We start from the raw sequence: 60,948 nt of genomic DNA, 5'->3' as shown, positions 1-60,948 counted from the left end.
AGAACTACTCCAATACACACAGAGAAATTGCAGTTTTGAACCCATCTTTTTATAAAAAGGGAGATTTGAAGCAGGACTTTCCAGGATATTCCCCCCCCCCCAACCTATTCTGTTTCCATGTGTACAGCTGGTGGGTTTGAAATCCTGCTCTGCAACCCCCTGGTCCACTGAATGGAGCACTGACTGCTTCATTTACCCTGGAGTGTTACTTACACCACAAGACCTTGTGTTCCCCTTGTGATTACAGCTAAGGTTCCAAAAAGTCCAGCTGAACACCTGAGGCTTATGGGACGGGGGGCCTCAGGTCACCTGATGCATGTTTTATTGAGGGTTCCTCTCTTCATCCCCAGGAAGATGACCTCTTCTCTTAGCCACGCCAATTCCAGACTTGGCAAGGTTTAGGGGGGCCTCAGGTCACCTGATGCATGTTCTATTGAGGGGTCCTTTCTTCACCCCCCAGGAGGATGACCTCTTCTCTTAGCCACACCAATTCCAGACTTGGCAAGGTTTAGGGGGGCCTCAGGTCACCTGATGCATGTTCTATTGAGGGGTCCTTTCGTCACCCCCAGGAGGATGACCTCTTCTCTTAGCCACACCAACTCCAGACCTGGCCAGGTTTACATTTGTTACTTGTATTCATAATCTATTTACCTGCACCGGTGTTGTTTTAATATGAGACAGCACCCACCCAGCCGCCTGCAGCTTAACCGTGTACAGATCCACATTGCAAGCTATCACTCAGGTATTTAGGTGTCCTCCTTGAATAATACACCTCTAGCCAGAAGACAAATTCTTCTTCTTTTACTTAAAGATAAGTTAATACAGCTTCTAAATATAGGCATTGAAATAATGTACATAAGAAACTTCAGATACACAGTCCAGAAACCAATATCCATAGGCATCACAGAGAAGAACTGTTCCCACCTGTCTTGGGTTAGATCAAGTTCAGGAAGGTCCATCCTAGGGGAAGCCTTAAGCTGGAGGGTCCCTAATTCAAATTTTGTTTGACAACTAAGCTATAGCCAGCCTGAGTATTGCCTATTTACATTATTTGAGTTCATTGGGTTTCCCTAAGCCCAAGGACATTGTATGATTCTGCATACTACTGTAGAGCGTTCTTCAGTAGGCAGAGCAAGAAGATACAATGGATTGGGTTAAATATTTTTTCCACCTTGGCCAATCATTGAGGGGTTTAAGCCAGTGATGTGGGCTGGGGAAAGGAATAATTATTTGGGGAGACCTTCTAGAAAGATTATTTTCTCCTAGGCTGCTTCCTATAAAGCCAGGATCTTCAAATTATGGCCCTCCAGCTGTTGCGGAACTACATGTCCCATGTAGCATTGTAAAACTCTGATATTCACAGACATGACTAGGCATGATGGAAATTGTAGTCCCTGAACAACTGGAGAGCCGTAGTTTGAAGACTCCTGCTATAGAGTATGTACTTCTGGAAAAGTTATTTTCCTCCCAGATTTTGCCTGAAGGTAATGTAGAAGATGAAGATCTTTCCTTCCTAGGCCTGCTGCCTGGGGGAGAATGTGAGTCCAGAGTCCTACTGCCTGGGATAGGTATAGCCGCTGAGAGGTCCAGTACATGCCTTTATGGCCATGTCTCTGGGAGAGAAAGCATAGCCTGAAGAAGAGTCCTGTTCAGGTGAAACTGTGAGAGAGGTCCTACCTACTGGCCTACACTAGCCTGTGGCAGAGGCATAAAGAGTTCTAAGCTGACCTGTGGAAAAGGTTAAAAGATACCAATACGCAGAAAGAATTTTTGTTGCTGTTTTTTGGCAATCTGTACCCCAAATCCTCTCCCCTTATGAAACTGAGCCAATAAAATAGCAAAAAGTAGATCAATGGAGTGGAAGTCTCTCTGTCACCATTGTCTGGGTGCAGCTAAAAGGCAAATCACCAGTAGGAAGGAAAAAGAGTCTGTTAAAACCAGCAGCTCTCAAAGCGGTGGCCGGTGGGTGATTAAAGGTATGTCCCCTGGCACCATCTTAGGCAGGCAGGAATTCTCCTCGAAGGGAAGAACCTTCATTAATTCTCTTTAGTGAGGTTCCCTATGTATATGATATGGAGGGAAGCAGCTTCCAGGTTCCAGTTGAATTTCTCCAGGATTTGGCGGCACTCCTCCTTATTGTACCGGGTCACGTTGTACAGATGAACTACCTGGAACAAGAAGAAAGTATTCCATGACACCCAGAGAGAAGACCCTTATACTGAGAAATTGGTGGTGTCACTGCTAATTCATACTGATGTAGGGTTCATGAGATCTGGATTTTTTTTTAAATTATTGTGCTTATCTTCTAGGCTTTGAGCAGTATCATTACTACAGTGATAATTGTCAACTTTTTAGGATTCCTTGCCTGTTCTCTTCTGTCCCTGTCCTCTCTATCCCTCTACATGTCTATGTTTTTTAGTTTTGGATGGTGTGTGGAGGTGTTAGAACCCTCTTTCCAATTCCAATGCCCTCACTTCTCCCCCCCCCCCCCACTTTACTAACCTGCCAGGCTCCATGCCCAGTAAAGGATCTGGTATGGATCTTGGGGGGGACACCAAGCCGTTTTTTTATTTAAATTATGGTGTAGGGTTCCCCTCCAAATCCAAACCAATCCCGATGGGTCTGAATGGGCTTTTTTTTTTTTAATAGCTGGGTCCCAGCAATTGTAACCGCAAGTCATTTTAAATGGGATTTAACTTTTTTTTTTTTTCTTTAGAAATTTCATTTTTGCTGCAGCATGTTATATACATGCTACAGATGCGCCACTTTAAAGGCACATTGTGGGGACCCCCCAGGCACTATATTTAACCACTTTACCACCGGAGGATTTTCCTGCTAAAAGACCAGGGGGTTTTTTGCGATTTTTTACTGCGTGACTTTAACGGACAATTGCGCGGTCGTGCGACGCTGTACCTAAACGAATTTCACGTCCTTTTTTCTCCACAAACAGAGCTTTCTTTTGGTGGTATTTGATCACCTGTGCGATTTTTTGATCACGCGCTATAAACAAAAAAAGAGCGTAATTTTTGCAAAAACAACAATATTTTTCACTTTTTTTTATATGAAATTCCCCCCAAAAAAAATGTAAAAATCAAAATTTTTTAACATTTTCGGCCAATTTGTTTTACGCTACCTATGTTTGGTAAAAAAAAATCGCAAAAAGCGTATTTTGATTGGTTTGCGCAAAAGTTATCGCGTTTACTAACAAAGGGAAAGATTTTTGTCATTTTTGGTGTTTTTTTTTTTAACGAGTAATGGCGGCGATCTGCGATTTTTTTTGCGGTACTGCGACATTGCGGCGGACAGATCGGACCCTTGACTGACATTTTTGACACTTTTGGGGGTACCAGTGACATTACTGCAGTAATCAGTGCTATATATATGCACTGTTACTGCAAAAATGACACTGGCAGGGAAGGGGTTAACAGTATTGGACAGGGAGGGGTTAAGTGTGTCCTAGGGGCGTGATTCTAACTGTGCAGGGACAGGTCTACTAGTGTAAAAACAAAGGTCAACAGTTCTACATAGTAGAACCGTCTGATCTTCACTTTTACACAGGGAGAACTGACAGGCGGCTTGTTTACATAAGCCGCTCTGTCTTTCTCCCGCTGTACCGGCGATCGTAGTGTGACCGGCGGACATCGGGTCCGCCAGTCACACTCCCGCACTCCTCCGTGAACGAGCCGAGGCGGGCGCGCGCCTCAGCGGGCGCGCGCCCGCCCGCTATTGGCTCTAGAAGGAGTGACAGGCGAGCGACGTAGACCTACGTCACTCTGCCTGGCCGGGGCCGACTGCCGCAGTAAATATACTGTGCGCAGTCGGCAAGTGGTTAAATACATTTTTCATTTTTTTTTCTTTGCACTTTAAGCATAATTAAAATCACTGCTACTGCAAAAAGGATTGTTTAAAAAAAAAATAGTGATCCATGTCCCCCAGGGCAGTACCAGGACCCCCATACCCTTTTTATGGCCAATTACTTGCATATAAGCCTTCATGATTGGGACTTTAGATCTTTCCTGTTCAGCTCCCATAGACTTCAATGGCTTCGTCATTTGGGTTAGAACATTTCCCCTGTTCTGGAGTTCTGCTGTGAACTGAACTGGGGGGGGGGGGGGGGTGTTCGGCCCATCTTTAGTTCTAGGTCAGTGATGCAGAAAGTAAAGTATTGTAGCCAGCCGGAAACTAGTTTTCTCAGAAAGAGGTTCTAAGTGGCCATCAGAAGGAGGCCCCCTTAAGATTGTACTCAAACCCCCAAAACTATAGACAAATATGTATACAGCGCTATATAAAATCAAATAAAGTGACAATGTGCATCATATAAATCAATAAACTCGCTTACAGTGCAATATATATTCCTCTTAGGTGCAATATATAATTTCCATAAAGTGCATTCAAAGTAAAGTGCATAAGAGTCCACTAAAATATAAATATAACCGTATATTTATATTTATATTTTAGTGGACTCTTATGCACTGTACTTTGAATGCACTTAATGGAAATTATATATTGCACCTAAGAGGAATATATATTGCACTGTAAGCGAGTTTATTGATTTATATGATGCACATTGCCACTTTATTTGATTTTACATAGCGCTGTATACATATTTGTCTATAGTTCATTTCTCCCGTTAGTGAAGGAGGTTCTATATAGCTGCTGTATTTTCTTTATGTGTCCCAAATTATTGGGTCTTAACACTATACCACTTTATATTTAATTGCGCTGATTTACCTTTTTTCACAAACCCCCAAAACTGTTCCACCTCTAGACAATCCGAATCTTTGGGTACCCAAAATCAGGATCAGGTAATTAAGGGTGTGATGTTGTCTGGATATTTGGTTGATAATGTGTATGGTGTGAAGCTCACCCCCATCCCAGATGTTATGGTGCTACAATTGACCTCAGTAATTAAGAGAAATGGATTCATGCCCCATGAAGTTCTTATTACACAACTATGTGCCCAACACCATGGATGAAGATGAGACATTTGTCTGCCACCCCCAAATCACATTCATCTCTGATATAAGCAGTTTGTTGGTTTATTAGGAAACTGTCACCTTTAAGTGCTGGACGGCCCGCGCCACGTCTCCTCCGAAGAAACGCAGCGCTTCCTGGCATTTTTCTGGCGTCACGCCATGGACCTGCTCCTCCACCTGCAGCAAAGTAGATCATAAGCATTAGATGTCCACATCAGCCAGGACTCAGGGGTGCCTGCAAAATGCATTGTTTATTTTAAAGTGTACCTGTAACGAAAGGAACATGGAGGCTGCTGTTCTGGGTCAGTGGTTGAGAAGCAGCCATGAATAAATTCACTTCAATGTTGATCTGGCTATTCCACACATTTGATTGGATGGATTATTTGTGGATCTGTCAGAACCATAGCGGACTGGCAAGGGTGCCCTATGTAGACCCTATAAATGGGTCCACATTATGACGATGTAGCGCACTCGCCATGGCTGTTCCCCATGTTCATGCACTAGGAAAACACCTCAAAAGGGAATACATGGACCATTTAGCAGCCTAAGCCAGTCTGACTATGGATTGGCAAACAATGAAGAACATCCACAGATAAGGCTAACCTAGGCCAAATCCCCTCTCCTATATAACATTCCGCTCATCACTACTCACAAAGTACTGATGATCACCAAGACACCCAATCATTTAAATGAATGCTTCAATGATGGGGTTACTTAAAAAACGAAAAACAATATCTATGAAGGCCTACTCCATGTAGATTGGCTGGGGAGAGGCAGGGGTGCCCCTCTGCTCCATCTCTCTGTCCACTTTAAGGTCTTACACATAGAACTTCTTGGTTTTGATCTCCTCCAGTCATGTGTCCAACAGGAGACTATGAGGAGCCAGAGGAGGCACATCGGGTTAAATTGGGAGGTTCTTGCCATTAGAATCCCAGAACTGAAAACTTCACCCCTCAACTAAATTTCCTCCTCCGTCCCATCCAAAATGTTTTGCAAAATGTCTTTATTAACATGTAAACCACTCGGTGTCCTCACCTCTCTGATCCTTCTCTGCAGTTCGCTGTGCGTCATCTTGCTGCTGCACCTTCGAGATGGACATACTTGTGTCAATCGACGGACAATCGGGGCCTCTCCTGGACCCGAGGCTGGGGAAGATGAAACGTTATCTTTCCTATTGAAGGTCGAGGACCGTCTGGGGCAATGCATGGTGGTGGGCACAGCCAGAAAATGATCATTGGAGGTTGTTGTTTTGGGAGGACCTGAGCAGTGGGTTTTGTCCACTGCGTGATGTGGGGGATGGTCACTCCTTCTTCTTATACTGGACCTACGGGTCAGTGGTGATATGAAATCCATATCTCGCCCACATGGCTCAGGTGTGAGCGACCTCTGAGGCATGCCATTTACCTCCCTGTCAGGGATGGCTTCCATGCTTCTAGACACACCTGTAGGTGCAATAGACAAGAATGTGAGAGGAAGGACAAGACAAGAATGACATAAAAAAAGACCAAAGTTAACAGAATGAATGAGGATGGTGGTTTCCCTGTCTGTCCACCTGCAGGGTGATTGGTGTAGACACAGTCTCTGGGTGGAGACCAAACCTGTTTATAGCCTTCCAAACCCTCAGCGCCTTGTTTGTGATAGTATCAAAAAATAAATCAGCGCAATCCTAGTGCCATATCCTAAGTATGTACACCCAGTGGCTGCTATCACTAAAAATGCTTTCACAACATCAAATACCATGTCATCAAAATAAAAGTGTTGCGCTACTTAGTGTACTATAACACAATAAATGTATTAACACGTAATACAATAAACGAACAATACAAAGTTATATGTTTGGGGGAAAAAAATTAACTATACAAAGTTGCAAAGAATAAAAAATGTAAAAAATTATTGTTATGTGTGGTCCAAAAATTCGTAAGTGACTGAATATCAAGTCCATAAGAGCAGTTCCAAAAATGTGCAAAATAGCAAAAAAGTGCAAGATGACAAATAAAGTGCATGTGCTCTCCTCCCCCAGTAAAAGATGGCCGCTCACCTCACGTTCTGATCCCTGTTTCACCAGTGGGTCAGAACCAGCAGTTCCCCTCTGGGGATATATGATGATCCTGGCATCGTATGAGCGTTAGAGATCCACTATCCTTCCTACTTCCTCCTAGTGACTCAATAAACACTCGATCTCTCTTACCACTCACGGGCATATAAAGTAGATATATGTAGGAAAGAGAGGGCAGAATCTAGTGCTCTCCGTATAAAAAATATTTAATGGCATGAAAGTAAAAGAAAGCACTTATAGCAGTGCGGGCTGGATGGACAAGTAAAGTCTCATAGGGGGCAAGATGGCCGCGATGTAACGTCAGATCATGGGCTCCACCCCCTATACGCGTTACATCAAGGCTTAGACTTCTTCAGTAGGGGTGGAGCTAGGACATCACTCCGCTGTTATTGAGACTGCCATGATCCCTTATTCTCTATGCACACACCAGCATTTCATTAGCCACACGCCTGCCCAGGATATTCCCAGAAACCGCGTGGCAAAGGAAGGGAGTCACTATAATAATAAAATGGGGACACCACTGTTCAAACTAGAACCATAATCTAAATGAATAAAAAAAAATTAAAAAAAAATGGCGGAGCACATGTACCTGATAATACACACTCCGTAGCCACCTCTTCAACATATAATATCCAATCAAAATACATTGACAATAAACACAATAATATAATTTTTTTTAAATAAAATTAAAATAACAATGAAAAATGATAAAATAATAGGCAAGATGGTAAACACAGATCACCCTTATCGGATGCTACCACCAAACAACACATGAATCAAACTAAGGAATAAAAATATTATTGAATAACATTATCAAAAATAACTGGATGAATAAAATCACCTATCACTAATAAAGAAGTTGAGATCAAAATCTACATTGAGACCCCCCTGAACCTTGGTCTCAAAAATCCAAGAAGTTTCTCTTTTACTAAGTTGCCTTATATAAGTTCCTCCCCTCCAATATCGCTCCACTTTTTCTATACTCGAAACTCAAATTCGGAGTGAACTAGGGTTTTGATCGTGAACATATTTAAAATGTTTAGAAACATTATGTGTAACCGCCCCTTTCCTGATATTTTTAATGTGTTCTCCAACCAGAACATGTAAGGCTTTGGATGTGCGCCCCACATATTGGAGTCCACATCCACATTCCATGATGTATATCACCCCAATGGTGGGACAAGTCATCATATCTTTAATCTGATACTTCTTCCCCGTACTAGTAGATATAGATTCCTTCCTTCTCTTTAGATTTCCTTTGCTGCGACAACACGCTAAACACCGACCACAAGCATGAAACCCAGTCATAGAATTGAATAAAGAACTTTTCTGTTGAACAGGGGGATCAATGACTCCTTGGGCTAACCTATCTTTAACCACTTAAGCCCCGGAAGATTTTACCCCCTTCCTGACCAGGCCCTATTTTGCGATTCGGCACTGCTTGACTTTAACGGACAATTGCGCGGTCGTGCAACGCTGTACCTAAACAAATTTGATGTTTTTTCCCACATACAGAGCTTTCTTTTGGTGGTATTTGATCACCTGTACGATTTTTACTTTTTGCGCTATGAGCAAAAAAAGGGCGTAAATTTTTAAAAAATAACAATATTTTTCAAAATTTTTTTATAGGAAATTCCCAAAAAAAAAAAAAATTTTAAAAATCAAGATAGTTTAACATTTTAGGCCAATTTGTTTTCTGCTACATATGTTTGGTAAAAAAAAAATCGCAATAAGCGTAGTTTGATTGGTTTGCACAAAAGTTATTGCATTTACTAACTAAGGGAAAGATTTTTGTCATTTTTGTTGTTTTTTTTTAACGAGTAATGGCGGCGATCTGCGATTTTTTTTGCGGCACTGCGACATTGGGGATGACAGATTGGACCCTTGACTGACATTTTTGACACTTTTGGGGTTACCAGTGACATTACTACAGTAATCAGTGCTATACATATGCACTGTTACTGTAAAAATGACACTGGCAGGGAAGGGGCTAACTTTATTAGAGAAGGAGGGATTAAGTGTGTCCCTAGGGGCGGGATTCTAACTGTAAAGGGGCGTGGATTTTCGTGTAACAACAGAGAAATACGATCCTGCATAGCAGAACCATATGATCTCTGTCATTACACAGGGGAGAATGGCAAGCGGCTTTGTTTACTTTAGCCGCCTGCCTTTCTCCCTCTCCACCCGACGATCGCGAGTGACCGGCGGACATCGGGTCCGCTGGTCACACGCGCGGAGATGTTAGGGAGCAAGCGGGGGCGGGAGCGTGCCTCCGGCGGCGCGCGCTCGCCCCCTAGAGCCTCACAGGGGAGCGACGTAGATCTACGTCACTTTTCCTGTGAGGGGCTGACCGCCGACGTAGATAGTCATGCGGCGGTCGGCAAGTGGTTAAGTATAAGGGCTTTCAATGCAGAGAGACCAGCGTGCCCCCTTTCAATGCAGAGAGACCAGCGTGCCCCCTTTCAATGCAGAGTGACCAGCGTGCCCACTTTCGAGGCAGGGAGACCAGCGTGCCCCCTTTCAATACACAGAGACCAGCGTGCCCCCTTTCAATGCAGAGATGCCAGCGTGCCCCCTTTCAATGCAGAGATGCCAACGTGCCCCCTTTCAATGCAGAGAGACCAGCATGCCCCCTTTCAATGCACAGTGACCAGCGTGCCCACTTTCAATGCAGAGAGACCAGCGTGCCCCCTTTCAATGCACAGAGACCAGCGTGCCCCCTTTCAATGCAGAGATGCCAGCGTGCCCCCTTTCAATGCAGAGATGCCAACGTGCCCCCTTTCAATGCAGAGAGACCAGCGTGCCCCCTTTCAATGCAGAGAGACCAGCGTGCCCCCTTTCAATGCACAGTGACCAGCGTGCCCCCTTCAAAACAGTGACCAGCGTGCCCCCTTCAATGCAGTGACCAGCGTACATGCCCCCTTCAATGCAGTGACCAGTGTGCGTGCCCCCTTCAATGCAGTAACCAGCATACATGCCCCATTTAATGCAGTGACCAGCATACATGCCCCCTTCAATGCAGTGACCAGCGTGCGTGCCCCCTTCAATGCAGTGACTAGCGTACATGCCCCCTTCAATGCAGTGACCAGCGTGCATGCCCCCTTCAATGCAGTGACCAGCATACATGCCCCCTTTAATGCAGTGACCAGCGTACATGCCCCCTTCAATGCATAGACCAGAGTGCACAGGAGGACACATGGACACCTTACAGTCCCCGCCGCTGCCCTGGTTGAGAGCGGAGAGAGAGGAGAGAGACGGAGGCACTGAGGCAGCGGCTGCTTCATCACTTACCTGCTCTTGGGCTGGCTCTGGCTGACTCACTCGATCGGACCGACTGCTGTGCTGTTGAAGACGGGACTGGAGAGACGTCCACGCGCCGCTGCTCCTCCTCGCTCTGGCGGCGGCGGGAAGGTTGACGGACGGTGAGTGACTGACGCACGCACCGCCCCCACGACGACGTCAGCCGGGATGTCCTGAATGATTGGTCCAGGCTTGAGTCTGAACCAATCCCAGCCAGGACAGGACTAGTGGGGAATGTCAAATGCCAAACCCCACCCCCCATAGCCAGCAATAGGTCCGGCGCCCCATAGTGGGCTTTAAATGTAAATTTTTTTTCTTTGCAGATGCAGATTGGGGGGGGGGGGGCGGCGCCCCTGCGCCCCCTATCGACCGGCCGCCACTGGTGGGGTTTGTTATTGTTAAGTGCCTGTATCCCATTGTTCAATTGTTTCTGTCTGCCTTGGGATCAACCTATTATGGGATGTATATGTGTAAGTGGATTAGCTGCTAAAGGGGAGGGGGGGGGGGGGATTGTCCCAGGGTGTAAATATCTTTGTGCCTGTGTTTCAATAAACAGTTCTTATTCTGGTTTGCTCCAAAACTGGTATTGTCTAGTTCTTGGGGTAACTAAAGCCAGATTCACAGATCTCGTGTTCCAGAGCTTAGGCTTAGCTTCTTGATGGAGATACCCAGTGAGGGTGTCCGGAGTCCGTCACATGTTTCATTTTACTTTCATGCAAATAAATATTTTTTATACGGAGAGCACTAGATTGTGACCTTTCTTTCCTACATATATCTACTTCATATGCCCGTGCGTGTCAAGAGAGATCAAGGTTTTTGTTGTGTTACTTGGATGAAGTAAGAGGGATAGAGGATCTCTAATGCTCATAAGATACCAGGATCATCTTATATACCCAGAGGGGAACTGTTGTTTCTGACCCACTGGTGAAACAGCGGTCGGAACGTGAGGTGAGTGGCCATCTTTTACTGGTGGAGGTGAACTTAAGCACTTTCTTTGTCATCTTGCACTTTTTTGTTGTTTGTGATAGTGTTTGTATTTGTGCTTCAAGCTTCCTGTTTGCCTGCCTTGTTACTGTGCCTTGACCTTTACTTTTGCCTGATTTTCTTGTTCAAATATTTTATTTTGAAAAAAAAAAAGCATTTCAACAGAATATCGTCAAAGGATAAATACAGGCTGTAAACAGTTTACAAAAATAACAGAAAATAAGATAGTAACAATATATAATCTTCTAATATTCGTAAGCAAGGATTTTAATGTTAAAGGAATACCACAGGCCTAGAATGTTGATGACCAAACAAGTCTGTGCGGTAGTAATAGTGGTTGCAAATATTTGTGAGTTAGGGGCCCACTCATTGGAAGGCGTATCAGTAATTGTTTCTTAGAAGAGGTAGCGTGGCCAGCATCTGATCTGAAGTTAGGGATCGTTCTATAGAGGTGGTCCATGAAGTAGTAAGGAAACCATTCCATCTCATGTGCTTTTGAGGGGGTAGGCTGGTGTAGACAAGGTCGCACCTTGGCCTTGGTCTAGAGTGGTAGAGGAAAACTCAGAAGGATGAAATTGTTCACAAGGGTGGGAAGGAATGTACATTAAGAGTGGGTGTGGTACAGCTGGAGGTGAAGAGTAAAGGGGAGTGAGGAGGGTAAGGTAAGGTCAGAGGGAGGAGGGGTGGGGTATTGTGGGTTTCTGGAGAGAGTCCCAGTAGCAGGGGAGGACTGGGCCAGGGGGCAGGAAGGCAATTGCCCCCTGGGCCGCTCTGATGTCCTGTAAAAAGGCTGCATCGCTTTTGCCACAGACATGCCCAAAGGATTCCTGGTGAAGAGAAGTAAAAAGTCCTCGTCACTGACCTACTGAGTGCGGGTTGAAGACAAGGACAGTGCAGACCTTTAGATAATTTGCTGTCTGAGCAGAGGCCGGTTCCGTGCCCCACTGGAGACTCTCCTCCTCTGACCAGCCCCAACTTAACTGTCCCAGCTCCCCCCAACCACCCTCTGCTGGCCAGGTTGGGAACTTGGATTCAGGATTGAGTAGAGAGTACCTGGAGCAGGGCTTCAGCCTGGAATAGGGGGGTCAGGGGAGGAGGACTTGAAGAGGGAGAGTGGGAGGGGGAGCGAGATGCTGCACCATGGGCCTTTGGTTTGTACTTTCCCCCTGGGCTGAAAGTTGCCAGTCTGCCCCTGCCCAGTAGGCCCTGCTGGTCTCTTGTGGGCCTCCTGGGATCGAAAGAGTTTGGTTCCGGCCTTAAGGGAGTAAGAGGAAGTCGTCAAAGCCTGGAGGTAGGTAGTGGACATCATTTTGTCCAGTAGGATTGCTTCTGTCTTGGCATGGACTCTGCCTGCCTTTTGACCATGGATTTGACCCAGACTACTCTCTGAGCATTGCCTTCCTGAACCCGAACTGTCATTGCACCACATTGTCTGTCTGCCAACCGCAAGCACCTGTTTGCTGTGATTAACTCATACCTGATAGTGAATGTGGGTTATTGCGCTCAGCAGTATACTCACAATAAAGTGCTAATGCATAAATAACATAAACATATGAACCAATTATTTAAAGGTGAATATTCCAATGAATATAGCAATAATAAAAATAATAAACATAGTCCTTGAAAAGTGCTCGGTGCAAACTTTAAGTTCCAGCAGCAAATACAATTGGACTTGATGTGAAATGCCTTCACCAATCACCATACACCCAGTGCTCGGATAAAATACTTCTTACCAAAAGAAGTTGACCCCTTAATTATAGGGGGTCATGATCGCAATGTATCTCCACAAGAGCTCCAAAATCTCCTATTACAGTCTTCACATCCAGTGTGTGATAAGCCAGAAGTAAACAGATGACTCCGAGACTCCGGACTTTGCTATAGTCATGCAGCTGTCCTCAGGTGCTGCCCTGTACACGGCCCGCTGCAGCACTGCTCTGGGATCACATATTAACTCATACCTGCCTTGGCGTGGTAAGCAGGCACTGTAGAATTGTGTATAAGGTCTTGGGGCAACCAAGCCTTTGAAGGCCTGCTAGCTTTATGGGAAAGGGGGCTGCTATAGGTGAAGAACACAGAGCCAGCTATAGTGCCTGACCACCTATGTTAGGGGTAGGTGTGACAGAACTGAGGAGGAGGCGATAAGGGTAATTTAATACAACATATAGAGACTTACGTCTACCAAGCAATGTTTTTCCACCTCTATCTTGACAACCACAATTTTGATCCTCCTTTGCTCTGACTCTCATGCTGAAAGAAATAAAAGCTCATTATTAAGTGAGAAGTACCATAATTTCCTTTACTCAGAGGTAGTAAGAGACTTACTCTTTCTGTGTGTCATGATTCCTAAGAGAAAGCTTCTCCAGATGATTGGACAAGTGCACAGAAGTACAGGCATTGGCAAAGTCCTCTGGGCAGATTGAGGCAGGAGAAAAAGGTCCAATCTTAAGAGTCCGGTGACTCTGTCCTCTCCAGAGGTTGGTGTCTAACCTGGAGGAAGAAATTTAGAAAAGTCTCATCTAGCAATAATATGAACATAATGTATTAGACACAATTAAAAATTGATTTTATTTGAAAAATGACATTTGGCTGGTTTTTATATCTATATATATATGTTGAAAAAAAATTAAAGGAAGGCTTTTTAATCAGAGTAAACCATCAAGTCAATTAACCGGTTGCCGACCGCCGCACGACTATATACTGCGGCGGTCAGCCCCGGCCAGGCAGAGTGACGTATGGATACGTCACTCGCCTGTCACTGACTTGAGAGCCAATGGCGGGCGCGCGCCCGCCGCGGCTCGTTCACTGACAAGTCAGTGCGTGTGACCGGCGGACTCGATGTCCGCCGGTCACACTACGATCGCTCCGATGAAGGGAGAAAGGCGGAGCGGCTTATGTAAACAAGCCACCTGTCATTCTCCCTGGTGTAAAAATGAAGATCAGACGGTTCTACTATGTAGGACCGTTGATCTTTGTTTTTACACCAATAGCAATGTCCCTATACAGTTAGAATCACGCCCCTAGGACACACTTAACCCCTCCCTGTCCAATACAGTTAACCCCTTCCCTGCCAGTGTCATTTTGGCAGTAACAGTGCATATGTATAGCACTGATTACTGCAGTAATGTCACTGGTAACCCCAAAAGTGTCAAAAAATGTCAGTCAAGGAACCGATCTGTCCGCCGCAATGTCGCAGTACCGAAAAAAAAATTGCAGATCGCCGCCATTACGCGTTAAAAAAAAAAACACCAAAAATGACAAAAATCTTTCCCTTTGTTAGTAAAAGCGATAACTTTTGCGCAAACCAATCAAAATATGCTTTTTGCGATTTTTTTTTACCAAACATGTGTAGCATAAAACAAATTGGCCGAAAATGTTAAAAATTTAGATTTTTACATTTTTTTGGGGGGAATTTCATATAAAAAAATGTGAAAAATATTGTTATTTTTGCAAAATTGACGCTCTTTTTTTGTTTATAGCGCATGATCAAAAAATCGCACAGGTGATCAAATACCACCAAAAGAAAGCTCTGTTTGTGGGAAAAAAAGGACGTCAAATTCGTTTAGGTACAGCGTCGCACGACCGCGCAATTGTCCGTTAAATTCACGCAGTAAAAAATCGCAAAAAAACCCCTGGTCTTTTAGCAGCCAAATCCTCCGGGGCTTAAGTGGTTAAACTCCTGGGATATTGGTCTAGTCATTTAAGTAGCAAAGGGGTTGCTAATCAGTTTCAGCTGATTTGGTATAAATAAAATTAACAACAGGTGCACCTGGTGGGCAACAATGAAACGGCCTCCAAAACAGGAATGGTTTTACAGGTGGAGGCCACTGACTTTTTTTTCCCTACTTATATTTTCTGACTGTTTTTCACTAGTTTTGCATTTGGCTAGGGTCAGTGTCACTACTGGTAGCATGAGGCCATACCTGGACCCTATAGAGGGGGTCAGTGTCACTACTGGTAGCATGAGGCCATACCTGGACCCTATAGAGGGGGTCAGTGTCACTACTGGTAGTATGAGGCCATACCTGGACCCTATAGAGGGGGTCAGTGTCACTACTGGTAGTATGAGGCCATGCCTGGACCCTATAGAGGGGGTCAGTGTCACTACTGGTAGTATGAGGCCATGCCTGGACCCTATAGAGGGGGTCAGTGTCACTACTGGTAGTATGAGGCCATACCTGGACCCTATAGAGGGGATCAGTGTCACTACTGGTAGCATGAGGCCATACCTGGACCCTATAGAGGGGGTCAGTGTCACTACTGGTAGCATGAGGCCATACCTGGACCCTATAGAGGGGATCAGTGTCACTACTGGTAGCATGAGGCCATACCTGGACCCTATAGAGGGGTCAGTGTCACTACTGGTAGCATGAGGCGATACCTGGACCCTATAGAGGGGGTCAGTGTCACTACTGGTAGCATGAGGCCATACCTGGACCCTATAGAGGGGGTCAGTGTCACTACTGGTAGCATGAGGCCATACCTGGACATTATAAAGCAGTGGTCCTCAACTCCGGTCCTCGGGCCCACTAACAGGCCAGATTTTAAGTATTACCTTAGGGAGATGCAGACTAGAATACTGCAATCACTGAGCAGCAAATGAGATCACCTGTGATGTAATTTAGTTATCTTGCAAACCTGGCCTGTTAGTGGGTCCCGAGGACCGGAGTTGAGGACCACTGTTATAGAGGTTGCACAGGCAGTCCAACTCCTCCAGGATGGCACATCAATACGTGCCATTGCCAGAAGGTTTGCTGTGTCTCCCAGTACAGCCTCAAGAGCATGGAGGAGATTCCAGGAGACAGGCAGTTACTCTAGGAGAGCTGGACAGGGCTGTAGAAGGTCCTTAACCCATCAGCAGGACCGCTATCTGCTCCTTTGTGCAAGGAGGACCAGGATGAGCACTGCCAGAGCCCTACAAAATGACCTCCAGCAGGCCACTGGTGTGAATGTCTCTGACCAAACAATCAGAAACAGACTTCATAAGGGTGGCCCGAGGGCCTGACGTCCTCTAGTGGGCCCTGTGCTCGGTACCATGGAGCTTGATTGGCATTTGCCATTGAACACCAGAAATGGCAGGTCTGCCACTGGCGCCCTGTGCCTTTCACAGATGAGAACAGATTCACCCTGAGCACATTTTTTCCCCTACTCATCTTTTCTGACTGTTTTTCCCTAGTTTTGCATTTGGCTGGGGTCAGTGTCAGTACTGATAGCATGAGGCCATACCTGTACCCTACAGAGGGGGTCAGTGTCACTACTGGTAGCATGAGGCCATACCTGGACCCTATAGAGGTTGCACAGGCAGTCCGACTCCTCCAGAATAGCACATACAGTAAATACGTGCCATTGCCAGAAAGTTGGTGTGTATCCAAGCACAGTCTCAGGAGCATGGAGGAGATACCAGGAGACAGGCAGTTACTCTAGGAGAGCTTCACAGGGCCGTAGAAGGTCTTCAAACCAATCAGCAGGACCGGTATCTGCTCCTTTGTGCAAGGAGGAACAGGATGAGCTCTGCCAGAGCCCTACAAAATGACCTCCAGCAGGCCATTGGTGTAAATGTCTCTGACCAAACAATCAGAAACAGACTTCACAAGGGTGGCCTGAGGGCCCAACATCCTATAGTGGGCCCTGTGCTCACTGCCCAACACAGTTGAGCTTGAGTGGCATTTGCAATTGAACACCAGAATTGGCAGGTCCACCACTGGCACCCTGTGCTTTTCATAGATGAGAGCAGGTTCACCCTGAGAACATGTGACAGACATGAAAGGGTCTGGAGAAGCCGTGGAGAACGTTATGCTTCCTGTAACATCATTCAGCATGACCGGTTTGGTGGTGGGTCAGTGATGGTCTGGGGAGGCATATCCATGGAGGGAGGCACCGACCTCTACAGGCTAGACAATGGTATCCTTACTGCCATTAGGTATCCAGATTAAATTATTGGACCCATTGTCAGACTCTACACGGTGCAGTGGGTCCTGGGTTTCTTCTGGTGCACGACAATACCCTGCCTCATGTGGCGAGAGTATGCAGTCAGTGCTGGAAGATGAAGCAATTGGTACCATTGAATGGCCCCCACGCTCACCTAACCTAAATTCAATAGAACGCCTCTGGAACATTATGTTTCGGTCCATCCGATACCGCCAAGTTGCACCTCAGTCTGTTCAGGAGCTCAGTGATGCCCTGGTCCAGGTCTTGGAGGAAATACCCCAGGACTCTATCCGTCGTCTCATTAGGAGCATGTTCCAATGTTGTCAGACATGCATACAAGCACGTGGGGGGCCATACAAACTACTGAGGACCATTCTGAGTTGCTGCAATGATATTTCAGCAAAATGGATTAGCCTGCTGCGTCATGTTTTCACTTTGATTTGCAGGGTGTCTTTGAATTCAGCCCTCTGTAGGGTGATCATTTTCTTTTTTATCAAACAATGTGGCATCTTTTCCTTCCTAACACATTACCCAGTCCATACCAGTATAGATCCTAACACATTACTCAGTCCATACCAGTATGGATCCTAACACATTACCCAGTCCATACCGGTATAGATCCTTACACATTACCCAGTCCATACCAGTATAGATCCTAACGCATTACTCAGTCCATACCAGTATAGATCCTAACGCATTACCCAGTCCATACCAGTATAGATCCTAACACATTACCCAGTCCATAACAGTATAGATCCTAACACATTACCCTGTCCATACCAGTATAGATCCTAACACATTACCCAGTCCATACCAGTAATGATCCCAACACATTACCCAGTCCATACCAGTATAGATCCTAACTAGTGTTGAGCGAACACGGACTGTATTATTTGTGTTCGTTCCAAATAATTGGATTTTTGTTACCCAAACACGGACCCGAAAACTTTACTGTATGTTCGGGTTTAAATTCCGTGTTCGGTAATTGTATTTCCTGTTTTGTATGTAATGGCGCGCTTTTAATGCCAATCAACAAGCGTTTAACTGGTGTGCGCCATCACAGCCATGCCTACTAATGTATTAGTAGCTGTGATTGGCCATCTGAAGCATGTGACCATGTCTTTATAAGTTCGAGAGCCACAGCGCGGCGCGTCATTCTGCTGTAGTGTAGGGAGAGAGCACACATCATACGTGCTGGCTGCTGCTGATTAGGAACAGACAGTGAAAAATTGTGCCCGAAAAGAATGCAGGGACAGGTCGGAGTGTAGGCAGGGACAGTTATTTGAGCATTTTAGGGACAGGCTGGAGAGATTAGGCAGGGACAGTCTACATCAATTTTGCTGTGTGGGGGGTGGTGCAGTGAACAATCTTTTTGAGCATTTTAGGGACAGGCTGGAGAGATTAGGCAGGGACAGTCTACATCGACTTTGCTGTGTGGGGGGTGGCGCAGTGAACAATCTTTTTGAGCATTTTAGGGACAGGCTGGAGAGATTAGGCAGGGACAGTCTACATCGACTTTGCTGTGTGGGGGGTGGCGCAGTGAACAATCTTTTTGAGCATTTTAGGGACAGGCTGGAGAGATTAGGCGGGGACAGTCTACATCAATTTTGCTGTGTGGGGGGTGGTGCAGTGAACAATCTTTTTGAGCATTTTAGGGACAGGCTGGAGAGATTAGGCAGGGACAGTCTACATCAATTTTGCTGTGTGGGGGGTGGTGCAGTGAACAATCTTTTTGAGCATTTTAGGGACAGGCTGGAGAGATTAGGCAGGGACAGTCTACATCGACTTTGCTGTGTGGGGGGTGGTGCAGTGAACAATCTTTTTGAGCATTTTAGGGACAGGCTGGAGAGATTAGGCAGGGACAGTCTACATCGATTTTGCTGTGTGGGGGGTGGTGCAGTGAACGATCTTTTTGCCCTCACTTGAGCCCACTGAGGAGGAGAAGGAGGAGGAGGGTGAAAAAAAATCTATTTTTATCAGTCAGTTGTGTGCAGCGTTCAGCTATATTTTACTACAGATTGCTAATCTGCTATTTAAAAAATACAAATTTAAAGGGGATTTTTTTTAAGAGCACTTGTCATGCTCTTAACTACATTTTGCTGCCATTTGCAGCACTCTAGCCCTTTCCATTGGTGTTTTAGAGCCATTTTAGTGCCTGAAAGTTCGGGTCCCCATTGACTTCAATGGGGTTCGGTGTCCGGGTAAAGTTCGGAAAAAGTCCGGGACACGGACCCGGACTTTTTTTTCAAGTTCGGCCGAACCCACCGAACACGGACATCCAGGTGTCCGCTCAACTCTAATCCTAACCCATTACCCAGTCCATACCAGTATAGATCCTAACACATCACCCAGTCCATACCAGTATAGAACCTAGCACATTACCCAGCCCATACCAGTATAGATCCTAACACAGTACCCAGTCCATACCAGTATAGATCCTAACACATTACCCAGTCCATACCAGTATAGACCCTAACACATTACCCAGTCCATACCAGTATAGATCCTAACACATCACCCAGTCCATACCAGTATAGATCCTAACACATTACCCAGTCCATACCAGTATAGACCCTAACACATTACCCAGTCCATACCAGTATAGATCCTAACACCTTACCCAGTTCATACCAGTATAGATACTCAGCATGTTATTTTACCCATTGAGATCTGATGTGTTTTCAAAGTGTTTCTTTAATTTTTTTGAGCAGTGTATATATCCACTCACCGGCCACTTTATTAGGTAAAGTTGCTAGTAGCGGGTTGGACCCCCTTTTGTCTTCATTCTTGGTGGCATAGATACAACAAGGTGTAGGAAACATTCATCAGAGATTTTGCTCCATAGTGACATGATAACATCGCGCAGTGTGGAGTGTGGAGGCCATTGGAGTACAGTGACCTCATTGTCATGGTGAAGAAACCAACAAACTGCATTAAATTGGTCTGCATGGCTGTCGTTCCCAGAAGGAAGCCTCTTCTAAAGATGATGCACAAGAAAGCACGCAAACAGTTTGCTAAAGACAAGCAGACTAAGGACATGGATTACTGGAACCATCTCCTGTGCTCTGAGGAGACCAAGATAAACTTATTTAGTTCAGATGGTGTCATGCGCGGGAGGCGGCAGCCAGGTGAGGAGTACAAAGACAAGTGTGTCTTGCCTACAGGCAAGCATGGTGGTGGTACTCACTTTTGTTGCCAGTGGTTTAGACATTAATGGCTGTGTGTTGAGTTATTTTGAGGGGACAGCAAATTTACACTGTTATACAAGCTGTACACTCACTACTTTACATTGTAGCAAAGTGTCATTTCTTCAGTGTTGTCACATGAAAAGATATAACAAAATATTTACAAAAATGTGAGGGGTGTACTCACTTTTGTGAGATACAGTATATATATATTTGCCATCTGAGAAGCTCATGCTGGAGCAGGTCTAGGCATCTTAAACACGGAGGACCAAGACCAGGATTAAATTCCAGGAACACTTAGGAATCCATTTATGGCAATCTAGAGTAGGGATAGACCGATTATCGGCAAGGCCAATATATAGGGGGCCGATATGCACTTTCCCCGATATATCGGTATCTGCCCCAAAACTGGCCGATATTGCAGATATTTTTGTGACGTCATTCTGCCTTCTTAGGCCGCCTCCCTTGCCTTGGACAGCCTCGTCTGCAGTTGGGACTAGTCTTGCGGGAGTTTATCACAGCCATACACTCACCCACAGCAGCCTGGTGCCAGCCAGCCACCCACATCCACAGGCCCTGTACCAGCCAGCCAGCCACCCACAGGCACTTTACCAGCCAGCCACAGGCCCGGTACCAGCCAGCCAGCCACAGGCACTGTACCAGCGAGCCACCCAGCCACCCACAGGCACTTTACCAGCCAGCCACAGGCCCGGTACCAGCCAGCCACAGGCACTGTACCAGCGAGCCAGCCAGCCACCCACAGGTCCTGTACCAGCCAGCCACCCACAAGCCCTGTACCAGCCACCCACCCACCACAGGGTGCCAGCCACCCAGCCACCCAACACAGGGTGCCAGCAAATCAGCCATTAAGCATTAAACAAAAATTAACATGTTCAGTACCAGATTTGTGTCAAAAATTGTCTTTATTTTTCAAAACTTTAAATGTACAAAATATCGACCCATGTCGTCCGATACCGATACGTTGTGACCAAAATATCGGTATCGGTCCTGAAAAAAAACATTTCGGTCTATCCCTAATCTAGAGTCTATGGCAGTGTTCTTCAAATGGTGCCCCTTTTCTTGGTTTTATCTGGCCCTTGGGGCACTATTCCTCCCACTGACATTAACAATGGGGGATAATTACTTCAAATGACACCATAAGTGGGGTGGGCCACTATTCCTCCCACTAACACCAATGATGGGGCACTATTCCTCCCACTGACACCAACGATGGGGCACTATTCCTCCCACTAACACCAATGATGGGGCACTATTCCTCCCACTGACACCAATGATGAGGCACTATTCCTCCACTGATACCAATGATGGGGCACTATTCCTCCCACTGATACCAATGATGGGGCGCTATTCCTCTCACTGACACCAATGATGGGGCACTATACCTCCACTGATACCAATGATGGGGCACTATTCCTCCACTGATACCAATGATGAAGCACTATTCCTCCCACTAACACCAATGATGGGGCACTATTCCTCCCACTAACACCAATGATGGGGCACTATTCCTCCCACTGACACCAATGATGGGGCACTATTCCTCCACTGATATCAATGATGGGGCACTATTCCTAAACTGATACCAATGATGGGGAACTATTCTTCCCTCTGATATCAACAATTAGGCACTATTCCTCCCATTGACACCAATGTTGGAGCACAATTCCTCTCACTGACAACAATGATGGGGCACTATTCTTCCCACTGTCACTAATGATGGGACACTATTCCTCCCACTAACACCAATGACGGTGCACTATTCCTCCCACTGATGCCAATGATGGGGCACTATTCCTCTCATGGACAGGAACAATGGGGCACTATTCCTTCAGCTGACACCAAGGATGTGGCACTATTTCTCCCACTGACACGAACAAGGAGGCACTATTCCTCTCATAGAAACCAACGATGAAGCACTATTCTTCCCACTAACACCAATGATGGGCCACTATTCCTCCCACTAACACCAATGAGGGGCCACTATTCCTCCCACTAACACCAATGAGGGGCCACTATTCCTCCCACTGACACCAATGATGGGACACTATTCATCCCACTAACACCAATGATGGGACACTATTCATCCCACTAACACCAATGATGGGACACTATTCATCCCACTAACACCAATGATGGGACACTATTCATCCCACTAACACCAATGATGGGACACTATTCCTCCCACTAACACCAATGATGGGCCACTATTCCTCCCACTGACACCAATGATGGGCCACTATTCCTCCCACTGACACCAATGATGGGCCACTATTCCTCCCACTGACACTAATGATAGGGGCACTATTCCTTCCACTGACATCAATGAGGGGCACTATTCCTCCACTGATACCAATGATAGGGGCACTATTCCTCCCACTGACACCAATGATAGGGGCACTATTCCTCCCACTGACACCAATGATAGGGGCACTATTCCTTCCACTGACATCAATGAAGGGCACTCTTCCTCCAACTGACACCATTGAGTTTCTACTCGTATTGGCCACAGTCTGGCCCCCATGAAGTCTGAAGAATACTAAACTGGCCCTTTGTTTAGAAAGTTTGGAGACCCCTGGTCTATGGCAAAGCAAATAAATGGACTGATTGGCCTGCTGCTGGCACGACCTACTCCAAATCATGCAGAAGGATAATTGGAAGCAACAGGTGGTAAAGATAGATGGATAAAGACTGATCAGCAAGGGGTGAAGAAATATTGATGATGGATGTTAATTGATTAAAAACAGACAATTAATTGCAGAAATAAAATGATGACCAGTTATAAACTGTGTACAATTGGAGATGAATGGTTGGTGGTTGTACATGGATGTAGAGAACATACATTTTTTCTTACCCAGCCTCAATGATGGAGACAACATCCCCAGGATTCAGGGGCAGCCAGAAAGGATTGCTAACTTCCTTAAGAATCTTAAGCTCCAGAGGTTTCACCTGGAGAAGGAAGAAGTTGTCTATCAAATAATGGACGAACAAAAGATGGCAATTTGGTTGCCGTTTCTTCATAAATAACATCTCAGATCATCGCATTTAGTGTAAGCGCTCTTCCAAAAATAGAATGTAAAATACAGATGAAAGACCTCCTTGAAATTAGCTGAATGAATGAGAATTTATTCAAACATCCACAGTATAGCTGCAGCCAGTAGTGTCCTCACCCCAGAACTACCACCTCCTTAATACGTTTTATCAACAAATGACATGATCACATCCTTGTAATCAAGCCATTTGTTGGGGAAACAGGTGGGTCTGGGATGGAAACACTATGGCTGTAGCTATACTGTGGATGCTTTAATAAATGACTTGGAAGAGCAGAGATAGGAGTGTGGCTCTCATTCATCTATTAACTGCTACCCTCGTAGGAGCAGCTGATTAGGATGGGTGCTCTGTTCTTTGCCTCACACTTTTCAAGAACCCCAGCCTCCCTGACACACCAGGTTGAGTGTATAAACATGCCATATCACAGGAACTCACTGAAGGTAATACTTGGTTCGAGATAGTAGTGTTATATCAAAGAAAACAGGCACTGAACCAATTAGTAAAGGCAAACATAATATATTGTCACCCAATCTGGTTGGAAACTAGGCGAGGATAAAAAAAGATTAAAAATGGTTATAACACAATTCTGCATAGAAAGTGATTATGAGTAAGGACTAGGCATAAGATGACATTTGGTATCCAGATCAGAATAAACAGTAGCAAGGCCACTTCAAGTGCAGCAATAACCAGTGGAAGAGTTGAATCTATGGGGTGGTGGAACTATACTGCCAGAAACTGTTTATGGCAGCGATGATAGTCCTAGACCAACTGGGCATACACTTTCTAAAAGAAAAGAAGGATGGCAGAGGCAGAGAAGGGGGCAGAAGAACCAAGGGGACTAGCAGAATAATTATTACAGGAGGAGCATTTCTTTGAGATGCTCTTCAGCTTGCTATTGTTGGGGCCCTTTAAGAGCATTGGTGCACTTAATGACAGTCACATGCAGTACAAGTACATCACAGGTATGGTATTGTCTTGCACAGGTGCAAGGTAGATGTGGTTCAGATGCAAGAAAACGTTTGGTATAATACAGTGTAGGGTTGGTAGAGGTGAAGTCTAGTTTTGGAATAAGTGCGGTATAGGGTGCAGTATGGATGCGGTATGGATTGGGTACAGCGGTATGGATTGGGTACAGTTGGTGTCCTTCTCTCAGAGCTCAGTCCCTGCTATCAGTATTAGCAGTGGGCGAAAAAGCCCTCTCACTAGTCTTCGGGATGCTGCTGTGACCTCTTGCTGCAGAAGGGGGTCTCCCTCAGTCTCTCCCTGAAAGCCCTCAGTGATCAGTGGTGGGAAGCAGTGGGTGAGTGGACGCTCTAGTCTGTAACAGTGCCTACTAAAATCTGTAGTTTAAGGAGTCCATTGGACACATTATACAGTATGACTGCCATCTCAAACTCCAACTCCCAGGATTCTCAGCACTCTGCATAGAAGTTTAGGAAAGAAGAGGAAAATGGTGCAGCATAACATCAGTATCTCAGTAAAGGGAGAGAAGAATAAAAGGTAATGTTTCCTTCTCTATATTTCTGTAGCCCATATGAAAATAGGCTATCATAATGTGCGAAAATAGGCTTCCTTAAGTGGGTACCTTGTCAGTTTGTAGATAAGGAGACGAGAGGGTTCAGAGTGGTGCTGTGGACTGAGGATATTTCACCTCCTTAAAAATGTTATAGTATAAAAATTAATATTGGCAACAGACCTTTAAGATCAGAGCAGAGGGAGACGTTAGAAATATAAAACCCAGATCCGTTGACGATTAGTCTACAGCATGTATACAGGAAGAATTTTTACACCAGAGATAAAGCGAATGTAAAAGACAGACCATCCAGGATTCATGAAAAATAAAAGTAGAGAGCAAGCGTGGAATTATACTTCTAAACCATTAGGTCAGGTTCACACTGATGCAAATTGGATGTGGGTTTCCCAGCATCCAATTCGCATGACAGGAGAGTGTGACCGGCTCTCAATGGAGCCAGTTCAAATAGCTCTGGGGGCGGCCTCTGTTCACACTTGAAAAGGGTCCTGTGCGTCTTTGGCTCCGAATCAGGTGCGAATGCAGGCAGAAATTTGAATCGGTGTATAGGGACGCCCCAGACCACCTGCTGGGACCCGCAGCATGTGTGAACCCGGTCTTACAGATCAGAGTAAAGGCCAGTGTTTAAGTAAGACCACCTGGACCCATGAAGAAGAGGAGCAGAGTTCAAAGATAGTAAAAGCCTTCCTAGATCCATCACAAATCAGGGTAGAGGGCAATATTGGAGACAGATGTCCTGAGTGCATTTTACATTAGAGTACAGACTAATGTTAAAAGCAAACTTTTAGGACCCATGAAAGATAACAGTGAAGGGTAAAATGGCAATAGTCCATATAGATCACTGCAGAAAGCAACTACAGAGTTGGATCTTCTGAATCCAAACATCAGGTCCCCCTGGATCCATCAGAGGATACACTACAGAACAGCAGAACCAGCACAGGGTCATCCAGTGCCCAGGGCAAAGATCCAGAATTGTGCCCCCCTTCCCCCCAGTAATAGATGCTGTAGAATGGCCTGTAACCACCCTGTGTCCATTCTTTTGCTTTACTGTGCCCAGGGTAGCTGCCAGTCATGCCCACTGTAGGGTCCACATACTGTCCTGTAGGCACCCCTTGTCCTGGCCCTACAGGACAATATTGGAGACAGTCCTTTCGAATTAGAAGACAATATGTGAGATAGATCTCTTTGATACAATTGGAAGATCACTCACCTCTTGTAGAAGGCTGATGAGAGTTATAAAGTTTGGCCTCTCTTTCGGTATGTACGCCCAACATTTCATCATCACATTGTACAAAGCAGGAGGACAGTCTTCGGGGCACTCCAGCCGCTCGTGACCTCTATCAATTGCAGCTAAAATCTGGAGAAATAGAGACCGTTACCAACTTCAGGATGGGAAGATGATTGATAGAGATGTGCGCCACAGAAAAATGTGTCTTGTTTTGGATTCTTCATTAAGTTGATCATTACGTTTCCTCATATTTGTTATGTTAAAATGATTCATTACATCCGAATCTCCAAAAAGCTGAATTTTGATTCGTAATGAAATAAATAGCACACGTCTATTGATTGGCGACACTCTACAGGATCTTTCCATTACCTGTTTCCCATTTAGGCCCAACCAGGGTTCCTGTCCATAGGTGAACATCTCCCACATGGTGACCCCGAACATCCAGACATCACTTGAGTGTGAAAAGTTGCCAAACTTCAAGCTCTCTGGAGCACACCTACCAACCAGACGGAAAATATTGGGCTCATTAGTGTTTTTGACTTTCCAAACTTAACCCAACCTTAGATTTGGTTACCATCTTACTCCTTACAATGAAGGCTAGATCCTTCACTCTATGACCCAACAATGTGCTGAATTCCACCCTCACCATGCAAAGGGTATCTTTCGGCGAGGAGAGGTGGTGTAATGATCATCATTTGCCGCCAAAAGCCTTGTCAATCCAAAATCTCCAATCTTTACCACTTGTTCTCTGATCACCAATACATTTCGAGTTGCCAGGTCCCTGTGGATGAAATTATGGGTCTCAAGGTAGCTCATCCCAGAGGCAATCTGGATGGAATATGACCACAGGAGCTGCAGAGAATACACGCCATTATAGGAGTGCAGATGACTGAGTAAGGATCCGAGAGGGGCCAACTCTGTAACCTGAGACACAAGAAAGAAAGACAAAATGTCCTTATTATAATGTCATACACATCATACCTCTGTAACCAATCAGGGGCAGGAGGGGCAGACTCATGACTTTATTCTATGCCACCCTGCAGAGGGAGGGACACCCATATCTCCCTTTTGTCAAGATACCCTTTTTGTGTAGATTAAATTTCTGTTTGTGTAGATGAAATTTGCTCTTCCACAGTTACCCTAGCCAGGATAGTGTTCTTTTATTTTTTAATAATGCCATTGCTGCACCTGCACTTTAATGTCTCCACTGCAGCCAGAGCCCAGCCATTGCTGCAGCCATAGCCCAAGTCTCCTCTGCACCCAAACCTGATCCTTGTGCAACCACCTGGCAGGAAAGGAACATTTCTGTGTGCAGATGCACAGATCTGAGAAATCCTGCCCGTGGTTGGTTAGCGGGTGCAGGTGTGCGTGTGCGAGCAGGTGCACGCATTGGCTCCAGAAGGGCTATTTAAAGTGCACTGTGTGTCAGTGCTGTTTGTTCTATTATGTTCCTGTTTCTGACCTGGTCTTGCCTCTGACTCTGCCTGACCACCACTTGTACTGACCCTGGCATGTCCCTAGAATACGCTTCTGCCTGCTGCTTCTGCTTATCTGTTCTGCTGTTACCGATCCTGGCCTGTCTTTTGACTACTCTACTGCTTGCCTCCTGAACCTGATCTGCCCGCTAGTTGCTTACCCGGATTGTTCAACTCTGTCTTGTGCCAATACTGAATCCACACCAGCCTATCTGCATTCTGCACTGGCTCCTGTTCCTCCACCAACGTGTCCAGTCATGGTATATCTGCTTTCCAGATGCACAGCAGCACCAGCCAGTGAGAGACTTACTGGGCACTTGTGCCACTTTGAGCTCCAGTGTTCTCTGTCACCTTACCAGGGACTCCAGAGCCAGGGTTGCAAGAGAGACATTCCTCAATGTTTCAGGCTCCACCACCAGCAGGGCCATCTTACCGAATGGGCCTGCTGGGCAGTTGCCCAGGGGCCCCCCTAGGCCGGGGGGACCCACCTGCTCAGAGACCCAGCCCCAGCCAAGCATTAGTCCAGATTCCCGTGTGCATCCCATCGCCGAACTTAGCAGGTGGCAAGCACCCTGCCCTGCTGTCAGGCCACTTGGGCAGTGGAGGGGAAGCCCACAACTGTAGGAATGTCTGTCCGCCTCCATGGGAACAGGCACACACAGTATAGTCAGGTCTGACTCCCGTCCATGTGTGTGTTCACCGGACCCAGCCACCCAATTTGGAAGCTGTCATTAGCCTGGCACTACTGTACCAATAAATATTGCCTTATCGATAATTTTCATTTTTATTCTTGTGGGTGATCGTGTAGGTGGGGCCCCAGTGCACTGCATTGCCTGGGGCCCCTTAATGCTTTTAAGATGGCACTGACCACCAGGTACGTTACACCACTGCTGCACCCTCTAAGTGCCTCTGTGTTTCCTCAGGTGCCTTGTAGCACAATCTTGGCTTCACTATTTCTGCACCCAAGTTTTTCCAGTCTGAGTTTCTGCTGTACCTTCTCTGCACTTGCAGCTTCCAGCCTCACTCCTGCCAAGGCAGAACACTGCTACCCCTTAGACTCCACTAGCAAGGAAAGCAGGAGGGTCTACATCTCAGTTTGTGACAAATGTCAATCACTCACCATTTTCATTGGCTGTGTAAGAACCACTCCATAGAGTCGGATAAGATGTGGGTGATCCAGGGCATACATCGCATTCACTTCCTGCAGAAAATCCTGAAGGACTTCAGGGTCATAGCTGGCATCTGCACGGAGAGTTTTCACTGCAACATTCACCTGTAAAGATGTAGTAGATGATGGAGAAAGAATATGACAGGAGAGCTGAAAATTCAGAGGACCAACAGAGTTAAAAGGAAAAAGATACTCACTGTTTGTTCACTGGAGATCCTCCATTCCCCTTTCCGGACTACCCCAAAGCAGCCGTCCCCCAGATGCTCTGACAGGTGCAGGTCTCGGTCATTGATAAGACACTTCAGAGAGCTATCAGTGTCCCTTTGAGGGGGGATAGGTGAAACTGAGCTTGTGGATGAAGGAAATAGGCAAGAGGGTGATTGGGAAGTGAAAGTCTGGGCAGAGGGTGACCGGTAATCCTTTGAGTTAATCATGTCCTGATAAAGTGGTGGATGGGCTTCTAGTCTTCTTAATATGAAAATCTGAAGAACAGGAGAAGCAGAAATAAGACAATGTTTCATCTTTATTGAGTTGCTTTTAGCACATTCATGGTTTAGGTACATTTTGTCCTCTGGACATGGTCCTGTAAGCGAGACAGTCCTTCTCCAGATCAGATCCCTTGTGGTGAGGTCCTGCAATTAGCTTCTCAGGAGATCCATGTAGGCCCTGAGCCCTGACATGGCTGAGGCTTCCTGAACAGCATGAGGGGCGTCAGTCCATGGGCTACCCTCAGGCTCTGGAACCCTCCTGGGAAGAAAGAACCCAGAATTCCAGGACTTCAGACTATTATCATCTTCCCAGCCCCCTACTAGACGCTCCTCTTCTGGGATTGGCTAAAGGATTATAAATATTTAAGTTGGCTATTTGAATTTCCTGCCATAAGCTCTGGAAGCTTCTTCCAGAGGCAGGGAGAAGCAAACAAACTCCCAGCCTGTGAGACCCTTAACAGCCCAAAACAAACAATCATTGCTAATTTGACTACAGAAGGAGCCACTCCTTCACTACCATATGTTACTGACCTTTGGCTTGTTTCTCGACTACACTTCTGCTTGATCCCGACTTGCAACCACTTGGCAGTGACCTTTGGCTTGTTTCTCCACGACACTACTGCTTGATCCCAACCTGCAACCACTTGTTACTGACCTTTGGCTTGTTTCTCCACTACACTACTGCTTGATCACAACCTGCAACCACTTGTTACCGACCTTTGGCTTGTTTCTCAACTACACTTCCACTTGATCCCGACCTGCAACCACTTGTTAATGACCTTTGGCTTGTTTCTCAACTACACTTACACTTGATCCCGACCTGCCACCACTTGTTACTGACCTTTGGCTTTTTTCTCAGCTACACTTCCACTTGATCCCGACCTGCCACCACTTGTTACTGACCTTTGGCTTGTTTCTCAACTACTCTTCCGCTTGATCCCGACCTGTCACCACTTGTTAATGACCTTTGGCTTGTTTCTCAACTACACTTCCACTTGATCCCGACCAGCAACCACTTGTTAATGACCTTTGACTTGTTTCTCAACTACACTTCCGCTTGATCCCGACCTGCAACCACTGGTTACTGACCTTTGGCTTGTTTCTTGATTACACTCCCGCTTGATCCCAACCTGCAACCACCTGTTATCAAACTTTGGATTGTTTCTCACTTGATCTCGACCTGCAACCACTTGTTACAGACTGTTGGCTTGTTTACCGAGTATGCTTTTGCTTGATCCCAACCTCCAACCACCTGTTACCAAATTTTGGATTGAATCTTGACTACACTTCCACTTGATCCAGATCTGCAACCACTTGTTACAAACTGTTGGCTTATTTACTGACTATGCTTCTGCTTGACCCCTACCTTCCATATCTGCTACTGGACCCCAGCTTGCCCATCTCCTGGTGGGGTGATGGGGCCAGTATAGATTTAAGTGGTGACATGGAGGTGCAGGACCCAGAGGTAGCCTGGGTACAGTTAGAAGATGTTGTAGAGGGAAAAGTGTTAGAGAAGCTAGTTCATACACCCCAGTAATTATGCTCGATTGCATGATATTGGGTAAATCAATTCAGGAATAACAGTGATGGAGCAGAATAAATCTGCAGCTGCCAAAGTACTGACTGCTCCAGTAAGCATGGGAGCACGTGTACAGGCAAGGACACATACTGGCGATAGGGGACTTCGTTATTAGGACAAGATAATCTGTCACCAGGACTGTGAACACCCAACAGTTTTCCAGGCACAATGTGGATAGGGATGACCTATTGTTGGGTGGGGTTAAGGAGAACCCAGATGTCATGGTACATAATGATATAAATGACAATAGAGTGTCCTAAAAATATTTCAGTGACTTGAAATGTACTGTAGGAACCCCCACTGCTGAGGAATGGTCTACGGCCCTGGAAATCGTGCCCCTCACCTCCTTGTACCCAACGCAAAAACAAACTCAGTTGTCTATAGGGCCTACCATAGATCTTATTGGGGTCACTACTCTTCCCTTGACTGCTCTAGATGGGGCCGGGCTGCCGGTACTCCACATGATGTTTAAGAAGTCAATAATATTTCCAAAACAAAAAAACAAATACAAAAATCCTTCCTAACAATGAGAGCCGGTTCACACTACCGCGGATGCGCTGATCGCATGTCATTCGGAGCGCACTGCTCCTAAATTACATGCGATCTCTGTGCGGTGCGAATTTTAGCGAGACACTTTGTATGGCTGAATTCGCACTGCATCCGCAGCAAAGACGCACATGAGGCATTTTTTTAGCCGCCTCACAATCGGATCGCACAGTGGTTCACACTTGTGCGATCCGATTCTGTGCGAACTGGCAGATCGCACTGCGATATGCGATATGCGATCAAACTGTTAAAAGTCGTTAACTTTTAATTGACACCCCCGCGTATCGCATATGGCAGTGTGAACTGCCAGATGTGCGTTTGCGATGCGGGAACAGGCTGCATATTCGCAGCCTTCCCGCATCGCACAAGTGTGAACCGGCACTGAATAAAAAATGCACAGATAAAGTCCGCAAAACACAGGTTTCTAAATAAAGAATCAAATATACAAAAATACAATACAAAAAAAGACACCTTTTTAAAAAAAGAATAGAAAATACAATACAAAAAATACACCTTTTAAATAAATAAAGAATTAAAAAAAAGATATAGTGCAAAAAAAAATCCTGAATAAAGAGTTAAAAATACAAAAAATAAATTGCAGTAGAAAAAACACACACCTACCAAATAAAGAACTAAAGATACAAAAATAAAGTACAAAAAACTATTTCTAAATAGAGAATTAAAAATAAAATAACAAAAAAAAAAAACACACATTCCAATGAAAGAATAAAAAATACAACACCTACTAAATAAAGAATTAAAAATACAAAAATAAAGAACAAAAAAAATCCCTTTCTAAAAAAGTTAAAAATGCAAAGAAAAAAAAAAAACCTTCTAAATATAGCATATGAATATAGGAAGATATTTTTCTCTCAACTTTCCCCTAAACAGCCAACGGCATAATGCACCCTGTGCACTTTTTTGCGTGCTTTATTCTTTTATGCACCAGGTGCTCTAGTTTTGTGAGTGCGTTTCACTACACCGTGGGACTGCAAAAGAAAAAGTAATCAGTCACTCTGAAGCATCCCTGTACTCTTCCCCTCTTGATTTAAGAAAAAAATACATTGTACTGCCAAAAAAAAAAAGAAAAAGAGTAGAAAACAAAGAAAAAAGAAAATATAGAAACCAATTATAAAGTCTTAAAGTAGTTGTAAACCCCCCTCTAATGTTTATACATATAGGTAAGCCTATAATAAGGCTTACTTATAGGTACTGTAAATATCTCCTAAACATGTACAATTTAGGAGATATTTACTGTATACTATGACATCATCGGCGTATGTGCTCTGAAGGAACAGTCGCCCATGCCATTTCTTCAGAGCCCTGTGCCGTGACTGGCAGCTCCCTCACGCATGCACCAGAGTGACGTCACGCGGCTCCGACCAGTAGCACAGCCAGAGTCCGCAGACTCGGATAGAAGACGGGCAAAGATGGATGCGGCCTCCAGCAGGGACGAGGAGGGCTTAGTTTGGAGGTAAGTCTCACATATCTTTACTTTCCAGGTAAGAGAAAAGGGAAAAAAAACAACAGCCTTTACTTCCTCTTTAATGTGCTGGTACCTGGTTCCAGCAAGGATCTCCAAATTTTTTACCTAACGCCCCTCCCAAGTGTTTTCGGGGTTGTGGTGAATAGGGAACCCATCTGCTGGTTTTGCCTGCAAGTGAAGCGTTTATGGGCTGAACTTTTCCACATAGTTCCTTCCTAAGTTAACACCTCTGTAGTGCCAGACCTGGAGGTCCCACTGTTGGATCGTTGCTCTCTTGGCTTCATGGGAGCCCAGCTGAAACTATCACTACAGGTCCTGATGGCCTCCAAACAAGCTATTGGAAAGGCCAGGAAGACCCCAACATTATACATCCTGGAGATGAAAAACCGGATTAGACAGACCACAATTTACAGTAAGATTGAGGTGACTCTACTGGACTCAGGTTGTGAAGGTTTGGCAACCATGGGTTGATTATTTCTTATTGCCAGGTTTTGGCTCTTCTCTTCTTGAACTGTGATATTCCAGTTACCCACAGGCATACTGGATGAAGTCCCAACCCTCTTCCTCATTCCCTTACCTACCTTCTTCCCGCTTGTGTCTCTTTACTCTCTGGTGAATGTTACTTGGTTTATTGAGCCTATTTTGTGCCTCAGTTCCCCTGGATTGACTGGACTCTTTGTGTCTATTAGCTTATACTGCTCAAACCTTACAAGGCCCGGTGCCCTTGGTTTCCATTCCCATCAGATGATACCAGTCAATTTATATGCTACTGTTACATGTCGATGTTCTGATTTGTCATGATATATACATTGTACCTGAAGTGGGTGCAAATCCCACTCTTTACTGTAATTGTACAATCTTTGCTGATGTTTATGTTCTACCTGCTTTTCAATAAACAGATTGAATAAGAAAAAATAAAATAGCTATATCAGGGCTTGATCTATATCCGTGTCAGGGTCAAGGTTCCAGTTGGGGGTCAAAAAGGTGGGGTCAAAGCTCAGGGTCAAGGATATCTATTAAAATGCATCACCAAATAAAGGTCCAAATGTATCTTAAAAAAAATATTTACCCAGATAAAATGATATGTACAGTTGACACACATGACAAAGTAGAAAAACTGGGCTTAGGTGTTCAGGTTTTTTTTACCACGATGACATCAGAGATCAGCTCTCCTGGTGTCATCAGAGATCAGCTCTCCTGGTGTCATCAGAGGTGAGCTCTCCCAACTTCATCAGTGATCAGCTCTTCCAGTGCAATCAGAGATCAGCTCTTTCAACTTCATCAGTGATCAGCTTTCCCTGCGTCATCAGATCACCTTTCCGGGCACCATCAGAGATCATCTTTCCCAGTGTCTTCAGCGATCAACTCTCCCAGCATTATTAGAAATCAACTCTCCCGGCACCATCAGAGATCAGCTCTTCCGGGGTCATCAGAGATCAGCTCTCCCAGTGCCAGCGTCATCAGACATCAGCCCTCCCATTGTCATCAATGATCAGCTCTCCTGGCGCCATCATAGATCAGCTCTCCCAATGTCATCAGAGATCAGCTCTCCCAATGTCATCAGAGATCAGCTCTCCCGATGTCATCAGAGATCAGCTCTCCCGGTGTCATAGATCAGCTCTCCCGGTGTCATAGATCAGCTCTCCCAGCATTCTTAGAGATCATCTCTCCTGGTGCCAGCATAAATCAGCTCTCCCAGTGTCATCAGACATCAGCCCTCCCATTGTCTTCAATGATCAGCTCTCTTGGCGCCACCAGAGATCAGCTCTCCCGATGTCATCAGAGATCAGCTCTCCCGATGTCATCAAAGATCAGCTCTCCCAGCATTCTTAGAGATCATCTCTCCCGGTGCCAGCATAAATCAGCTCTCCCAGTGTCATCAGAGATCAGCTCTCTCGCTGTCATTAGAGTTCAGCTTTTCCGGTGTAATAGATCAGCTCTCCCAGCACAATTAGAGATCAGCTCTCCTGGCACCATCAAAGATCAGCTCTCCTGCTGTCATCAGAGATCAGCACTCCCAGTGTCATCAGAGATCAGCTCTCCCGCTGTCATCAGAGATCAGTTCTCCCAGTGTCATCAGAGATCAGCACTCCCAGTGTCATCAGAGATCAGCTCTCCCGCTGTCATCAGAGATCAGCTCTCCCAGTGTCATCAGAGATCAGCACTCCCACTGTCATCAGAGATCAGCTCTCCCAGTGTCATCAGAGATCAGCTCTCCCAGTGTCATCAGAGATCAGCACTCCCAGTGTCATCAGAGATCAGCTCTCCCGCTGTCATCAGAGATCAGCTCTCCCAGTGTCATCAGAGATCAGCACTCCCACTGTCATCAGAGATCAGCTCTCCCAGTGTCATCAGAGATCAGCTCTCCCAGTGTCATCAGAGATCAGCACTCCCAGTGTCATCAGAGATCAGCTCTCCCGCTGTCATCAGAGATCAGCTCTCCCAGTGTCATCAGAGATCAGCACTCCCAGTGTCATCAGAGATCAGCACTCCCACTGTCATCAGAGATCAGCTCTCCCAGTGTCATCAGAGATCAGCACTCCCACTGTCATCAGAGATCAGCTCTCCCCAATTCATCAGAGATTAGCTCTCTAGGTGTCATCAGAGATCAGTTCTCCTGGTTTCTTAGATCAGCTCTCCCAGCATTACCAGAGATCAGCTCTCCTGGTGTCATCAGAGGTCAACTGTTCCGGCGTCTTTTTGAGGGTTTTTTTGATCTCTAGAGGGCTAAAGGGGTGTATGTCTGCCTCCGTCCCTTTATATAAACTGTGGAGTTGGTTAGTGCCTCATACCAAGGGGGATTGGGACTTTGTGGGCAAGTGAGTTTATATACAAGGATGTGAATAACTAAAATTAATTTATTAGAAAAAGATTAAACAAGTTGAGTTTCACATATAATTGTGCATTCATAAGTGTCGGGTTATAGACCCAAGGTGAGTAGGTGAATAAAAGTTTTTGAAAATTTTCATGACATTTGTGGTATGGTGACTTTATTGGGATATTTTTCTCTGTTCTTCCATGCTTGTTGAGCTTGGAATGTGGTCATAGAGATTCCCAATGGTTATCCTACGCGTTTCGGCTATATTACAGCCTTTGTCAAGGATTATATATCACCATGTCTGAAATGGTAGTGAGATATTAGTTAAATATATGTATTTATGCAAACCACGGGTATTTAAAGTGCTAGGTAATTTATATATATATACACACATACATGTATTTATTTTGTTTGCCTGTTCCATGTGTGGTTCTTGTGTCCCTTATTCGCAGCGAGAACCAGTGGATGTGTTGTCCTGGAATGGTACATAATTACAGTGGTTATGTGTGTATATTTATAACGGGTGATTCCATATATATAAAAGGATTATTTAAGACTCACGGACTTGTGCTGCAAAGAGATGCAGCTAAGTTGTTTGAAGCTCCAAATGGGGGGCCTCTGAATTCCCGTTTTTGCCAAAAAGGCACTATATAGGGATTAATAAATCAAAAAAATATCCATCTCTATATATTTGAAGAAAGTAAATAAGTTTTCATCCATATAAGATACTGTGAAAATAACTTTTTTTGGGGAATGTGGATATAACTCCACTGTTGACTCACATGGTTAGCTGAAAGGTTTCCTCGGTAGGTCCCAGGCAGCACTTCTTACGTCCTTCCTTCTCCCTCTCTGTGAGGGAACTGAGGATGGATGCGGTTCCCCGGCCTATTTATGTCCGTCCGCGCATGTGCACTAGGCGCTGCACGTACTTGGACATAACGTTTGTCACGCGGTTCCGTCCCTACTGAGCATGCGCCACTAGGCTGCGAGCGCATCGGGACACCGTCAAGACGTTTTTTTTTCGGTTCGGAGTGTTTGGAGCTGATGTCCCTTGAGGGGATCAAATCGGGGTGTGGATGGTAGTACCCCTATTGCTCCTGTAGGGCCCTGTCCAAGACAGGGGCTTTCCGTGCCGTGTGCGAGGTTGGGACATATGAACCCCTACATGGTGTTGGCATTCACAAAGTGTATTTACAAAAAATAAAGGAAATATGTACTTCAATAGCAAAACAGTGTGTTCGCAATGTTTGTATATAAACATATATGATTGTATTTAGTATTAACAGCAGTACAAATATGTATTTAAAGAAAGAAAAAAGGCTGACACGTCATGATGACAAGATGTGAGAGAGGAGCCTTCTACGTGGGCAAAACTAAAACAAGAAATGGGAAAAAGAATCAACAAACACGTCTATAGTATGCAAATAGGCAACTTCTACTTACCCTTGGGAAGACATGTAGCCTTTAACCATAGCTACAAAATGCCAAAAATCACCTTCATGGCACCAGAAAGGATCCATATCCCACATAAGGGAGGGGATTGGAACAAGATTGGAACAATATATAGAAATTACCTAGCACCAACGGTTTAAATACCCGTGGTTTGCATAAATAGATATATTTAACTAATATCTCACTACCATTTCAGACATGGTGATATATAATCCTTGACAAAGGCTGCAATATAGCCGAAACGAGTAGGATAACCACTGGGAATCTCTCTGACCACATTCCAAGCTCAACAAGCATGGAAGAACAGAGAAAAATATCCTAATAAAGTCACCATACCACAAATGTCACAAAACTTTTCAAAAAAATGTATTCACCTACTCACCTTGGGTCTATAACCCAACACTTATGAATGCACAATTATATGTGAAACTCAACTTTCTGTTTAATCTTTTTCTAATAAATAAATTTTAGTTATTTACATCCTTGTATATAAACTCACTTGCCAACAAAGTCCCAATCCCCCTTGGTTTGAGGCACCAACCAACTCCACAACTGTTCCGGCGTCATCAGAGATCAGCTCTCCTAGTATCATTAGAGAATGGCTCTTTTGACATCATTAGAAATTAACTACAAGGCGTTTTAACCTCAGGCAACGTTGGGGGTTCTTTACTGTTAGGGCTACAAGATTGTGGAATTCTCTACCACAAGAGGTGGTTTCTGCGGGAAGTATGGTGGCTTTCAAAAGACTCTTAGATGTACATCTCAAGGATCAGAACATTCAGGGGTATGAGAGATGATTACAGCCACACACACCTACACAGGTTGAACTGGATGGACTGTTGTCTTTATTCAACCTCATCTACTATGTAACTATGTAACTCTTTCAGTGCCATGAGCGATCAGCTCTCCTGTCGTCATCATAGATTGGATCTCCCAGTAGTAACACTACCCCCTAAGGAGCTAACGAGTTTTGGGTCCCCCTATAGTCTGCATGTCCAGTCACCATGCATTTTCTGACTTGCATCCAAACAGAAGAAACAGTCCATGGGCTTGGTTTTTAGGATTTTTTAGGTATTTCAACTTGGTTAGGGCAGAAGGGTTATGGGATGCCCATTTTGATTCAAAGAACAACAAAACGAGGACAGCTTCCTTCTCTGGCACACTGCAACAACAGATACTTGACAACAACAGACTTTAGCAAAGTAATCCCCTCCTAGGTGTCTGGTATACCTTGAGTGGATTTTCAGTAAAGTCCCAACTTGTAGGAGCTATCGTCCCCTTAATGAAAAAAAAAGAGCCCACCAGGCTACAATATTGGCACTTTTCCACTGCAAATACCGGCTCGGCTCCACTCAGCCCTGCTTGGCTCGGTTTGGTTTTCCACTGCATGGTACCGCATGGTACGGTGTTGGAACGGTTCGGTACGGTTTGCTTTTCCACTAAAGTAGTAAGTGGGTGGGATAACAACGATTCTCTGACCAATCAGTGGCTAGTAGTGACAAACAGTCAAGGCTGCATGCAAAGGATTGTGGGATATGGTACCGGTACGGCCCTCTTGGAACCACAACCGAGGTGGTACTGTTTAAGCGAGCCGTACCGTTCGGTTCCATGTAGTGGAAAAGCGCCGCCATACCGTACCGAACCGTTCCAGCACCGTACCATGCGGTACCATGCAGTGGAAAAGCACAAAAGCGAACCGAACCGAACCGTTTGGTTCCATGCAGTGGAAAAGCGCCTTATCTGATCCCAAGGCAAGGGACTGGGTAAGCACTAAAAACTGTCCCTTGAAAACTTGTCAAAAACTTGCATCTAGCAGACATCTCCCTTATAGGTCATGGAGATGTAGATGTACTTACGTCCCGCTGCTATGGATAGAACTGCTCTCAGGCCTTCTGCTGGGCTGGTTCCTTTCCATGCTATGCAGGCTGTCCTTCCCCGTCTCTTGGCCCCCTCCCAGGCTTCACAGCAGCACCTCAACCATTCATCTTCTACCCGGCTCCCCTGCTGGCCAGGCTCTACCATATTTAAGGGCTGACCTAACCACCCTGCCAGGGCCTTCTGCCTAGTGATTGGTCAGATTCCCATAAATATTCAAATCCGTACCGTCTGCATACCTCCCAATGGTCCTGGATTTCGGGGAACCATCCTGAGATTATAAGTAAGTCCCTGGGTGCCACGGATCTGCTGGTGGTATCCTCAATGGTGCAGTGTGTGCTCTAACACACGGCACCAAGCAAGGATTCCTGTGAGCAGAGCATCAATCTTTGAAACTGTCATTGGTTGCTAGGATTTCCAGCCTCCAAGCAACTGATGACACACTTTGTGGGCCACCTCCCAGCTCTGCCCCAACCTCTGGCTCCGACCTCCTGCCTATGAGCCTCTATTGCACAGTCACCCATGGGTAGTTTATTAGCCATCCTCTGCAAGCCCAGCAAACAAATAATCTGGCCAGTGTCATCCTCTGCCAGCAACACTCCATCCAAGCCAGGCAGTGTGCTTTATTGCCTCTCCTTCTAGCTGTCACCGCTGCTCGATGCCTCCCTGCCTGTGATAACTGTCTGTGTAACCCCGCAGGCACGATATTTAAAGGAATTTTTATTGTTTCACTTTAAGCATTATTAAAATTGATCGTTTTAAAACATTTTTTTTTTTTGCATTGATTCATGTCCCCCAGGGCAGTACCCGGGTTCTCATACACTTTTTTGGGCTTTTTCATGTTCGTGTCCCATAGACATTAATGGAGTTCGCATGTTCACTAGAACATTTCCCCTGTTCGAGATGTTCTGGTGCGAACTGAACAGGGGGATGTTCGGCTCATCACTACTAATAAACTACCCATGGGTGACCAGCAATGGGGTGATGATATCCAGTTGTTGGTGTTCAGCTCGACATGTTTCGCGCAGACCAGGCTTCTTCAGGAGCTTACTTCATTAAAAGCAATATTTCTGAATGGAAGTAGAGCATACAATGAATGTCCATTTACATACTCTTTACTTAGACACTTGACAAACTATGCCAGTGGATCTGGCTGTACTTACAGAAAAAAACTATAATACATCGATAAAACAACTAAAGGGAGTGCGACCAAACAGAAGGAGCATGAGGGTCCCCCCTATATGATGTGGAAGTCAGGGCACACCTATGAAGCACCTATGACCCGCCCACTTTCCAGCCATTAAAATCCATCCCCTAGCCCAGCCCTCACCCCCCACTAGCCTGAGGCATTGTTTTTAGAGATCCTCTCCAGCCACTAAGCAATCTTCCCACAACCCTCCTATCCCCTCCTCCCCCTCCTCCCCCCTCCCCAGAGACTTCAATATCTTCTATTTCAAACAAAAACTTCTCCTGCCCCTACTTCTCAATCCACCCCTTACCCCCACTCCCACCCCAACCTTCCACCTATATCCCCGCCAGCCCACCTCACAATTCCAGATCAGAACAATGACAGGGGCTACACTGATGGGGGGGCACCAACCGTCCTGGATTCACTGGGACTGTCCCGGGATTTGATGTAAGTCCCGACCAATCAAAGCAATATCCCAGAGTGGAGCCCCACTATGGCTACACTGACTTTCCTGGCAGGGGCACGCTGGTGCAGGCACCAGCAGGGCTTTTTTTCAGCTGGCACTGCTCACTTCTTTCTGCCAGAGGCGTCTCTTTAATTAGGCAAATTAGGGGGTCGCCTCCCGGCTGCCTAATTTGCCTGTGATCAATCATGAATGTCAGTGCTGGAGGCTCTGCCTCCCTCTGCTTCCCTCCACCAAGACTCTGTGGCCCAGGGGTTGAATGACCAATTGGCCAATAGAGGCCTCGTCATTGAGAGTCCGGTGGAAGCAGGTGCAGGGATCATGACAGCGAAGGTGCGGGCAGGATGACAGCACCCAGCTCCAGGAGGCCATAGGGAAGGTGAGCAGTGAGGGCAGCAAGGACTGATAGTCCTGTAGGGAGAAAAGCTCGGAAGACCTCCCAGGACAGGAAGACTGACTGGGGCCAGAGAACAAGAATGGGCATTCTTCCAAAGTTCTTGTATTTATTCCAAACTCTACCGCTCCAGATTCCACTGAAGTTTTTTAACCAGGTAAATACCGTATTTTTAAAGTTTATCTGGCCACATGGGAAACCACGGATATCAAAAAATTGGTTGAGCCTTCCGAAGAGAATGGGAGGGATCGCTCTACCAGATATTAGGAAGTACTATCAAGCCGTCCATCTAGGTAGAGTGGTAGACTGGGGCTGCCATTTTAATACCAAATTATCAGTGCAGATAGAACAAGCACAGACCCCTGTGGCTTTGAGTAGGGCCCCCTGGATGTGGAGGGAATGCCCTTCGGCGTTAAAGGCACATCCTCTGATAGGTGCGACACTGAGATCGTGTGAGGTAATTCGTCAAAAACAGAGGTTATTCTCAAAGGATTCTCCACTCTACCCAATCTTAGGTAACCCTAAATTTGAGCCAGGACTAACATCTAGTCATTTTGTGAATTTGCGCAGAACTGGTATTTTCCAGGTAACACATTTTCTGATAGGGGATCGATGGCCTGCGTTATCAGAGCTGACAGAGGCACAGGGTCCCTATGCTCTAGCATTATGGCAGGCTTTACAACTGCGTTATTTTTTAAGTTCGCTCTCGCCACCAAGTACCTATGTCCGACCACTTACGGATTTTGAGGATTACTGCACTAGACAAGGCCAGAAGAAGGGCACTTTGTCTTATATGTATGGCCTACTTGTTATTCCTCAGATTCAACCGGTTTTACCTTGGGTCCGTAAGTGGGAGATTGAGATGAGTAGAACATTCTCGCCAGCCCAAATTAAGAAGATGCTTGCACTAACATTAAAGTCTTCCAGGTGTACTAAATTGCAGGAAACAAGCTATAAGATTTTGTCAAGATGGTATTATACACCAGCCAAACAGCACAAATACTACCCAGAATTTTCAGAGTGTTGTTGGCGCTGCAACGGTGCAGAGGGAACTATGCTCCATATCTTTTGGGCTTGCCCCCGATTAATACATTACTGGTCAGAGGTCCGTAGGATTACTCAGAAACTTACTGAACATATGATCCCAAATGACCCAGCCCTCTTCTTATTAATCACTTTACCACCGGAGGATTTTGCTGTCTTACATCCAGGCCACTTTTTATGATTCGGCACTGTGCGACTTTAACTGACAATTGCGCGGTCGTGCGACGCAGTACCCAAACGAGATTTACGTCCTTTTTTTCCCACAAACAGAGCTTTCTTTTGATGGTATTTGATCACCTGTGCGATTTTTACTTTTTGCGCTATAAACAAAAAAATAGCGTTTATTTTGAAAAAATAACAATATTTTTCACATTTTTTTATATGAAATTCTCCCCCCAAAAAATTTTTTTTTAAATTTTTTGCCAATTTGTTTTCTGCTACATATGTTTGGTAAAAAAAATCACAATAAGCGTATTTTGATTGGTTTGCGCAAAAGTTATTGCGTTTACTAACAAAGGGAAAGATTTTTGTCATTTTTGGTGGTTTTTTTTTAACGTGTAATGGCGGCGATCTGCGATTTTTTTTGCGGGACTGCGACATTGCGGTGGACAGATCGGACCCTTGACTGACATTTTTGACACTTTTGGGGGTACCAGTGACATTACTGCAGTAATCAGTGCTATACATATGCACTGTTACTGTAAAAATGACACTGGCAGGGAAGGGGTTAATTTTATTGGAGAGGGAGGGGTTAATGTATGCCTGGTGCTTACTGACGTGTGTGTGGGGGGAGGTGACTGTGTGACACAGGGACAGATTGAGGGTTCAACTATGCTGAACCCTGCAATCTGACCCTGCCTGTCTTTTAGGAGATCCGCCCGCTTGTCTTTACACAAGCAGGTGGATCTCCTCACTCGATTGCCCGACGATCGGGGAAGAGCAGCGGCGATCGCCACTGCTCCTCCCCTGGCCCGACTCCCGCTGTGACTGAATACAGCGGGAGCGAGCCTCCGGCGGCGCGCGCGAGCCTCCGGCGGCGCGCGCGCGCCGCCGAGAAAGGGGAGTGTCTGGCGACGTAGGTCTACGTCGCCAGACGATAACGAACCACTTTGCCGCAGTAGGCTCAACGTGAGCAGACGGCAAGTGGTTAAATATGTCGGACCTTCCGGTATCAGTGTTTCAAAAAGGCATTATTGGCCATCTCCTCAGTGCAGCTAGGGCCTGCATACCCTTAAAATGGAAGCAGAAGTCCCCTCCTACGGGTTCGAGTTGGGTGAGCAAAGTAGAAGCAATCAGGAAGATGGGGGAGTTAGTATGGGCATCTAAACATAAGCATGAGAAATTTACTTTACTATGGGGAGGATGGGATTGGTTTATGACATCTGAGGAAGGAGCCTTATTACTTAATGGTTAGAAGAGTGCATGGCTGGGAGACCGGTCCTCTCCATGGTGACCTCAAAGTGGGATTTCCGGGGTTTGAGGGGGCTTACCCCCACCCTTTTTTTTTTTTTTCACAGTTAGGGGGGGGGGGGGGGGTTATTGCAGGTATGGTATAGCTTGTCTTGATCTTCTATTGAAGATAAATATGAAGATGTTGGTAACTGTCTCTGTGTTGCTGGAATATGTTTTCTTTTTTTTTTCTGTTGGCCTTTTGTAATACAGTGTTTGCAATTTACAGCAATGCTTAAATAACAAAGATTAAATCCAAAAAAAAAAAGAATGGGCAGGAAGTGCAGGTAGCCAGGGACTGCTCCATCTCACAGCAGCAGATCTTCTGGAAGGAGCAGAGCAGCTGTCCTCGCCTAGCTACGAGAATGGATCCTGCCCAATGCTGGCATCCTACTGGCATGGAAGGTACCATACCAAGCATCACACACACCTTCCCACAAACAGGGACTACAAACAGGGACAGGGCTAGGGTCTCTCTCACCCCCTCTCTCTCTCACCCCCCTCTATCTCACCTCTCTCACCTCCCTCTATCTCACCTCTCTCTCTCTCTCTCATCCCCTCTATCTCACCTCTCTCTCTCTCTCATCCCCTCTATCTCACCTCTCTCTCACCTCTCTCTCTCTCTCATCCCCTCTATCTCACCTCTCTCTCACCTCTCTCTCTCTCTCTCTCTCTCTCTCTCACCCCCTCTATCTCACCTCTCTCTCTCATCCCCTCTATCTCACCTCTCTCTCTCTCTCTCATCCCCTCTATCTCACCTCTCTCTCACCTCTCTCTCTCTCTCACCCCCTCTATCTCACCTCTCTCTCACCCCTCTCTCTCTCTCATCCCCTCTATCTCACCTCTCTCTCACCTCTCTTCTCTCTCTCTCACCCCCTCTATCTCACCTCTCTCTCACCTCTCTCTCTCTCTCTCTCTCTCTCTCTCTCTCTCTCTCTCTCACTCCCTCTCTCTCTCTCTCTCTCTCTCTCTCTCTCTCTCTCTCACCCCCTCTATCTCACCTCTCTCTCACCTCTCTCTCTCTCTCACCCCCTCTATCTCACCTCTCTCTCACCTCTCTCTCTCTCTCATCCCCTCTATCTCACCTCTCTCTCACCTCTCTCTCTCTCTCTCTCACCCCCTCTATCTCACCTCTCTCTCACCTCTCTCTCTCTCTCACCCCCTCTATCTCACCTCTCTCTCTCTCTCTCTCTCTCTCTCTCTCTCTCTCTCACCCCCTCTATCTCACCTCTCTCTCACCTCTCTCTCTCTCTCACCCCCTCTATCTCACCTCTCTCTCTCTCATCCCCTCTATCTCACCTGTCTCTCTCTCTCTCTCTCATCCCCTCTATCTCACCTCTCTCTCTCTCTCATCCCCTCTATCTCACCTCTCTCTCTCTCTCACCCCCTCTATCTCACCTCTCTCACCCCCTCTATCTCACCTCTCTCTCTCTCTCTCTCTCTCATCCCCTCTATCTCACCTCTCTCTCTCTCTCTCTCATCCCCTCTATCTCACCTCTCTCTCTCACCCCCTCTATCTCACCTCTCTCTCACCCCTCTCTCTCTCTCTCTCTCTCTCTCACCCCCTCTATCTCACCTCTCTCTCTCTCTCTCTCTCTCTCTCTCTCATCCCCTCTATCTCACCTCTCTCTCTCACCCCCTCTATCTCACCTCTCTCTCACCTCTCTCTCTCAAAAAATTCAAAATTCAAAATTCAAAATAAGCTTTATTGGCAGGACCAAGTACATTTTAGCATTGCCAAAGCAGTTTGGTTTGGGGGGGGGGGGGGGGGGGGTAATGGGTAATATAAAGGGGAATGGGGGGTGAGTCTATGTAAAGGATTTTTAAGTCATCAGTTTTTCATGTCCCTCTCAGTCTGTGACACGCTGTCACATATTGTGCAGCTATTCTCACCATTGGCTCCTCTTCTCCCAGTAGGATTTGGAGTTTCCTCTTCTCTTCTAGAGAATTGAAGTCCGGGATGAGAGCGGAGAGTCTCTGGAAGTGAGTGTCCCTCACTGATGAGTACTTAGGACACTGTAGCAGGAAGTGGTCCTCGTCCTCCAGGACCCCCTGGTCACACTGCTGGCATAATCTGCTCTCCCTGGGCTTGTAGGTCTGTCTGTGTCGTCCTAATTCCATTTCCAGGCTGTGGGCGCTCAGTCTGTACAGGCTCAGGGTCTGTCTGTCTTTGGGCTCTTGTAGCACCTCCAGGTATGGGGCCAGTTTGTAGTCTCTCTGCAGCGACTGGTAAACAGTTAGTTTCTTCGAGTTTGTAATTTCATTTCTCCATTCTTCAACATATTTTTCTTCGGAATAATTTGTTATGTTTTTTATTTGTGGTTTTGTCAGGCCAGACTGTTGGGAGTTTGGGATGGGCAAGGCGCTGATGAGTTGTTGCAGACCGCTAGGCTTGGGCTGGTTCTTATTGGTCAGTAGGGCCTTATGATGGTACGAGTCAGGACTGCTGTTTTGTAGATGATCCCAGAATGATAGCGCCCTCTTCTGTATTGCAAGAAGTAAGGGAAATCTGCCCAGCTCAGACCGGCAGGCACTGTTAGAGGTGCTCCGGTGGACTTGGAGGAGGTGCTTGCAGAATTCCAGATGGAATATTTCTGTCGGGCTTGAGTCCCATTTGGATTGGTCTGGGTAGGTGACAGGGCCCCAAATCTCACTGCCATAAAGAAGGATTGGGGTGATGACGCTATCAAAGATTCTAAGCCAGACTCTCACTGGGGGTTTTAGGTGATACAGCTGTCTCCTGATGGCATAGAAGGCTCTGCGTGCCTTGTCTTTTAGTGCTTCTATGGCTGGCTTGAAACTTCCTGATTGGTTGATTTCTAGGCCGAGGTAAGTGTAGCTGTTAGTTTCCTCAAGAGTGCGGCTGTTTAGTGTAAATGAAGGGCTCTTTGTGTTCTTTCTTTGGAAGACCATGATTTTTGTTTTCTTTGGGTTGATGGGTAGTGCCCATGTGGCACTGTATTTCTCCAGCACTTCCAGGCTGTCTTGTAGGCCTTTCTCTGTTGGTGACAGAAGTAGGAGGTCATCTGCATAGAGCAGGAACTTCACCTCGGTGTCATGCAGAGTCAGTCCAGGTGCTGGAGAGGATTCTAGAGCTGCAGCCAGTTCATTGGTGGAGATGTTGAAGAGGGTTGGACTTAGACTGCAGCCCTGTCTGACTCCTCTGTCCTGCCGGAAGTGCTCTGTTCTTCTTCCATTCACCTTTACGCTGCAGCTGTTCTCAGTATATGAACTCTTGATGACATCATATGTTTTCCCTCCTATTCCACTTTCCAATAGTTTGAGGAACAAGCCTGGGTGCCACACTGAGTCAAATGCCTTCTTAAAGTCCACAAAACAGGCGAATATCTTCCCATGTCTTGTATTGTGGACGTGGTTCTTGATCAGACTGTGCAGGGTGTAGATGTGGTCTGTAGTGCGATGGTTTGGCATGAACCCTGCCTGACTTCTGTTGAGGACGTTGTGTTGTGTCAGGAAGGTGAGGATCCATTTGTTGAGGATACTGTTGAATAGTTTCCCTAATGTGCTGCTGACACAGATCCCTCTGTAGTTGGCTGGGTCATACTGGTCTCCACTCTTATGGATGGGTGCTATGAGGCCTTGGTTCCATATTTTAGGGTAGTGACCGGCATTCAGTACCAGATTGAACACTTTACATATTGCAGCATGTACGTCTGGGGAGCCATGTTTAATCATTTCAGGCAGGATTCCATCCATCCCACTGGCTTTTTTAGTTTGCAGGTGTTGGATTTTCTCTGTTACTTCTTGTAGTGTAATTGGTACATCCAGGGGGTTTTGGAAGTCCTTGATTTTTTCCTCCATATCGTGCAGTCTTTTGATAAGGTCTTTTTGTTCTGCAGTTAACTCCTCTTCTGGGATATCTTTGTAGAGGTTCTTAAAGTAAGTGAGCCAGATGTCACCATTTTGGATGTGGAGGTTGTTTTTCCTGGGTGCTGAGCCAATATTCTTCCATATTTCCCAAAAAGAATTTTCCTGAAGTGCCTCTTCTAACTGTTGAAGGTTGTTGGAAATGAAGTTTTGCTTTTTCTCTTTAAGGGTTTGTTTGTATTGTTTCTGAAGAATGCCATGGGCTATCCTTAGGTCGCTTAGGTCCATTTCCAGGCTGTGGGCGCTCAGTCTGTACAGGCTCAGGGTCTGTCTGTCTTTGGGCTCTTGTAGCACCTCCAGGTATGGGGCCAGTTTGTAGTCTCTCTGCAGCGACTGGTAAACAGTTAGTTTCTTCGAGTTTGTAATTTCATTTCTCCATTCTTCAACATATTTTTCTTCGGAATAATTTGTTATGTTTTTTATTTGTGGTTTTGTCAGGCCAGACTGTTGGGAGTTTGGGATGGGCAAGGCGCTGATGAGTTGTTGCAGACCGCTAGGCTTGGGCTGGTTCTTATTGGTCAGTAGGGCCTTATGATGGTACGAGTCAGGACTGCTGTTTTGTAGATGATCCCAGAATGATAGCGCCCTCTTCTGTATTGCAAGAAGTAAGGGAAATCTGCCCAGCTCAGACCGGCAGGCACTGTTGGAGGTGCTCCGGTGGACTTGGAGGAGGTGCTTGCAGAATTCCAGATTCCTTAGGTCGCTGTTGTCGGGGTCTCTGTGTTTGTTATTGGAGGCTGTTCGTAAGTTGTTCCTTAATGCTTTGCATTCTTTGTCGAACCATTTATTGGATTGTTTGTTGGATGTTTTCTTGCAGTTGGTTTTTTTCAGCTGGGCTGTTTCTGCTATGGTGTGTAGTATATTATGGAGGTCCTTTGCTGCCTTGTTCACACCTCGTGGGCTGACCTCATAGGTGTTGTTTTGAAAGTTTTCGAGATGTTTTTTGATGTCAGGTCTGTCAGCTACCTCTCTGTATTTTGTGGCGGACTGTTTTGACCATTTAAATGATGGTGGCAGGTTGCACAGAGAAGCCTGGTGGAATTTTGGAGATGGTTTATTTGACGATTTAATATATAGCAGTAGTTGGTTGTGGTCTGACAGGTGTGTTTGTGGGGTGACTGTAAAGCCATTGATGAGTGTGGGGTTCATATCTGTGATGGCATAGTCTACCACACTGCTGCCTACATGGGAGTTTAATGTGTACCTTCCCAGAGAGTCTCCCTTGGTACGGCCGTTGAGGATATAGAGCCCCAGACTGCGGCACAGATTCAGCAATTTTCTTCCATTTTTGTTGATTGTACTGTCATAGCTGTTTCTTTGTATCTGTATCAACTCATGACCGTAATTTGCAGGGCCCAGTATGTACGTGTTGCCATCAGAACTTGTATAGTCCTTTTCTCTTCCTGTTCTAGCATTGAGGTCTCCAAAGATGAGCACTTGGCCCAGGGATTGGAAGTGGGCTACCTCACCTTGTAGGACCTCATAAATATCTGGTCTGAAATATGGGGACTCTGGTGGGGTAATGTATGCTGCACATAAGTAGATATTCGACTGAGAGGCAAGGATGGAGCTACTTATTCTGATCCAGATGTGGCTCTCTCCTTTTTTGATTGCATTGATGTTGTCATGTAGCTCCTCCTTATACCAGACTAGTATTCCTCCTGAGCAGCGACCCTGTTTGATGGTTTTATCCTTCTGTGCGGGGACAGAGAATTCCCTATAGCCGATAGGTACTGTTGGTTTGTCCTGTGCCCGAGTCCATGTTTCCAGGAGGATTTGTATGTCTGTCTCATGTAGTCTTTGTGTGAAGTCTGGATCGTTTACTTTGGATCCGAAGGCTGAAGCGTTCAGACCCTGAATGTTCCAGCTACTAATTACTAAAGATGACATTTTGTAGTTTATATACCTTGCAATGGGTAAATTTCCAGGGGCAATCTGGATTTTGGGTTGTTGTCTCTGTCTTTTGTGCTTTTTGAGCTCATCAGTATATCACACTCATTCCTCTCTCTCTCACCCCCTCTATCTCACCTCTCTCTCACCTCTCTCTCTCTCTCTCTCTCTCTCTCTCTCTCTCTCACTCCCTCTCTCTCTCTCTCTCTCTCTCCCTCTCTCTCACCTCTCTCTCACCTCTCTCTCACCTCTCTCTCTCTCTCTCACTCCCTCTATCTCACCCCTCTCTCTCTCTCCCTCTCTCTCACCTCTCTCTCTCTCTCTCTCTCTCTCACTCCCTCTATCTCACCTCTCTCTCTCTCTCTCTCACCCCCTCTATCTCACCTCTCTCTCACCTCTCTCTCTCTCTCTCTCTCTCTCACTCCCTCTATCTCACCTCTCTCTCTCTCTCACCCCCTCTATCTCACCTCTCTCTCATCTCTCTCTCTCTCTCTCTCTCTCTCTCTCTCTCTCTCTCTCTCTCTCTCTCTCTCACTCCCTCTATCTCACCTCTCTCTCTCTCACCCCCTCTCTTTCTCATCCCCTTTCTCTCACCTCTCTCTCTCACCTCTCTCTCTCACCCCTCTATCTCATCTCTCTCTCACATCTCACCCCCTTCTCACTCACCCCCTCTCTCTTTCTCACCCCCTCGCTCTCTCTCACCCCCTCTCTCTTCTCTGGAAGAAGCGGAGCAGCTCTGTGACCTCCTGTCCTCACCCAGCTACGAGAACGGGTCCTGCCCAATGCTGGCATCCTGCTGGCATGGAAGGCACTGTACCAAGCATCACACACACCTTCCCACAGACAGAGACTGCAAACAGGGACAGGGCTAGGGGTCTCTCTCACCTCCCTCTATCTCCCCCCTCTGTCTCACCTCTCTCTCTCTCACCCCCTTTCTTTCTCACCCCCCCTCTCTCTCACCCCCTCTCTCTCAGTCCCTCTCTCTCTCTCACCCCCTTTCTTTCTCACCCCCCCTCTCTCTCACCCCCTCTCTCTCAGTCCCTCTCTCTCTCTCACTCCTCTCTCTGTCACCCCCTCTCTAACTCTCTTCTTCATTTCCTCCCTCTTACCCCTCTATCTCACCTCTCTCTAACGTCTCACCGCCTTCTCCCTCACCCCCTCGCTCTCTCACCCCCCTTTCTCTCTAACCCCTCCTCTCTCTCTCTCGCCCCTTCTCTCTCTTCTCTGGAAGAAGCAGAGCAACTCTGTGACCTCCTGTCCTTACCCAGCTTCGAGAACTGGTCCTGTCCAATGCTGGCATCCTGCTGGCATGAAGGTACCATACCAACCATCACACACACCTTCCCACAGATAGGGACTGCAGACAGGGCGAGGGCTAGGGGTCCCCCCTTTTTCTCACCCCTCTCTCTCACCCCTCTCTCCCCCCTCTCTTACTATCCTCTTCTCACCTCCCTCTATCGCTCACACCCCTCTATCTCATTCCCTCTATCACACCTCTCTTTCTCACCTCTCTCTCTCATACCCCTTTCTCTCACCCCCCTCTCTTTCAGCCTCTCCCTCTCTCTCACCCCCTCTATGTTACCCTTTCTTTCTCTAACCCCCCTCTCTCTCTCACCCCCCCCCCCTTTCTTTAACCATTCTCTTTCTCTCTCTAACTCCCCTCTCTCTTTTTTTACCTCCCTCTCTCTTACCCTGTCTTTTTCTCACCCCCCTTCTCTTTCTCTCCTCCCTCTTTCTCACCTCCATCTCTCTCTCTCTCTCTCTCTCTCTCTCCCCCCCCCTCTCTCTCTCAACCTGTCTTTTTCTCACCCCCTATCTTTTTTCACCTCCCTCCCTCTCTCTAATCCCCCCTCTCTCTAAACCCCCTCTTTCTCTAACCCCCTCTCTCTCACCCCCTCTCTTTTTCTCGCCCTCCCTCTCTCTCTCACCCCCTCTTTCTCTCTTACCATCTCTCTCTCACCCCACCTTTCTTTATAGCCCCCCCTTTTCACCCCTTTTCTCTCTCTCCTTCACCCCTTTTCTCTCTCGCATCCCTCTCTCGCTCACCCCTCTCTTTCTCACCCCCTCTTTCTCTCTCTCTTTCCCCAATCTTTATCACTCGCTCACCCCCTTTCTCTCTATCTCATCCCCTCTCTCTCTCACCCCTCTCTTTCTCACCTCCCTCTCTCTAGCCCCTCTCTTTCTAACCCCCCACTTTCTCTCTCTCTCTCACCCTCTCTCTTTCTCACCCCTCTATTTTTCACCTCTCTCTGTCTCTCAACCCCCCTCTCTCTTTTACCCCCTCTCTTACTTACCCCCCTGTCTCTCTATCCCTTTCTCTTTCTCACCCCCTATTTCTCTCTCACCCCCCTCTCTCTCTCCCCCTTCCTCTCCCTCCCCCTCCCCCTGTGTTATGTATCTTAAACGTGACACTGACAGCAGCACCAACCCCTGTGCTCTGACTTACACACTCCTGCACTATATACACACACTACTGTATACTTCTCACCAAAGTGTTCATTGTCTCAACAGTTGCTGGTTGCTATGCAGTCCCTGACTATTTTAATAAAGTTCTTCTTTAAGGAATGCACAGACAAAGCATGCACAGCATATTTTATACAAGAAAGTCTGGGTTTTGCTTAATTATGCCCATTAAGCCTATCCCTTTGTTAGGACTGTGTGGCCACACCCACATTTTGCTGGTCGACCCTTACCTCAAGTGTCCCCCATTCGGAAGTTCAAAAGTTGGGAGGTATGCCTTCTGGCCTCCGCCCACTAATTTCTACAAACTTCTATAAGCTTCTAGAACCAGGGGGAGGTACCAGAGGCCTGACCTGTAGAGCCCTCCAGCCTGACCTAAAGTAAACCTTCTGACACCCAGGCTTTTAACAAGCCTCTATCTTCACTATACAACTGTGACGGACCCCGTACTCAAGAGGAGTATGTCTGCCGTATAAGCTTCCCTTGCCCAGAGCCAACACGATCCAAGATCCCTTAGTTTACCCAGTGTAGGCAGTGGCGGCCGGCCGATAGGGGGCGCAGGGGCGCCACCCCCCCCCCCCAAAAAAAAAGAAAGAAGAAGGAAAAAAAGATTAAAAAAAAAAAGTAGATTTTCAGCACACTAGGGGCGCCAGACCTAGTGGTGGGTATGGTATGGGGGGGGGGGGGGTTGGGTTTTTGACCCCACGTGCGGCGCCAATTGGCGGCCTTCTGGGGGAGTGTCGGGTCGCAGAGCAATGCGACCCGACACTCCCCACTTTACTGGACTCCTGGCTGTGAATGGTCCAGACTCCAGCCTGGACCAATCACAGGAGGACATCCCGGGACCTGGTGACGGGACGCCTGGGGGCGGTGCACCGCCCAGGCGTCACGTCCTCACCTTCCCGCCCGCCAGTGAGAGGAGAGCCGTCGCCGCGCCCGTGTGAGGAGTCGAGGACGCCGTCGGGACAGGAGAGAAGAAGCACTGCTGCAGCCATCCGGTCCGGTCCATCCGTGACTCGAGGTAAGTTCGTGATGCCTCAGGGGGGGCCCGTTCGGCCAACACATGTCACTGACAGCTTTGAAGGGGGCATGCACGCACGCTGATCTCTGCATTGGGGGCAATGAGCTGGTCACAACATTGGGGGCACGCACGCACGCTGATCTCTGCATTGGGGGCAATGAGCTGGTCACAACATTGGGGGCACGCACGCACGCTGATCTCTGCATTGGGGGCATCATGTATGCTGGTCACTACATTGGGGGCATGCACACATGCTGATCTCTGCATTGGGGGCATCATGTATTCTGGTCACTGCATTGGGGACACGCACGCTGATCTCTGCATTGGGGGCACCATGTATGCTGGTCACTACATTGGGGGCATGCACGCACGCTTATCTCTGCATTGGGGGCACCATGTACGCTGGTCACTACATTGAAAGGGGGCCTGTACTGTGGGGTTTGTGCTAGGGGGTCTGTACTGTGGGGTTTGTGTTAGGGCGCCTGTACTGTGGGGTTTGTGCTAGGGGGTCTGTACTGTGGGATTAGTGCTAGGGGGTCTGTACTGTGGGGTTTGTGCTAGGGGGCCTGTACTGTGGGGTTTGTGCTAGGGGGTCTGTACTGTGGGATTAGTGCTAGGGGTCTGTACTGTGGGATTAGTGCTAGGGGGTCTGTACTGTGGGATTAGTGCTAGGGGGTCTGTACTGTGGGATTAGTGCTAGGGGGTCTGTACTGTAGGGTTAGTGCTAGGGGGTCTGTACTGGGGGGTTTGTGCTAGCAAGCCTGTGCTGTGGGGTTTGTGCTAGGGGGCCTGTACTGTGGGGTTTGTGCTAGGGGGCCTGTACTGTGGGGTTTGTGCTAGGGGGTCTGTACTGTGGGATTAATGCTAGGGGGTCTGTACTGTGGGGTTTGTGCTAGGGGGCCTGTACTGTGGGATTAGTGCTAGGGGGTCTGTACTGTAGGGTTAGTGCTAGGGGGTCTGTACTGTGGGATTAGTGCTAGGGGTCTGTACTGTGGGGTTTGTGCTAGCGGGCCTTTACTGTGGGGTTTGTGCTAGGGGGTCTGTACTGTGGGGTTTGTGCTAGGGGGTCTGTACTGTGGGGTTTGTGCTAGGGGGCCTGTACTGTGGGGGTTTGTGCTAGGGGGTCTGTACTGTGGGGTTTGTGCTAGGGGGCCTGTACTGTGGGATTAGTGCTAGGGGGCCTGTACTGTGGGATTAGTGCTAGCGGGCCTGTGCTGTGGGGTTTGTGCTAGTGGGTCTGTACTGTGGGGTGCGTGCTAGGGGGTCTGTACTGTGGGATTAATGCTAGGGGGTATGTACTGTAGGGTTAGTGCTAGGGGGTCTGTACTGTGGGATTAGTGCTAGGGGGCCTGTACTGTGGGATTAGTGCTAGGGGGTCTGTACTGTGGGATTAGTGCTAGGGCGCCTGTACTGTGGGGTTTGTGCTAGGGGGCCTGTACTGTGGGGTTTGTGCTAGGGGGCCTGTACTGTGGGGTTTGTGCTAGGGGGTCTGTACTGTGGGATTGGTGCTAGGGGGGCTGTACTGTGGGGTTTGTGCTAGGGGGTCTGTACTGTTGGATTAGTGCTAGGGGGGCTGTACTGTGGGGTTTGTGCTAGGGGGTCTGTGCTGTTGGATTAGTGCTAGGGGGGGGCTGTACTGTGGGATTAGTGCTAGGGGGTCTGTACTGTAGGGTTAGTGTTAGGGGGTCTGTACTGTGGGATTAGTGCTAGGGGGTCTGTACTGTGGGGTTTGTGCTAGGGGGCCTGTACTGTGGGATTAGTGCTAGGGGCCTGTACTGTGGGGTTTGTGCTAGGGGGCCTGTGCTGTTGGATTAGTGCTAGGGGGTCTGTACTGTGGGGTTTGTGCTAGGGGGTCTGTACTGTGGGATTGGTGCTAGGGGGGCTGTACTGTGGGATTAGTGCTAGGGGGGCTGTACTGTAGGGTTAGTGTCAGGGGGTCTGTACTGTGGGGTTTGTGCTAGGGGGTCTGTACTGTGGGATTAGTGCTAGGGGGCCTGTACTGTGGGGTTTGTGCTAGGGGGTCTGTAGTGTGGGGTTTGTGCTAGGGGGCCTGTACTGTTGTATTAGTGCTAGGGGGCCTGTACTGTGGGGTTTGTGCTAGGGGGTCTGTAGTGTGGGATTAGTGCTAGGGGGCCTGTACTGTGGGGTTTGTGCTAGGGGGTCTGTGCTGTTGGATTAGTGCTAGGGGGAATGTACTGTGGGGTTTGTGCTAGGGGGAATGTACTGTGGGGTTTGTGCTAGGGGCCTGTACTGTGGGGTTTGTGCTAGGGGGCCTGTACTGTGGGGTTTGTGCTAGGGGGTCTGTACTGTGGGGTTTGTGCTAGGGGGCCTGTACTGTGGGGTTTGTGCTAGGGGGTTTGTGCTTGAGGGGTTTGTGCTAGGGGGTCTGTACTGTGGGGTTTGTGCTAGGGGGCCTGTACTGTGGGGTTTGTGCTAGGGGGCCTGTACTGTGGGGTTTGTGCTAGGGGGCCTGTACTGGGGAGTTTGTGCTAGGGGGTCTGTACTGTGGGATTAGTGCTAGGGGGCCTGTACTGTGGGGTTTGTGTTAAGGGGTCTGTACTGTGGAGTTTGTGCTAGGGGGTCTGTACTGTGGGATTAGTGCTAGGGGGCCTGTACTGTGGGGTTTGTGCTAGGGGCCTGTACTGTGGGGTTTGTGCTAGGGGGTCTGTACTGTGGGGTTTGTGCTAGGGGGCCTGTACTGTGGGGTTTGTGCTAGGGGGTCTGTACTGTGGAGTTTGTGCTAGGGGGTCTGTACTGTGGGATTAGTGCTAGGGGGCCTGTACTGTGGGGTTTGTGCTAGGGGGCCTGTACTGTGGGGTTTGTGCTAGGGGGTCTGTACTGTGGGGTTTGTGCTAGGGGGTCTGTACTGTGGGGTTTGTGCTAGGGGGTCTGTACTGTGGGGTTTGTGCTAGGGGGCCTGTACTGCGTGGTTTGTGCTAGGGGGCCTGTACTGTGGGGTTTGTGCTAGGGGGCCTGTACTGTGGGGTTTGTGCTTGGGGGTCTGTACTGTGGGGTTTGTGCTAGGGGGCCTGTACTGTGGAGTTTGTGCTAGGGCGCCTGTACTGTGGAGTTTGTGCTAGGGGGTCTGTACTGTGGGATTAGTGCTAGAGGGTCTGTACTGTGGGGTTTGTGCTAGGGGGCCTGTACTGTGGGGTTTGTGCTAGGGGGTCTGTACTGTGGGGTTTGTGCTAGGGGGTCTGTACTGTGGGGTTTGTGCTAGGGGGTCTGTACTGTGGGGTTTGTGCTAGGGGGCCTGTACTGTGGGGTTTGTGCTAGGGGGTCTGTACTGTGGGATTAGTGCTAGGGGGCCTGTACTGTGGGGTTTGTGCTAGGGGGCCTGTACTGTGGGGTTTGTGCTAGGGGGCCTGTACTGCGGGGTTTGTGCTAGGGGGCCTGTACTGTGGAGTTTGTGCTAGGGGGTCTGTACTGTGGGATTAGTGCTAGGGGGCCTGTACTGCGGGGTTTGTGCTAGGGGGTCTGTACTGTGGAGTTTGTGCTAGGGGGTCTGTACTGTGGGATTAGTGCTAGGGGGCCTGTACTGTGGGGTTTGTGCTAGGGGGCCTGTACTGTGGGGTTTGTGCTAGGGGGCCTGTACTGCGGGGTTTGTGCTAGGGGGCCTGTACTGTGGAGTTTGTGCTAGGGGGCCTGTACTGTGGGGTTTGTGCTAGGGGGCCTGTACTGTGGCGTTTGTGCTAGGGGGTCTGTACTGTGGGGTTTGTGCTAGGGGGCCTGTACTGTGGGGTTTGTGCTAGGGGGTCTGTACTGTGGAGTTTGTGCTAGGGGGCCTGTACTGTGGGGTTTGTGCTAGGGGGCCTGTAATGTGGGGTTTGTGCTAGGGGGCCTGTACTGTGGGGTTTGTGCTAGGGGGCCTGTACTGTGGGGTTTGTGCTAGGGGGTTTGTACTGTGGGGTTTGTGCTAGGGGGCCTGTACTGTGGAGTTTGTGCTAGGGGGCCTGTACTGTGGGGTTTGTGCTAGGGGGTCTGTACTGTGGGGTTTGTGCTAGGGGGCCTGTAATGTGGGGTTTGTGCTAGGGGGCCTGTACTGTGGGGTTTGTGCTAGGGGGTTTGTGCTTGAGGGGTTTGTGCTAGGGGGTTTGTGCTTGAGGGGTTTGTGCTGGGGGGGTCTGTACTGTGGGGTTTGTGCCACTCTCAGTCAGTGTATCCCATAATAGGATGTCTCTCACAGTATATCCCATAATAGGGCCCCTGCTCCCTACTATGGGATATACTAGTACTGATGGACCCCTAATATGTGATATATTGGGGGAATTTGTTCACGCAAGCAAAATGCAGGGGACAAAATGGGTGGAGTCTATAAGGGGTGGGGCTTCTGAGAAATGGGAGTTGTCAAAATGGAAGGGCGGGGTCTTGCGCCCCACCATCTTAAAACTGCCACTGAGTGTAGGGTGGTAAGAAGCATAAAACTTTTATTAAAAAAATATAAAGGGAGGGATAGGTGGCGCTGCCTAGGGGGCAGGATGGAATATGGAAAAGCAATAGGTGAAGAACATGTGAAACCTCTAGTCTGAAATCCAACAAATATTAGTTATAAAAAGAACAATAGAAAATGAAAGCGCAAAAAATAAAGTGCTTGCGTCCAAAAATATATATACAGTATATATGAAAAATATATCTAATACTTCTTAATAATTAAAAAAAATAATAAAAAATTTAAACAAAACTGCAAAAAAGATTTGACAATAAAGTGACTAAGTGGCAAAAAGGTGACAATAAGGCTCGGTTTCCACTAGTGCGACTTGTGGTGCGACTTGACACGTCAAGTCGCACAGCAAGTCAAAAGCCATTGTTTTCAATGGGGCCCGTTTCCACTGCCGCAGCTTCAGTTGCGGCGACTTCAAAAGTAGATCATGTACTACTTTTGAGCCGTCTTCAGTGCGACTTCCCTCTATATATGAGGGACAAGTCTCACTGAAGCCGCAGTTTACTTTCGCTACGAAGTCGTGCTAGAAGTAGCACGACTTTGTAGCCGCACTAGTGGAAACCTAGCCTTAGAGCCCATTCACACTGCAGCGACTTGTCAGGCGACTTGTCAGCCTGACAAGTCGCGGTCCGTCGCGGTCCATTGACTGCTACAGGACCTGTTCTAATAGGAGCGACACAAGTCACTCCGACTTAGAAAAAGGGTCCTGTACTACTTCGGGGCGACCTCAGAGCGACTTGCATAGACATTCATTGTATGAAGTCCGTGCAAGTCGCGCCGAAGTCACGGTGCACAGCGGTGCACGCGACTTCACAGGTCGCCCCCCAAAGTCGTGCCGCTTTAGTGTGAACCGGCACTTAGTGTGGAAAAATGATTCCATATATAAACGTGCATAAAAAATCCCTCCATCAATAAAAATCCGTAACTTAGATAAAGTTCACCAGAAAATATAAATAAGTAAAGTCCAAATGAAAAATTGATAAAATGTCGATGGTTAGTCAATCTTCAGTGACAAACCGTGACTGTGAATACACACGTGTTCCCCTTGTCTCCCAGGACTGCACTCACCAGAGATAAGAACCCCTACAGGGGTAGTGAGCATTAATCACAGACTGAATATGGCTTCTCCTATATGCACCCAGTAGTAAAGACCTCGGATGTATGGATAACAGATGCCAATTCTCTTAGATATTCATTCCTCGTAATAACAAGTATGCCGACATGGAAACAACTCATAGTGTTAATCCATTAAAATAGATAGTTTATTCCAATAGCAATGTATATACTTACAAATGAAGAGGAAAGCTTGAGCCAATAAAAACAAAAAAAAGTGGTTCCGGAAAGCCGTGCGTTTCACGGACCAGAAGTAAACAAGCAGAAGTGACGTAATGACGATCTACGTGTTTCGTCAATGCAACGTCATCAGGAGCAGCATCAATTACGTCCTCTCTGCTCTTATTTATACCATGCAGTAGCCAGGCAACGGGGACAACATGATCAGCTGGAGCCGGAAGTGGCTGCAAATAGCCCATCCTACTCCAAATGATAAACAAATCGGCAAGCCGTTACTAAGCAGTTGGAGGAAGCCATGTCTATGGCCGAAACAGAAACATGTACACTCTCCATCCCACTCCAATAAATAACTCAAATGCAGTTAGCAACTGACTAGTACCAGAGACCTGACCTGTAGAGCCCTCCAGCCTGACCTAAAGTAAACCCTCTGACTCACACCAAGGCTTTTAACAAGCCTCTATCTTCACTACACAACTGTGACGGACCCCGTACGCAAGAGGAGTATGTCCACCGTATAAGCTTCCCTTGCCCGGAGTCAACACGATCCAAGATCCCTTAGCTCACCCATTCACTAGCCGTAACTCAGTGTAGGGTGGTAAGAAGCATAAGACTTTTATTGAAGAACAGACACAAGTATACATATCTCTGGGGACAATCCCCCCTCCTTGTTGGCATAGAGGCACAGGGAGGGGTACACTGTACATCCAATAACATGAGGCACAGAGCGGGGTAAACTCTACATCCAATAACATGAGGCACATGACGGGTACACTGTACATCCAATAACATGAGGCCCATGACCGGGTAAACTGTACATCCAATAACACGAGGTACAGGTACATTCATACTAGAGATCAACCAATATAATTTTTTCATTGCCGATACCGATATTTTGGTCATCGCGTATCGGGCCGATGTTTTCGGGAATATGGGCCGATGTTTTCGTACATTTAAAAAAAATGATGTCATGACATCACTTCTGGGTTTTTGCATGGAGACCCGATCAGAGCTGAATGCGGCTTTGATCGGGTCTTTGGCAGCCGTGCAGGCTGGTTGCCTGGGTCTCCCGGTGGGACGGGAGACCCGGGCGAGGTGCGGAAGGTGGCGGGAGGGGGGGGGATGTCCTCTCCCACTCCTCCCGCATCGGCTGTCATTACAAGACAGCCGACCGTCGGCTATGGACGCCGGTATCGGGGTGATGCCTCTAGCTGCTGGCATCACTCCAGGACAAGCACTTTCCGAAATATCAGTTATATCGGCCACCTTGATGGCCGATTCCGATATAACGGGGAAAGTGCATATCGCCCCTCGATATATATCGGCTTTGACGATAATTGGTCGATTCCCTAATTTAAACATTTCAACAAATCTTATAAACAAAAACTGAGCACGCAGCCAACTTTGTCAGTGGGAAGGACACTTAAGGAAACTTATCCTCTTCTTACTCTACCTCTGGTCTTCATGCTTGGAACATGCATAATACACACAGTAAAGAGGGTGGGGTAGTGTTAGTGATCGGCATTAACCCCATAGGCCCAGCTGGAAGAAGTGTGGCTGCCGGGTACCTTAGGAACAAGGTATAGCGGTCACACTTTATATCTGAGCAACAAAATACTGTATAGCCAGTGACAGCAATGCTATGTCCAATGTCGATGTTCTAAACATCGACAGCTTGGCTGGTTCAGGAGGCCAGTATCCCCGTGAAGGAAAGGGAGTTGGGACAGATGCTAAATGGGACTGGTACTGTCACAATATTGTTGATAAATATTACTGTCCCAAGTGAAGGAGCACTCCAACTTTCAACACAAACCCCACATAGACCCATGATAACAGGGATAAAATGAAAAGCTGAGTCCAGTGTGGTTGTATTGTGAGTCTGGTTAGGACAGACCCGACTGGACTTCTCTGTCACCCTGTGCTCCAATGAACAATGACTGACACATAGGAGGGGACTGGGGGAGCTGAAAAAGGAGTTTCCTGACCTCTACAAGGTAAGCTGGGTTCCACACGTCCCCCCGCCCAAAGTGACTCCCATCACAACAACTAGAGGGCGCTGCACAGTGCAATCAAATGAGCTTGGCTGTCCATGTGATGATCATTCTCTCTACTTATTAGAAGTTTTTGATAAAGTGCAGGGACAGCCATCATACAGACTTTGGGGCCATAATGATTATAAACGAGGAGCCAGTCTTATTGTGTCAGCAGAGTGCAGAAGACAGCAGGAAAGAATCAGAACAAGCAAAACTCTCCACACCTTTCCCCCCCCGAGGTAGTT

At 47.0% G+C, this 60,948-nt stretch overlaps 1 protein-coding gene across 1 annotated transcript; it reads right to left on the bottom strand.

The window, feature by feature from the left end:
* Positions 1 to 1,461: 1,461 nt before the first annotated feature.
* On the bottom strand, positions 1,462 to 33,565 carry LOC309553108 (non-receptor tyrosine-protein kinase TNK1-like; the record flags this gene model as incomplete). Its single annotated transcript, XM_082254005.1, has 13 exons — positions 1,462 to 2,168; positions 5,058 to 5,153; positions 6,012 to 6,418; positions 13,490 to 13,563; positions 13,639 to 13,803; positions 23,299 to 23,393; positions 26,237 to 26,383; positions 26,624 to 26,750; positions 26,901 to 27,178; positions 28,850 to 29,002; positions 29,095 to 29,379; positions 32,132 to 32,142; positions 33,430 to 33,565. 13 exons carry the CDS (start codon positions 33,563 to 33,565, stop codon positions 2,037 to 2,039), a joined length of 2,106 nt encoding a protein of 701 aa, XP_082110131.1. The 3' UTR covers positions 1,462 to 2,036.
* Positions 33,566 to 60,948: the final 27,383 nt, after the last annotated feature.

The sequence above is a fragment of the Pelophylax lessonae genome (genome assembly GCF_965119305.1).
Source record: "Pelophylax lessonae genome assembly, chromosome: 4".
In the NCBI taxonomy this organism is placed as follows: domain Eukaryota; kingdom Metazoa; phylum Chordata; class Amphibia; order Anura; family Ranidae; genus Pelophylax; species Pelophylax lessonae.
Note: the sequence above shows the minus strand (reverse complement) of the source record. Positions and strands in the feature narration are given on the sequence as shown.